This window comes from Leucopleurus acutus, assembly GCF_964270905.1.
Source record: "Leucopleurus acutus genome assembly, chromosome: 8".
In the NCBI taxonomy this organism is placed as follows: Eukaryota; Metazoa; Chordata; class Mammalia; order Artiodactyla; family Delphinidae; genus Leucopleurus; species Leucopleurus acutus.
In genome coordinates, this window is record NC_139151.1 from 98515135 (window position 1) to 98586797 (window position 71663).

At 47.1% G+C, this 71663-nt stretch overlaps 3 protein-coding genes across 3 annotated transcripts in view; 1 reads left to right on the forward strand and 2 right to left on the reverse strand.

Annotated features, from left to right (window-relative positions):
- Positions 1-16817: 16817 nt before the first annotated feature.
- On the forward strand, positions 16818-47136 carry DTX4 (deltex E3 ubiquitin ligase 4; the record flags this gene model as incomplete). The annotated part of the gene is made up of 9 exons (XM_082845594.1): positions 16818-17028; positions 25181-25904; positions 32399-32460; positions 32802-32963; positions 35407-35468; positions 36387-36539; positions 38652-38813; positions 43655-43744; positions 46903-47136. The coding sequence occupies 9 exons, from the start codon at positions 16818-16820 to the stop codon at positions 47134-47136; spliced, it is 1860 nt and encodes a 619-aa protein (XP_082701720.1).
- A 5998-nt stretch (positions 47137-53134) lies between these two features.
- MPEG1 (macrophage expressed 1) lies at positions 53135-55288 on the reverse strand (the record flags this gene model as incomplete). The annotated part of the gene is made up of 1 exon (XM_082845583.1): positions 53135-55288. The coding sequence occupies one exon, from the start codon at positions 55286-55288 to the stop codon at positions 53135-53137; it is 2154 nt and encodes a 717-aa protein (XP_082701709.1).
- A 16321-nt stretch (positions 55289-71609) lies between these two features.
- Positions 71610-71663, reverse strand: part of LOC309965822 (olfactory receptor 5A1-like) — a gene marked incomplete at both ends in the record, with an annotated part of 951 nt that continues 897 nt past the window's right edge. The window contains 1 exon segment of the mRNA XM_082845600.1: positions 71610-71663. This exon segment is cut by the window's right edge and continues 24 nt beyond it. Within this exon segment, the coding sequence (XP_082701726.1) occupies positions 71610-71663 (54 nt within the window).

Sequence of the window (71663 nt, forward strand, 5' to 3'; positions counted from 1 at the left end):
CCACCTCCCTCCTTTCAAGCTGTCCGAGCGGAAGAGGGAGCTCTCTCCTCCGCCAGCCTTGGACGGAGCTGCGAGGCCTTCGCTTCGCCAGATGAGGAGCGACCTGGGTGGGGCGCTGGCGGCGGGCGAGGTGCGCTGCGGAGCGGGAGAGCACGGGGGAGCCAGGTGCGCGCCAGCCCCCGGGGCTGAGAGGGGAAGGGACCGGGGCTCCAGGGCCTGGGCCAGCCAGCGTCCCCCACCTGGGGGACCCAAATAGGAGCAGGGGGTTTTTTTGCTTGTTTTTTTTTCATCTTTATTGGAGTAGAATTGCTTTACAATGGTGTGTTAGTTTCTGCTTTATAACAAAGTAAATCAGTTATACATATGTTCCCATATCTCCTCCCTGTTGCGTCTCCCTCCCTCCCACCCTCCCTATCCCACCCCTCCAGGCGGTCACAAAGCGCCGAGCTGATCTCCCTGTGCTATGCGGCTGCTTCCCACTAGCTATTTCAGGGGCTGCTTCGTGTTATGCTCCGTGCGGGCGGGAGCGGGGTGGTGGGCTCGGACGAAGCCTAGGGTCAGCCGCGATCTGATTCCTACCTCTCGACAATGGCCAGGCTCAGCTCTGGGGAGCCCGAGCCAGGGAAGAGTGAGAAGGGCGGTAGGGAAGAGGGAGAGGAGGCGGGGGTGGAGGTGGGGGAGAGAAAGAAGGGGGCCAAGGAGGGAGGAGAAGAGAGAAGAGGGAGGGGAAAGGGAGGAGAGAGAGATAGGAGAGAATCATCTCTCATTTTACAAACAGAAAACTAAGGCTCAGAGAGGCTGAAGTGAGTTTCCTAAATAGCTCATTCCCAGTAAATGATGAAGCCAGTACCTCCACTCCATTGTGAAATAGTCATGTGAATAAGCATAGTCTTTACATAACTTCTTCTTGACCAGAAATGCAGGGGCTAGAACTTAAACTAAACAAGGTGAAGAAGGAACCCAGGAGGTGAACATTCTACAAACAATTTCTCTGTTCTCTTCAACAAATCGTTGCTTTTTCTAGAATAGAAGAGCTCAAAAGACATAATAATTAAAGACAACTTATGTACCTCAATTGGATCTTGGTCTGATATAAGAAAAAGTCCAAAATATTTCAGATGGAAAGTGGTAATTAGGGTTGAAATGTCATGATGTCTCTAAGTGTAAAATAATGTAGTAAAATAAGATGATGTAAATTTGCAAATAAAATGAGCACATTACCCTACGTTACAAGTATTTGGAGGCTCATCATACTATCCTCTTTTTTTTCTGTTTGAAAACGTTCATAATCAAAAGTCACCACAAATATACTCTCTGGGGCTTTGTGACCTTGAGTAAATAGTTTGATCTGTCTGGGGGTTCAAAGGCTTCATTAGTGAAGTGGGACTAATAATACCTATCTCACAGGGTTGTAAGAATTATATGAGGTCGTTTATGAAAAGCAATTAGAACAGGGCGTAGTTCCTCACATGCACACTTCATTCATTCATTGACTATATCTTTGCTGAAGTCTTGCCCCGGGCCAGGCTTTGTGTTAGATGATGGAATTCTGAAGACAGATGGCTGCTACCCTCCATGGCTTTCATTCTAGTGGTATATATCACTATTGAAGATTTCACTATTTTATTTACATTGTTCATTCCCTTCTGGGGAGACATCAGAGGGAAGATAGATGGGGAAAAATAATACAGAATCCCTCTTTAAAACTAAAAACTAAAGCTGGAGCAAAAGTTTCTCACTAACTTCCCAGGTGGACTCTCACTTTACATTTATTTAGCCTTCATGGCACTACACAATTCTCTTCCCATCTGTTTCCCTATAATTATACCATCTCGGTATCATCTTCATCTTAAATGGAGGCCAGATTTTAACATCAGTGTATCTAGAACACACTTTTGAATTCTCCAACTGAAAATCCATCTGTAGGGTATTTATACCTGCCTTTGAATTCCATCTCTGCTTTGTAACTCTGGGCTTGGGCAGGTCACCTATTTTCTCTGAGTTTTACTTTCTCCATCTGCAATATGAAGACAGGGCTTCCCTGGTGGCACAGTGGTTGAGAGTCTGCCTGCCGATGCAGGGGCCACGGGTTCGTGCCCCGGTCCGGGAAGATCCCACATGCCACGGAGCGGCTGGGCCCGTGAGCCATGGCCGCTGAGCCTGTGCGTCCGGAACCTGTGCTCCTCAACGGGAGAGGCCTCAACAGTGAGAGGGCCACGTACCGCAAAAAAAAAAAAAAAAAAAAGAAGACATATCTACATGGTATATATGTGGGCATTGGCAATTAGACATAATTTTTGTAAAGTGATATACTGTTCTACGAAAAGGAGATGTTATTGTTCAGATCATTATCATTAGTGGATAAACTGTCTACATGCTAAATTAACATCTCTAAGGAAAGTGAGGGTGGAGCTGAAAGGTGGGTTAGGGGGTCCCTGTTAATCTTACTCTCTGTACAATTAATGATAGCCATGAAGACACTGCTATAACTTGACCCTTTTTGAAATTAGTGTTTCAGCCGAATTGTCTATTCATCTTCAAGCCATCACGAGCTCTGAGAAGCCCGAGTCACAGAAGGACTCAGATAAAAAAAGTAAGACAAATACTGAGCACTGCTTTTATAAGGTATGTCTGTAAATACTATTTATGGAATATACCAGTATTAGACTTAGCCATTCTTGACACTGGGCTTCAAAGTTTTTCCTGCCAAGAAATGACCTCATTGTATGTAGGGAATAGTAAAAAAGTTAAAAATCTGTCTCATCTATTTTATTCTTCTTATTTTAGTAGGATGGTGGTAGGGAGGTGTTTTAATAAGAATCTTAAGCAGGTGAGCACGGGGGAGCCAGGTGCGTGCCAGCCCAAGGGGCTGGGAGGGGAGCTTATCAAAGCAGCCTTTAATAAAAAGCTATTGTAGGGCTTCCTGGTGGCGCAGTGGTTGAGAGTCCGACTGCCGATGCAGGGGACGTGGGTTCGTGCCCCGGTCCGGGAAGATCCCACGTGCCGCGGAGCAGCTGGGCCCGTGAACTGTGGCCGCTGAGCCTGCGCGTCCGGAGCCTGTGCTCCGCAACGGGAGAGGCCACAACAGTGAGAAGCCCGCGTACCGCAAAAAAAAAAAAAGCTATTGTAACACTTCCTGAACAACACCAAGAAATCAAATGTAACATATTACAGTAAACTATGGAATGAAAACAAAGTGAATGCTATTTCATAGCATGAAAATATACACCATCCCAAACATGGTTGATCTATTCAATAACAATAGTAACCTATATTCATATAATGCTTTACAGTTTATAAAACAATTTTTTTTTAATGTTTGTTCTTACCATAACCTTGTTAGGCAAGCAGGGAGGATTTTAGTATCCTCAATTTGTTGACGAGGAGAGAGGAGAGTGAGTTGTTGCTTAAGGCAGAAGTGGAATGAAGACTTGCACTTAAGTTTACTGACATTAATTCGGGTCTCTTTCTACTAACTGGGCTCTGTTATCATATCAAACCATCATCTCCTTTCCTGAGTCTAAAACGCTCCTTGAATTTTTCAACAAGAAGGCTCAGAAATGGTAAACATTTGAGACTGCAAGTTAAAAACCTTTAACTTTTCTTTTATCCGATTCTAACTAGAACATCCCTGTATCTAGAAAAGCCAAGAGCAACATAGTTCTGTTTTTCTCTGTCCTACTCCATGATCCAGTGAGCTGATAACCATGTACTACCCCAGTCCCCTTTTTTTTTTTTTTTTGCGGTACGCGGGCCTCTCACTGTTGTGGCCTCTCCCGTTGCGGAGCACAGGCTCCGGACGCGCAGGCTCAGCGGCCATGGCTCACAGGCCTAGCTTCTCCGAGGCATGTGGGATCTTCCCGGACCGGGGCACGAACCCGTGTCTCCTGCATTGGCATCGGCAGGCGGACTCTCAACCACCAGGGAAGCCCCCCAGTCCCCTTTTGAAAGTGTCTATATCTGCCCAAGAATCTTTTAACTAGTCAGAAATCCATTACAGTGTTCCATTGGGGTGTATGACATTTCTGAAAGCATTAGGCTGAAGGGATACTTTTTGAGAGTCTGTATGTATACCCAGAGTACCTTTATATTACCTTTTGTTCCTTTTTTGGTTTTTTTTTTTTTTGGATCCAAAATATTAGTACCATTACCAAGAGGGAAAAGAAAAAGTTAACATATTGATGTGTCAGTCATTGTGCTAGTCAGGCACCCAAGTCACTTTCTTGCCCTGGAAGAGGAAAAGATTCTGGGCACAGGAGCAAGCCCTGAGGGATGGAGCTGAGGCAGTGTGCGTGGAGGGAGAAAGACGTCCCTGAACTTGGTTCTCACCAGACACAGATGTACATGGGAAAGCAAGTAGCACTGGCACTTGGGCAATGACCCTGGAGCAAGGGGCCAAAGGAGGAAAGGAGACTGACAACCAGGTTTCCTCTCTCCTACCGCCACTAGCGTCCCTGTTCAACCCTAGCTGGCCTTTCTCCACCACCCTGGACTTCCCTGGGCCCCCTACATGGTAGCTTCTGTTGCAAGCCCCGATTTACATTGTGCTTCTATAGGAGGAAAGGTACCTAGTTCAGTCGATGGGGTTTAAGCAAGATTTGAGGTGAGGAAAGAAATGACGTGAACTTGTGGATGAGACCCTTTGGATGGACTCAATGTACGGCTATTGTGGAATTGATGCCATATATGCCCCCACTCCCATCTCATAAGTACCAGAGGGGATTCTCCTGTTTAGGAACTGCTTCATGTGGGATGTGTAGATTGTCCCCAAACTAGTTCCCTGTCCCTTCTGGATATTCCAGCAAAAAAAATAATACAGAATCCCAAAAGGAGAAAGCGAATTCGGGGCTTTGCTTAAAGACCGAAAGGGGGTCTGAACTCACAGACAGGCCGTTTCCTGGTACCACATCGCCACCTGCCGGATGGAGCTACAAAATGCACACTTTCTAAACAAAAGCAGCCCTTCACCGGTAGTTAAACTGATGTTGAAACTGACCAGGGGAATTTCCATCTGGCGTCCCATTTTGGGGGGGGGGTTTCAACTCCGACTCACCGACTAACAAAGGAAGGATTGAAAGGCATTGGCAGTCAAATGCAAATGGTATATTCAGGAGCTCAGTCAGCCCCCAGCCTAGGCATCTTGTTGGATTTTACATGAAAAAGTGGCAGCTGCCTTTCCGGGAGAAATCTTAACCCCTACTTCATCCCCGCCCCGCCCCAGGACTTTTTTTTCCCTCCAAGGAGGAGTCACCTTGCCTTCCGATAGAGAGAAATTAGATCATCTTAATCCAGTCAGAGATGAAACTGCCTTGAAACTGAGTTACAAAATTTTGAGGCTCTCTGTCTACCTCTGGTCTGCTCTGCCCTCCAGGGGTCCCAGCTGAGAGCTTGGGATATTTACTAATACCCCTTCCCTTATCAAATTCTGAACTCCAATTTTTATCTCATCAGCACTATAAGCCTTTAGGCAACTCTGCTCCGCTTTTCATTGACTTACCTACCCTCATTGGGGTGGGGGAAGCCTGAAAATTAGTGCGAGCCTTAAGGATCTGAAGAACACAGAACTAACCATCTCTGTCATATATGCATTTGCTTTAACAGTCTGGCCCCTGCAGAAATCTAGTAAGTCCTGGAGAATGACAGTCGACTTAACAGTCTGGCCCCTGCAGAAATCTAGTAAGTCCTGGAGAATGACAGTCGACTTCCACAAAGTCAGCCAAGTGGTAGGTCCAGTTGTAGCCACTGTGCCAGATGTGGTATCTTTGCTAAAGCAAAGAAACATGGTCTCGGGTATACGGTATGTGGTCATTGATTGGATGAATGTGATTTATTTTTTTCTTTCACTATTAGAAAAGGGGATCATAAGTAGTCGAACTCACACAGAAGAGACAATAGTATATATTGTTTAGTTTTGCCCCAAGACTGTATTAACACACTCTCCTTTTGTTACAATAGAGAGAGAAAAATCTGGGTGGTGTGTACTTCTGACAGACTATCCTATTAGTCCACTATATCAATGATATCATGCTAATCAAGCCAGATGACCAAGAAGTAGTCAACATCTTAGAGGCCCTGGCACTCACACATTTCAGATATTGGGAGATAATTCCTATGGAGAATCCACTAAGTCAGGGGCGTGCCAGGACATCTCATCTAAAGAAAATGATATATCCCACTATGAAGAAGGAGGTAACATTGCCTCTGGTTTCTGACAGTAACATATCTCACACCTGGGTATACTGCTTCGGCCCAGTTACAGGCTGCCAGCTTTGAATGGGACTTAGATTAGGAAGGGGTTCTGCCGAAAATCCGGTCTGTGGTGAAGATCGCTGCTGCTTGGGTGACTCAGCCTAGCTGACCCTATGGTATTAGAAGTCTCAGATGTGGAAAAAAGATGCCATGTAGAGTTTACAGCACACGTGGGAGAATCACAACGCAGACTCCCATGGTTCTGCAGCAGGGCCATGCCATTTGCGGTGGAGAATTATATGCCTTTGGAATAACAACTTTTGGTATGCTAGTGAACCCAGGTAAAGATGGAGCACCTGACCGTGAGACGTCATGTGACAATTCATCCAGAACTGCCCATGGTGTGGTGAGTTCTATCAGATTTGCCAAGTCATAATTCAGGTGTGGCCAAAAATATCCTCTTGTAATTTGGAAGTGGTACACCCAGAACTGAGCATGAATGAGAAAAAAATCACAAGGGAGTTGCATGGGCAATGTGGGGAGCCTTCCTGCAAAGACAATCAAGTTCTTATTCTTGGAACCTATGAATATGTTAAGTTATTTGATAAAGGGCAAATGTGAGGCATCTCTGATTGATCATTTTTAGCTCCTGAGCTTCCCGTTGGGCAAGAGTCTTATAGGGTACAAGTTCCAAAGTTCCCAAAGACCAACTTCAGGTTCAATAATTTGCTAAAAGATTAGTAGAGCTCAGAAAACCATTATACTCGTGGTATGGTTTATTACAATGAAAGGATACAGATAAAAATCAGCAAAGGAGTAAGATTTATTCTAGGCATACAAGGCTGATTCAACATTCAAAAACTTATTGATGTGATTCATCACATGAACTGGCTAAAGAAGAAAAGCCATATGATCATATCAACAGATACATTAAAACATTCAAAAAGACATGACACTATACACAGAAAATCCTAAAGATGTCACAAAAAAACTACCAGAACCAATCAATGAATTTGGTAAGTTTGCAGGTACAAAATTAGTGCACAGAAATCTCTGGCATTCCTATATACTAACAACAAAATATCAGAAAGAGAAATTAAGGAAACAATTCCATTTACCATTGGAAGAAAAAGAATAAAATACCTAGGAATAAACCTACCTAAGGAGGCAAAAGACTTGTACTCAGAAAACTATAAAACACTGATGAAAGAAATCAAAGATGACATAAACAACAACAACAACAACAAAAAAAACAAAGATGACATAAACAGATGGAGAAATATATCATGTTCTTGGATTGGAAGAATCAATATTGTGAAAATGACTATGCTACCCAAAGCAATCTACAGATTCAATGCAATCCCTATCAAACTAGCTATGGCATTCTTCACAGAAATAGAGCAAAATATTTCACAATTTGTATGGAAACACAAAAGACCCTGAATAGCCAAAGCAATCTTGAGAAAGAAAAACGGAGCTAGAGGAATCAGGCTCCCTGACTTCAGACTATACTACAAAGCTACAGTAATCAGGACAGTATGGTACAGGCACAAAAACAGACACATAGATCAATGGAACAGGATAGAAAGCCCAGAGATAAACCCACACACATATGGTCACTTAATTTATGACAAAGGAGGCAAGAACATACAATGGAGAAAAGACAGCCTCTTCACTAACTGGTGCTGAGAATACTGGACAGCTACATATAAAAGAATGAAATTAGAACAGTCCTTAACACCATACACAAAAATAAACTCAAAATGGATTAAAGACCTGGACACTATAAAACTCTTAGAGGAAAACATAAGAAAAACACTCTTTGACATAAACCAAAGCAAGATCTTTTTTGACCCACCGCCTAGAATAATGAAAATAAAAACAAAAATAAAGAAATGGGACCTAATGAAACTTCAAAGCTTTTGCACAGCAAAGGAAACCATAAACAAGACCAAAAGACAAATATCAAAAACACAAACAACCCAATCCAAAAATGGGCTGAAGACCTAAATAGACATTTCTCCAAAGAAGACATACAGATGGCCAAGAGACACATGAAAGGATGCTCAACATCACTAATCATTAGAGAAATGCAAATCAAAACTACAATGAGGTATCACCTCACACCAGTCAAAATGGCCATCATCAAAAATATCTACAAACAATAAATGCTAGAGAGGGTGTGGAGAAAAGGGAACCCATTTGCACTGTTGGTGGGAATGTAAATTGATACTGCCATGATGGAGAACAGTATGGAGGTTCCTTAAAAAACTAAAAATAGAACTACCATATGACCCCAAAATCCCGCTACTGGGCATACACCCTGAGAAAACCATAATTCAAAAGGACACATGTATCCAATGTTCATTGCAGCACTATCTACAATAGCCAGGACATGGAAACAACCTAAGTGTCCAACAACAGATGAATGGATAAAGAAGATGTGGTATATATATACAATGGAATATTACTCAGCCATTAAAGGAATGAAATTGGGTCACTTGTAGAGACATAGTTGGACCTAGAGACTGTCATAAGAGTGCAGTAAGTCAGATAGAGAAAATCAAATATCGTATATTAATGCATATATGTGGAATCTAAAAAAATGGTACAGGTGAACCTATTTACAGGGCAGGAATAGAGACGAAGAGGTAGAGAATGGACATGTGGACATGGTGGGGGAAGGGAAGGGTGGGATGAAATGAGAGATTAGGTTTGACATAAATACACTGCATGTGTAAAATAGATGGCTAATGAGAACCTGCTGTACAGCACAGGGAGCTCAGCTCAGTGCCCTGTGACTATCTAGATGGGTGGGATGGTGGGCGGGGGAGGTCCAAGAGGGAGGGGATAAGTATACACATAGCTGATTCACTTCATTGTACAGGAGAAACTAACACAAGATTGTAAAGCAATTATACTCCAATAAAAAAAATTTTGACCAAATCCAATACCCATTTATAAAAGCTATCAACAAACTAGAAATAGAGGGAAACTTTCTCAAGTTGATAAAGAACACCTACAAAAATCTTACAGCCAATATCATACTTCATGATGAGAAACTAGATGCTTTCTTGCTAAGATCAGAAACAAGGCAAGGATGTTGGCTTTCACCACACCTATTCAATATCATACTGAATGTCCTAGCTAATGCAATAACACAAGAAAAGGAAGTAAAAGTTACACTATTTGGGAAGGAAAAAATAAAACTAATCTTTGATCACAGATGATATTGTTGTCTAAGTACTTTGCAGAAAATCCCAAAGAATCGACAAAAAACTCCTGGAACTAATAAGCAATTATAGTAAGGTTGCATGATACATGATTAATATACAAAAATCAGTTGCTTCTGTATGAACCAGCAATGAGGAATTGGAATTTGGAGTTTAAAACATACCATTTACTTTACCATTCCCCGCAAAGAGAAATATTCAGGCATAAATCTAACAAAATATGTACGAGATCTATACGATGAAAACTACAAAACTCCAAAGAAAATCTAAATAACTGGAGGTATATTCCACGTACATGTATAAGACGACTCAGTGTTGTCACATTGTCAGTTCTTCCCCACTTGATCTGTCATCAATGTAATCCCAATCACCATCCCAGCAAGTTATCTTGTGAATATCGACAACCTGATACTAAAGTTTATAAGGAGAGGCAAAAGACCCAGAAGCGCCAACACAATATTAAAGGAGAAGAACAAAGTTGGAAGACTATGACTACTTAACTTTACTACTTATTATTATAAAGCTGCACTAATCAAGATAGGGTTGTGTTGGTCAAAGAATAAAGAAGAAAATCAGTGGAACATAGCCCAGAAATAGATACACCAAAATATAGTCAACTGATCTTTCATGAAGGAACAAAAGGAATACAATGGAGCAAGATGGTTTGTTCCACAAAAGGTGCTAGAACAACTAGACATCTCCATGCCAAAAAATCAAACAAAGAAAAAAAAGAATCTAGATATACACTATACACCTTTCCCAAAAGTAGACTCAAAATGAATCATAGACCTAAATGTAAAATACGTAACTATAACATTCCTAGAAGATAACAAAGGAACATCTAGGTGAACTTTGTTTTGGCACGAAAGCATAACCAAGGAAAGAAAAAAATGTTATGCTGGACTTGGTTAAAATTGAAAAGTTCTGCTCTGTGAAAGACACCTCACCCCCACCACCATGCAGTGCAAAGGTAAGTGCTGGCAAGGTTGGAGAAAGTCCATGTAAGCCTGAGCACTGGGACACGAGGTACTTCCTGTCACTCTTGGGCCCTGTGGCACCTGCAGCAGGCTAGATGGGGCAAACTCCTGTTACTTTAAAGAGAGAAAGAGAAAGAATGAATAGACAAGCCACAGATTAAGATAAAATATTTGTGAAAGACACATCTGAGAAAAGACTGTTATCTAAAATACACAAACACTTTTAAAACTCAACAATGAGAAAGCAAATAACCCTATTAAAAAGATGGGCAAAGATCTTGACAGACGTCTCACCACAGATAGATGGCAAATAAGCAGGTGAAAAGATGCTCAATGTCACATGTCATTGGAAAACTGCAACTTAAAAGAGTAATGAGCTACAACTACCTATGTTCTATGGGTTCTATATAAAAACTCAGAATTTACAACACCAAGAGTGAACCCTAATGGAAAATGTGGCCTTTAATTAATAATAATGTATCAATATTTGCTCTGCAATTATAGCAAATGTACCACACTAACCCAAGATGTTAATATTAGGGGAAACTGAAGGGGTAGGGCACTGATGGGATACATGGAAACTCTATGTATTTTCCACTAAGCATTTTTATAAACCTAAAACTGCCCCCAAAATAAAGTGTATTAATTTTAAAAAATCATCAAAGGGACAGACGATAGGGAGAGAACAGGTGTGGAGCTGTCCATTGTCTGTCCCTTACCAGAGGATTTGTGTGGCTTGTGTTTTATTTCTCCAGCAATGACTTGTGACAATATGCAGGAGTAGTGCTAACCAGGGAAGTTCCCCAAACTTTTGAGTCCAGAGTTTTTATTAGGGGCTTGTCATGTAGATGTGGTTGACCACCCATGAGGCTGACCTTCGTCGCCAGCCCCTCCAAATGTCAAGTTGATATTGTGTGCCCTAAGTCCTCTACCATATATCATGTTGTGTTAGTATAAACTATCTGTCGTGGCCCAAGCCCGCCAGGTTAAACAAAGACACTCTTATCAATCAGGACATTCCAAAGGCTTAGAGGTTACCTTCCAGGAGCCAAGGGCAAAGGGCCAAATCTTTCTTTGGGTACAATTAATGCTTTATTGCCCACAGAACCTGCATTCCAGCGCAGCTCCCTTTGCCCAATCCTTGCCCCCTTTTCCCTTCCTTCCTTCCTTCCTAGGAGTTAAGCCAAAGGATGCTCCTTTATGAACATTCTGCTCACTAAGCTCTGTCTCAGAGTTGGCTTTCTAGAGAACCCTACCTGCAACAGAGGTTGTGATAGGATACTTAGTCTGTAGTTTAGGTCCCACGTCCAACTCTGATCAGATTTTATTCCCCAGGTTTTGAGATTTATTCTGAACTTTGCACAGAAAAAAACTGTACATCGTGTACCAAAATAGAAGCAAACGTTTCAGTTGCTTTAGAGATTTAGATCTGTGAAGTATTTACTTTCAGGACTCCAAAGACAACTAAGGTAAGTCAGGTACTCTCAAAGAAATCTTTCCGTTTCTGGTCAGAGAGGCTTCAGGAAAAGTTCAAGAAAGATGACTGGCATTCACATTCAAGGATTATATTCATCTGAGGAAAATCCCAAAGGGCAGACAACTCCTTAAAAGGAGAAATTAACCACTGCTTTGGATACAAACTACATGAAACGCAAAAAAAAGTAAAGGCAAGCTTAAAAGTGATGAAAGTGAAAACATGTATGTGTCACTCAGCTGTCAAAACAGAAGGAGAAAATCAGCAAGGACCTGGTGGCATTGGGGTGTCTCATGACAGTCTGGCAAGGACATAGGTTCCCCACTCAGCCTTTGTGGTCACTGGTGGGGATGGGACCACGGTTTGGCTAGAGTAGAGTGGTTACTATTTAAAAGTTTTCAGCTTTGCTATGCTGCCCCTTTCTTTGTTTTTTTGATTAGAGAGAGTAGGCTTTTCGTGTTGTGTTTGTTCGTTTTGGGTCCATGCCCACGGCATTTCCAAGTTGCTGGCTTCTTCCAATCCAAGTCTTGGGTATAGGAGGCAAAAGGAAAACTAGGGAAACACCACCATTTTGTTCCTTGGGTCCCAAGGTCCCTAAATGATCTGTCTTTCCTCCAACTTTCAGAGTCTTCACATGGTTTGCCAGGTTTTTTAGTTGTACTTAGCTAGAGTCATAGGGAAAAGTGTGTCTACTTCTTCTTCTTCCCAGAAGTTGAAATCCCATATTGGCTTTTACACTTTATTGTCTTTTATAACCTACCCCTGAATGTCAGATAATGTCATTTCTATTGTGGTGCCCTATCAGACAACGCAGCTAAGGATCCCACAGATGGAACCTCTTCATAAAGGAGTGACAATGTTCTGAAAGAGCATATGGGACCAGAAATATTGTTGAGGGCATTTCTGGAAAATATATTCTACCATGCTCTTTGCCTTGGGAAACTGATAAGCAGCTGCACTCCAGTTAAAGTAACCCAAATTTGCTTCTCATCTCAGTGACTCAGTTGACTACATATCTGGAAACAGCAATCAAATCAGGACTCTCCCACCTGATTTGCCTTAACTTCAGAGGATTATTCACATCACGGTGAGGAGGCACTATATAACACTGCAGGAAAAAGAAGAGAGCCAACTAACTGGGAAAACATAATCAGTCGACAGAACGTACCACTGATGTGGTCCTAAATGTATATAGAGCAATTATAAATGGGGGAGGGTAAAAAGAGTTAAAGGGAAGTAAGATTTCTGTACTTCACTTGAACTGCCAAAATGACTACATTAGTAGATTGTGATATTGTAAATATATAGTGTGATGCCTAGAGCAACGTCTAAACAAGCTATTCAAAAAGAAACATTGAAAAACACTATACATAAGTCAAAATGGAATCTTCAAAATGTGCAAGTAAGCTGCAGGAGAAAGAAAACAGACAGAGCAGGCAGAAGACAAAAAATAAACGGGCAGACTTAAGCCCTAACGTATCAATAGTTACATTAAATGCGAATGGTTTAAGTACACCAATTAAAGGGCAGAGACTGGCAGAGTAGATTAAAACATGACCCAGCTATAAACTGTCTACAAAAAAACTCAGTTCAAATTGAACATCATAGGCAGATTGAAGGTGAAGGATGGAAAAAATATACATCACAAAGACATGGATAAAAGAAAAACATGTGTCTATCTTAATATTAGATAAAGTTGACTTCAGATCAAAGAAAATTACCACAGAGAAGGATACTATATAATGATAAAAGAGTCAATCTACCAAGACAATGTAGCAATCTAAAATGTGCAAAGCACAAACAACAAAGTGGCAAAAAAAAGGTGAAGCACACCCTGATAGAACTAAAAGAAGTAGACAGATCCACAGTTGTAGTTAGAGACTTCAATACACCTCTTTCAAAAATTTATAGAGGGCTTCTCTGGTGGCGCAGTGGTTGAGAGTCCACCTGCCGATGCGAAGGACGCGGGTTCGTGCCCCGGTCCGGGAAGATCCCACATGCCGCGAAGCGGCTGGGCCCGTGAGCCGTGGCCACTGAGCCTGCGCGTCCGGAGCCTGTGCTCCGCAACGGGAGAGGCCACAATAGTGAGAGGCCCGCATACTGCAAAAAATAATAATAATAATAATTTATAGAACAACTATACAGACAGTCAGCCTGGCTAAAGAAGAATGAAACAAAGTCATCAACCAATAGCATTTCATGAAAATTTATAGAACACTCCACTCAACAACAGAATACACATTCCTTTTGAGCGCCCATAGAACATGCCCCTTTTAGCAGGGTTAGGCTTTTTCTACTTGGGAATTTCTGGTTTAGCTGGTCAGATGCTGTTTTCTCCCTGGTACTTCCAGCCTCCCCTTCAGTCGTTACTGATAGTTTATAGTTTCTGGATCTGTACCTCCCAGACCACAAGAGAGTTTCCAGGGTCTTCATACACTTGGTCTCATGATTGGAAGTAAAAATAGCTCAATACAAATTTACAAGACCTTTTTATTTTGTTTTTAATTTATTTATTTTTTTTTGCGGTACGCGGGCCTCTCAGTGTTGCGGCTTCTCCCGCTGCGGAGCACAGGCTCCGGACGCGCAAGCTCAGCCGCCATGGCTCACGGGCCCAGCCGCTCCGCGGCATGTGGGATCTTCCCAGACTGGGGCACGAACCCGTGTCCCCTGCATCGGCAGGCGGACTCTCAACCACTGCACCACCAGGGAAGCCCTACATGACCTTTTCTTCAATTCTACTTGTGTCCTCTCAGAACACTCTATCCTCGTTTTCTCCCTTCCTTTCTTTCACACTGAGGCACTTCTACATTGCCATATATCTTGCCTCTTATCACACCATCTCCTCATCACATAACTTGCGTTATGGAACAAGGTGAGTTTTTTGTTTGCTTGTTTGTTTGGTTTGGTTTGGATTTTTTTGCCCAACTAATTTTTGGATACCAGTTTCCCCTCTGCTAAACATGTAACTGGGGCAAACTGCTCAAGTTCCCTAAGCCTTGTCATTTATAACATGGGAATAATGGTGACTCTTGTTAGGATTAACTGAGGTAGCCTTAACTCCTCCTTTTGTCCTTCAAACCCTAAAATTCCATGTTTTAATGAATGGTGTTGATTGGGTTGGACTGGGAGACTGGCCTTAGGGAAGAGGTTTACTGGAGATTCTGGAGGTCACCCTGGGGAGATTTCTGGGCAAGGGGACCAACAAGAACAAAGCTCAGAGTAGCCTCAAGCCTGGTGCTTTTGGAGGCCCGAAGAAGAGCATGTTTGATATTTTTCCTTTTATTTTGTACTTAGAACTCAGTGAGGAGGGAGGTAAATAAAGGTAGAGGGGTGAAAAAGATTTGGAAAGAACGAGTGATGGGAGAAAGGACAGGTATAATTCAAGAGAGAGCAAGAAACAGGGAGGGAAAGCAAATCTTCCAAAGCAAAAGAGATCATATATTATGAAAGAAAACGATTATTTCAGAAAGGTTCATAATCCCGGTTCCTAACACATAGTCTACTTTTATTTTTCTATATCCTATCCTGGCTCTTGAGTGTATGAATTCATTGTCCTACGTAGCTGCAACTTTAGCAAAACAAAGTTTGTGTTTTCTGGCAAGATTAATATGTAAGCCCGATGTCAATCTACCTTTTTAGTCAGAACGCACCCATTTTAGATTATTTTCCACGTTGACTGTTGATGACCAAAACAACCAAGTCTAGCTTGTGTCTGCTTAGTGTCTCATTATTTCGCTCATAGAAATCCTGCAAAATAAATCAATTTAGCATGTGTCTTCTTGATTCTGGTAACGTCTAAGCAGGCCAGAAAAACCACATTTGCTCCCTACCATAGACAGTGTTAATCCGTCACCTCTCAAATTGCTGCATCCCTTTGGACTGGGTCTCGTAAGCAGAGAGGCCCAGTTAGTTGAGCTAACTAGTGTGTGGCCAGTGGCCGGCACGCGTCTCTTTAGGCCAGCAGGGAGCGCGTGAGCTCCAGGGCACCTGCTCCAGTCGTCAGGGGGCGTGGCTCTGCATCCTTGACGGACAGCTGTGGATGAGGACGAAGATGAGGTAATACAACCACACCGAGGAGAGCGTGCGGATGTGGGCGCGTGTGCGTGCGAGCGTGAGTGTGCAAGACAGTTAAGTGTCTCGGAGCTCGCTGTACGCACACCGATCACACTGCATTAAAGAGAAAGAAAGAAAAGAAAATTCCATTTCTGGGAGGGAGACTGCAAAGTTACGGCCGGCGACAGCTGCAGTCCCGGGGCTTTGTCCTGGGGGGTCGCTTTTCCGTGTCTAGGGACCGGAGAAACCCTCCGCAGGCGCGGGTTTGCCCGAGCGCCGGGCTTGGGCGGGGCGACTCATTCTAGAAGCAGCTGAGCGGAGCCACAGGGAGGGGGAGCTCTGTCCCAGGCGGCGACAACTGAACGTGCGGTGAAAGGGTGGGGAGGGAGGGGAGGGGAACTCGGCGTGCCAGTCCGAGCGCGATCGCGCGGCGAGATCCCACCCCGGCGTCTGCAGAGCCCGAGGCGCAACTGGTGCGAGGGCTTGATGCTCGTCTCGCCGTCAGCCCCAGCTCGCGGCCGCCGGGGCTCCGGCCGCGCGCCCGCCGGGTGGCTTTGCTAGGCGGGGGCCAGTTTGCAGAGAGCCGGACATTTGCATGAAGCGACTCGACCCCACGGAGCAGCGGCAGCAGCGGCGGACCCGGGCGGCGGCGGCGGCGGCGGCGGCGCGCGGTCGGAGCCCGGCGGCCCTGGTCTCCGGGTCCCGGTGGATGCGCGGCTGGGGGGCGGCCCATGGGCCGGAGCTGAGGCTGCCCGGGGTGTCGGGGCGCGGGGCGGGGGGCGCGGTCGAGGCCCGGAGGCGGCGGCGCAGGAGGAAGCGGAGGAGGGCGGGCGCGCCGGGCCCGGGAGGCAGGCATCGCAGCGCTGCCGCCGCCGCAGCCCCGGGCTCGCCATGCTCCTGGCCTCGGCCGTGGTGGTCTGGGAATGGCTGAACGAGCACGGCCGCTGGCGTCCCTACAGCCCGGCCGTGAGCCACCACATCGAGGCGGTGGTTCGCGCCGGCCCCCGCGCCGGGGGCAGCGTGGTGCTGGGCCAGGTGGACAGCCGTCTCGCGCCCTACATCATCGACCTGCAGTCCATGAACCAGTTTCGCCAGGACACCGGTGAGCCGGCCGCCCCTGCCCCGCCCGCGCCTCCTCCCCTGCCTGCCCTGAGGTCTCCCACGTCGCGAGCCCACCGCGGCCCACCTTTGTCCGCATCTCCATACACTGGTGTCACCGAGAGGGGGTCGTGGAGGGGGCGCTTGACGCCCCACGATGCTCTTAAGATACCCCCTGCAATAAACGTCCATGCAAATAGTATCCGTGGTTTGGTTATGCAAACCGAGCTTCAACCTAGCTCCTAAAAAACCCCCTTTCACGCCCCCCTTTGAAACGCTTGGTGGCTCTTGTAGAAATTCCGGGGCTCACCAGCCCACAAGCAATCCCAGCTGATAGGAAAGGCTTGCTGCTCTCATTCCTCACACATCACCTTGGCTGACTGACCCTACCGTGCCTCAGGCACCCTTGGGCCTGCCACACGTTCCCCTGGTCAACCACCTTGCTGCCTCTACCCCTCCGGGGTGGGATGGCTTCCCACAGCTGCACCCTGGCGGGGAGGAAGAAGGGATTCCCGGGAGGCTTTCACTGTGGTCTAGTACGGGCAGGGAGGGGCCTTTCTGGGAACAGAGGTGGACTTGGGAGATTCCAGGGCAGGAAACGCCTGGGTTGCTGTGGCATTGGTGAGTGCCTCTGCTTGGGCACTCCAAGCGTTGAAGCAACAGGCCAGAGCAGATGGAGGGAGGCGGGGGAGGGACACAGCTCCGGAATGCCTGGCTGGGAAGCTGATCGCTTTGTCCTTGGAGGAGAAGAATTCCTAAAAAGAAACTGTCCCCAAGATTCGCCCCGTAAAGGTCCCCTATATGGGGGACACTAAACTCCTATCTTTTTGTGAGAATCAAGTTGCCACTGTGGCCACCGCAAATCCCACATCCCAGCTGGCCAGCCTTTCCAGGTCAGAGCCAAGAAGAGAGCCTGCAGGCTGGAGGTCAGGGTGGCGGGTCCTTGGCGTGAGGGGCAGAGGGGGGGCTGCATCTTTTGCGTGGCCCACGCGTGGTGCCCAGGCTTACTTTACCTGGGACAGGTCTGTCTCTCCAGTAGCCTCTTCATGGAGGTGGGCAGTTGTTTTGGGGGTTCTGGCTCGGCTCTCCCGAGAGTGTGACCCAGGAGCCTGGAGAGACAGGTGTGGAAGGGAGGGACCGGAGGGGAGGACCGGGTGAGTCCCAGAGGGTCAGAGAACAGCTGTGTGAGCAAAGGCATCTCCGCCTCCTTGGAAAGCCCCCACATCCTGTGCGCTAATTAGGATTGTCATGGGAAAGGGGTATCTTTCCACCCTCGTGTCCTCATCTTTAGTCATAACTCCTAACAACCTCTTTGCCAAGGACTTTGTAGACACCGACCGACTGAGTGAAGCTTTCTGGGGAAAGGATTCCAGAAGCGTTAGCATCTGGAGGGGCTTAAACCTTGGTGGGAAAGGGAGGGGGTTGGAGCTGAGAGGGACTGGGAGGAAGAGGGAATAAGGAGGAATGTGGGGAGGTCGAGAAAGAGGATTAAGTGTGGCCAAGGGGGAGGGGGGAGAAGGTAACTGTGTACTTCGGACTTCTGTCCGAGGGGGGGGTGGAGGCATCAGACTGTGGGGAGGGGGAAGCTAGCCCTGTAGGTGGGGTCAGAGAGTCTGACAGTCAAGACACCTACCTGACAGGGGACTCCAATCCTGCTCAGAATAGATGGGCAGGTGTTAGCTTTTCTCTTTCAGACTAAATCTCAGCAGCAGATGGAGAGACGTCTTGGTGACATAAAGGTCCCAGGCCTTGTCCCACATTTGAGAAGGGGGAACGTTTCATCAGTGTTTAGGGATGTCTGAGATGGGCGTGGTTCCTAGGAAGGGTCATGGCCTGAAGGGCTCTTACTACAGAAATGAAGTTCTGGAGGAAACTGGATTGAAGGACAGTTGCTACTTCCCCCAGGTCTGACCACCCTTCCCTGAGGACAGGCTGCCCACTGCCTGGTGGTTCACAGTTAAGTCGGAGGCTGGAGCTCCTCAGATTTTAGAGCCGACCTGGCCCTGGATCATTTTTCAAACTGCCTGTCTGTCTTTGAGGGATTCAGACTGCTTTGGTGTCATCCACTCATTCTAACAGTTGATCGGCCAACGTGGGCTGAGAGCCTCCATCCTCAGCGCCCGGCCCCGCGCTGGGTGCGCTGGGTGAGAAGGCACTGGGCTGAATTCCCAGGACTGCTGGGTCTGTCGGGGAGCTTGTCAAAGCAGAATAGAATCTCTGGGTTTCTGGGCTCACAGCCCCCCTCCTCTGTCTTCTCCATCAACAGACACACAGTTCCTCTCAATATAGCTCATTGATGAAGCCGTGACAGGGTAGGAACTGTAAGCCACCGGCTCCCAGGCAACCTCCGCCAAGCCCTGGCAACGTTTAATTAAATTACCCACCATCCCCAAGCCACAGTTTGAAGCTGGGAACCAGAAACATCCCCATAAACAAAGGAGAGCTGGAAGTCCCCTGCCCAGAGGCGATTCCTCTCTTTTTTTGTTGTTGCCTCCTCTGTGTGGGGACATTTCCTGACATGGGAGCTGTGTTTTTTCAGAAGTTGCCTGCCCTGCTGCCAAGGAAGTCCTCAGACTCTCCACTCCCCTGGGTTCCGACCTCATCCAGTCTGTCTCCAGGGAGATGGCTGGGAGGTTGCAGATACCCCCTGCCCACCTCTGTCTGTCCTGGGCCCTTCTCCTTCCCCAGACCGTCTCTGAGTCTGCGCTTGTTTGCATTCTATGCTGGTCTCCTCTAGGCATTTTGGGCTAGCGAATGGGGAAGAAGGGAAGAGGCAGGGCTAGATAGAGGTGAAGGAGTCTTGGCTGCTTCGAAAAGCCTCTGTTGGGTCCTCTCCACCCACGATCATTCACCTGGACTGGGCTGACCTTTTTCTGTTGTAGGGCAGTGGCTGGAGCTCTGTCCCCCGTAACATCCAACATCCCTGTGCTCTGTATCTTCCAACATACCTGATCATTGCCATTCTCAGGGCCTGGCAGCAGGATGGGGGAGGACTCGGGCTGGCAGTGGGAGACGTGACTCAGGGTCTCATTCCAGACCCACTGGCTTACTCTGTGGCCTTCAGCAAGTGCCTCGACTGCTCAGGCCTCATTCTCCCTCGTAGAATGAAGAGCAGCCTTAAGGTTCCTTCTGGCTCCTTTCCTCCCATCATGCACATCGGCAGGTGAACTCTGGACTCTGAACTCTGAACTCTGAACTCTTGGACTCTGCGCCAGTGATGACGCTAATTAGAAGTAACATGGTATGAGGGAGGGTCCTTTCCAGCTCAGTTTTCTGTGCAACTTTTGCCTCTTTTATGTCTTTAACGCAGTGACAGGAGTCAGATGGAGAGCGATTCAAGGGTTTGATAGAAGCTGATTTTTAGTGCCCCCCCCAACTATACTCCCCACCCTGTGCGAGCACAAGAGTGGTGGGAGCAAATGTCACGACCACGTGATAGCTCCAGTATGAGGGAGGCACCAAGCACATTGCACACATCATCTGGTTTCATCCTCGGCCATCTTATGAAGGACCCATTGTTCTCACTTCATAGGAAAGGAAACAAGTTGAAAAAGATGAAGTTGCTCAAAGTTTTACAGCTAGTCCACGGCAGAGCTGAGATTCTGAACCAAGTGCCCACGTCCTCCTTCATTTGGAGGACCACCTACTTCTTGCAGGCACTGTTCCAGGCTTGTGGGATATAGCGATAGCAAACCATCCAAGTCTTTGCCCTCATGGAACATTCTAGTGAGGGTGAGGGGTGCTGGTAAGAGAGGCCTGGGATTTCCTGGGTACAGGAGCACAGTGTTGTATGGACGTGGGTGAAATGCCCTGGAGTCCTAGGGTCATGCCTGAAAGGTGTTGTCTCTCATTTCCCAGGAGCCAGAACAACTTGGATGCTTTGGGATGTACGTGTCTGAGTTGCTGGAAGAAGCTTTTTTCCTCTTTCTTCCTCCTTAGTCTGTGAAAACCTTTATCCCTGTGCCATTAGAAGCCTTGTCCTTGGGTCACACTGCACCTTAGGACCCAGTGGCTTTCCTCAGATCATCTAATTCAGGGTCCTGATTATAGAAAGGTCCAGGACTCGCCCATGTCAGATGGAGTGATCTCAGAATAATCAGAGAATGTAATCCCACCATCTCTCTTGTCCCACGACTTTTGTGCTGAGGTCTGCCTTCTGTTTTTAACTAACCCTCTAGGGCTGAACTGAACGCAGCATCTTTCCTTCCAAAAATCAGCTCTTCCTTGTGACACCCCTCTTCTTGTTAAATGGCGTCACTACCTTACTGCTCGCCCGTGGTCAAAGCCTCAGGGGTCTTTGACTCGTCTCGTCATTCTTTTTGGATGCCCCACATATACAGGCATGTGGAAGCTGAAACTTGAGCATACGCGATGAACACTCTGCAGTTGTTCACGTGCAGATTCCCGGGCCCAGCTCCCAGGGATGCCGGCCCTCAGGTCTGGAGGGTGTTGCTGATCTGTTCCCCAGGAGATTTGAAAGCACGTGACCCTGGATCACTTGGAATGCATTCAGCTACTTGTGGTCAGGTCCTACCCATTACGTAGGGTCCCTCTGGTCTATCACCTGCTTTTCATTTTTGCTGCCAGCAACCTCCCCCTTCCCCCCCCATTACTTCTCATTTGGAACTAATAAACGGAGCAGCTCTGGTGTCATCACTTCTCTGTGTCACAAACCTCACTGGTTCCTCGTGGCCTGTACATAAAAGCCCTCATAGCCTAGCAGTCCAGACCATCTATGCCCTGGCTCTCATGCGCCTTTCCAAGTTTATCTTCCTGTATGCCCATATTTTCCTCTACTCCCGCCAAACAGATGTGCCTTTTATTCTCAGGCATTCCCTTAGACACCCTCCCACCAACTATTCACAAGGTCCCTTCTCCTGAGATGCCCTTCTTCATCATTTTCACCTGTTGAGGTTCTCCTCATTCAGGGCCTACGTTCTCTGTTATGCTCTCCATTTCTTGAAATGCTCTCCAAATTATGATTACTTCCTTTCTTCAGTGGATATTTATTGAGCCCTCAGGACATGCTAGGCATGGGGGCTACAGCCATAAGCAAACTCCTGGATGCCCACCCTCATGAGATTGGGAGTCCCATGAGGTAGGTGGACATTCATCAAATGAATCACACAAATAAATGTGTAACTGCACCTCAGGACAGTGCAAAATATAGGAGCAGGAGTTTTACCTGGTCGGACAACCCAGAGAGCTTTCCTCGAGGAAGTGAGCTGAAATCTGAAGGATGGGTAGCCAGGAGGATGCCAGAGTATGTGAGGGGAGGGACCAAGATTGTGAAGCAGCCCAGAGAGGAGAAGAGGCAGTGGCGAGAGTCTGCAGGAGGCCAGTGGGGCAGAAATGTGGGCAGAGTGTGTTAGGATTCGAGGAGACCACAGAGGTTGTGGGTGGAGAGCATCTTGGTCTTGACCTACGAGGAAGTCATGGAAGGGATCGAAGCCCAGTGGGGTTGTGGTTACATTTTCTGCTAGCGTTGCATTTGTTGACACCCTTTTTGGTGGCATATTCTGCCTCATAACTAGGCACTTGTCTTGTTTTAGACTGGGAGGTGCTTCAGGAGTGCGTGAATCTGCATTCCCCACAGTAGCTAACGCATACTCAGCAATATGGGCTAAATGATCAAATGCCAACGTAGCCAGAAGTCCTCACCCCATCACAGCACGTCTGTGGAGCCCTCGTTACTGCCGACTCTGCGTTAGGCACTGATAGGAAAAGTGCCAAGATGCTTGTACCCATCAGACATAAGCAGCTGTGCACCCCAGACTCCTTGAAGATGGAGCCCGGACTAGGAGAGCATTTCAAGAAAGGGATGGCAAGTGGCATAGGACCTGAACGATAAGGAAAGTTTCAGTAGATCAAAGCAGCAAAGGAGGGCATTTTGATAGACGGGACCTGGTGAATAGCAGGGGCAGCGGAGAGTCAGGGAACACTGAGGGAGTGCAGGAGGAAAAGGGGGCATCTGTCCAGGGCAGAGAGGAGGATACACCTGGAAAGAGGCAGGGCAGAGTTTCCAGAAGTTCTGGGGCAACTCCCAGGCATAGCTGGGACTGACACCACCCTTGTGAAAAATGCCTTTTAAGCACATTTATGAGAATTGGTCAAGCGCATTGTTTGTCCCTGCTACCCTGGAGAGAGAATAAAATAGTGTCATTTAAGCTCTCTAAACTTAATGTCCTCATCTTTAAACATTGTTTCACAGGATTGCCAGGGAGATCAAATGAGATAGGATAGCTGAAGGTGTTTTCTAAGTAACAAAGATTGTGCAAAGAGGGAGTTTAAACTCTCTCTCTGGTCCTCCTCTTCTCTCTCTGTCTCTGTCTCTGTCTCTGTCTCTCTCACACACACACACATACACACACACTTCACATCCCCTGGACTAACCTTTCCCCGTGACTTCTCCATCCTGCTAAGACACACAATAGAAGATAAATTACAATAATAATCACCAACTTTTATTGCGCCCTTGCCAAGCGACAGGTATTATCTTAGCATTTATATTCATTCCTGCATTTAATCCTCAAATCCACCCTTTGAAGAAGCTACCCAGGACCCAAACAGATGAGGAAACTAAGGCTTAATCACACAGCTGGAAGGGACGGAAACTCTGCTGTTGGATCCAAAGGTTGCGCTGTTTGTCCCCCAGCAAGCTGGCGCCTTAGGAAGGAAATGGCGGCAAACCAGGGGCCTACTGGCCACCCCGTTCCTCCTGCTCTCCCACTCCCCCCACATCCAGCAGACCTCCTGGCGCTGAATAGGGAGGGGATTGTTCTGCTTCTCCCTCCTTCTTCTGAATGTTGATGTTTTGGGTCATTAAGGGGCTTGGAGATGGGGGTGGGGGGGGGGGCGGGTTATGACCTTGCAAAGGCCTGAATAGTCATTGTTCCTTTTCTTCCCCCCTTGAATGAGATTCTGTCCCCAGTCTTGGTGTCTCCCTCTGGGTTGGAGGAGGGGGTGGGTCAGAGGCCAGAGAAGGGGAGCCTTTTCCCACCACTTTGATGGATAGAGCTTAAGCTGACGGATGCAGAGATTCCAGCATCCTTGGAGCTCTCCCCAGTCTCCCTACCCGGCCTTGAACCAGGCATCTTCAGCCTTGATGTTAATATCCACGAAATGAGCCCTGGTTGGGCATGGATCTGAATTCAAGGTTCCGGTAGATAGAGGAGAAAGAGGCAACAGTTACAGGTTTAGTTTTCCCTGACAGTCCTGCAGGTTCATTTCTGCTGTCCTATTCCCCTGCAACAAACCCTAATCTCCTCCCTGCCCTCACCACCCCCCATCCCACCCACTGTGAGACTATCGAAATTGAGACTCTCCTATCTTTAGGAGGATTGAGCTTCCCGGGGGTGGGGGGTGGGGGGTGGGGGAAGACGTTAGATAAATAGAAAGTTATTCTTGCGATCACTCTTGCAGTTGTTGATATAAGACTTAATGCTGGGAAGTATGAGAGAGTTCTTCCAACCTGACCTTTTATTTTTTTTTTACCACACCCAAAGAAGTCCAGAGAGCCAGCCATCGCCCCCAGCCCTGGGCAGCCTTCCTGGGTTGGGGGCAGAGTCTTCCTCTATCCTCTAGGGTCCCATGACCCTGTGTTCATTTCCCCTGTAGCCTTCGGGGCTGAGGCATGTGGAGAATCAAGGAAGAAGGGAAATGATATTTCTGAGCACCTAGCATGTGTCAAGGCCTTTATATACCTTATTGCAGAGTACAGGGTGCGTGAGAAATCCAGGTCCTGCCACAGACAAATGCATATTCGTTGATTGACTGAGCCACATCTAATTTTACAAAAACTCGGCAAAGGAGTTATCATCTTGTTTCTTGGGGGAGAAAAGAAGGTTGTGGGGTGTTATATTAAGTGATCAAATTTGCCTGCAAACTAAGGTCTCCCGACTCCAAACCAGGAAGTGCTCTTTCTGGTACCCTGTACTATCTCCCACATCCTTCCCCGTGTAACTCATCTGCTTCCACCCCCATGTGACTGCTGGACTTCAAAAGGGCAGGAATGAGCCTCATTCAAAGCTGATATCTCAACAGGCAGCCCAGTGCCGGCACACTGTAGGACTCGTTTAATGTCTGCCTATTAACGTAACACGATTCCGTTTCATCCCTTGGTGACCCTGATCCTTTCCTCTGTCCCACTCTGGCAGGGACCCTCCGTCCGGTTCGCCGCAACTACTACGACCCGACCTCGGCCCCTGGGAAGGGCGTGGTGTGGGAGTGGGAGAACGACAATGGTTCTTGGACGCCCTACGACATGGAAGTGGGCATCACCATCCAGCACGCCTACGAGAAGCAGCACCCCTGGATCGACCTCACTTCCATCGGCTTCAGCTACGTCATTGATTTCAGCACCATGGGCCAGATCAACCGGCAGACCCAGCGCCAGCGCCGCGTCCGCCGGCGGCTGGATCTTATCTACCCCATGGTCACTGGCACCTTGCCCAAGCCCCAGTCCTGGCCGGCCAGCCCCGGGCCTGCCGCCGCGCCGCCCGCCGCGCCCTGCTCCTGCCCGCAGTGCGTCCTGGTGATGAGCGTCAAGGCCGCGGTGGCCAATGGGAGCGCTGGACCCCTGCAGCCCCCGGCTGCCCGCAAGCACATGCCCGAGTCTGGAGTGGTCAAGATGCCTCCCCCACCAGGCCCCGGGGCCAAGCCACTGGACGGCACGGGCACCATTCGAGGCCCCGTGAAGATGGTCCCATCGCAGGCGATCCGGCGACAAGCCTCCAGCACGCCGGCAGGGGCGAATGCGGTCTCCCCTGCTAGCCCCCCGGGAGCCAATGGCAAGACCGGAAGGGTGGCCCTGGCGACCTTGAATCGGACCAACCTGCAGCGACTGGCCATCGCCCAGTCCCGGGTGCTGATCGCCTCCGGGTAGGTGCTTCCGTGGCTGCCTCTGAGCGTCAACTGACCAGGGGCGTCAGACGTCACTGATCATCCGGGTCAGAGATGAAGGAAGGGCTGCCGAGGCTTAAGGTCCTCCTCGTCTTCCCCTGACCCCCTGGCTGCAGGTGGAAGGCAGCACGGTGTGGTGGGTAAGCAAGGATGTGGCCTTTGGGATCCAGCAGATCTGGATTCTAATGCAGACCTTGCCTCTTCCTAGCCCTGTGATAGGGGCGGATCCCTAACCTCACAGAGCACCAGCTTCCTCATCTGTAAATGCTGGCCGTAATCTTCATGTTAGGGTTGCAGTGAGCATTAAAGGATGTGTTGCCTACCGAGAGACAGCAGGCAACATTCAGGGGCTCCCACCATGTTCTTGTTTGGGGGCTTCATCACTTTACTTAATCCTTACAACAAGTCTATGGAGTAGGCTTTTTTTTTTTTTTTGCGGTATGCGGGCCTCTCACTGTCGTGGCCTCTCCCGTTGCGGAGCACAGGCTCCGGACGCGCAGGTTCAGCGGCCATGGCTCACGGGCCCAGCCGCTCCGCAGCATATGGTATCTTCCCGAACTGGGGCACAAACCCGTGTCCCCTGCATCGGCAGGCGGACTCTCAACCACGGCGCCACCAGGGAAGCCCCTGGAGTAGGCATTTTTGATCCCATTTTACCCTTGAAGACATGAGAGTTTCACTCGCTCCAGGGCACATACCTAATCATCAGTAGAGAACGGGATTCAGACTTCAGGAGGTCTGAGCCCAGACTCTTCCCCACTCAGCCATGCTGCTTCCCTGTCAATCACATACCACGGTGTCCAGCACACAGCAGGTGCCAGGTGAGGGTTAGTCCCTTTCCTCTGGTGCCTCCAGGTTGGAATAACAGCCCGTGTTTAATGAGTACTTACTACCTCCCAGGCAGTTCCCATGCACCGTCTCAGTCGTTCCTGTGACAACTTGGGGATGTTGTAGATTCTGTTATGACTGCTTTTTATCATCCTCTTGGCCTTCCTGATCAGAAAATGGGAGAGACGCAGGTCCACGTGGTACCCGTAGCCTTTGCCTGCCAGCCCCTGATTTCTTGTGAGATTGGCCTCTTATATCTGTCGAATCTTCCCTTTCTCTGGAGGAGCCTGGCCCTGCGTGCCACCCAAGCCCCAGACATTCGGCATGGTTCAGAGGTAGGTTGGACCCAAGAGTGTGAAGGTCAGGCTGCCCAGAGGAAGATCTCTGCGTGTAGAGGCTCAGCGCCAGGAGGAGACAGGAAGGAGGGTAGCTTGCAGACCGTGAGGCCGGGCCTTTACTCCTGCCTCTGCCACTGGGTGAGGCGTGGAATCTTTGCAAGGTCCATGTTCCCCCTGTGTGGAATGGGGATCATCATGCTTGCCTTGCCTACCCCATGGAGTCAGTGTCAAAACCTCAGCTAAGAGCAGTCACCCCTTAACAGCTGACCCGATGCGCTCGCTGGCATTAACTCATGACCTTACACCGTGATGCAAGTGTCAGGCATGGGCACTCAGCTAGGAATTAACTCCCCAAGGAGAGAGGCACAGCCCACGTGTTACAGAGCGGGAGCTGGAACCTAGATTTTCGTCTCCTAGTCTGCCGCTCTTTTGGCCAAAGCCCAGCTCCTCGTTGTATTCAAAGGCAATTTATAAATGGTCAGATATTATAAATGGTCAGATGCTAGTCAGATGCCTGGGGTTTTCATGACTTCCTCTGAGCCTGCAGAGGCAGAGGGGAAGGGGTACCCGCACGATGCCGCTGCTCAGTTTCTCCACACTGGCGTACAGCAGCATCCCAGGGCCTCTAACGGAGTTCCAGGGCGACTGCTGGCATGGCAGAGGGAGGCTCCTATAGTGGGTAAGAACACAGTCTTTAGAATCTGACTGGCTGGGCTGGAACCCAAGTTTCTGGCTGTGTAACTTGGGGCAAGTTTTGCATCCTCTATCTTCAGTTTACTCATCTGTAAAATGGGGATAGGAATGGTACCTTGCTTACAGGGTTTGTCATGAGGACTAAATGAAATATCCAGTGTGGAATTACTACAGTGCTTGGCACATAATAAGAGTCTTTTCAGCATTAGCTGCTATTACTATTACGAACAGTATCTGTGCGCTCTGTAGTTACTGAGTCGAATCTAACGCCCTACTTCATTTCTGGCGCCCTACACAAAAGCCAAGTGACCCCATGCCATACTTGAGGGAGGGGAACCCCAGATCGCTTTAAATGTCAATGAAGGATTCGTCAGCTCTTTATCTCTCTGCTTGAGTATCTGCCTGCCAATAGAATCCGAGCAGCAGAATTGGGGCGGAGGTCTGGGCAGTGCAATTTCAAAAGGGCTATAGAAACAAGTTGTTTTTTTCTCTGCTCTGTTTTCCTGACAAGGGAGGCCCCTCCCTACCCTCTCTGTCTTCCAGCCCTCTCCTTTTCACCTCTTACCACCTCCCTCACCCCCACTACCATCTTCTCCTCCAGTCTTTCTTGGCCATTTAATTAGCGTGTTTATTCCCTTTGTCTGCCGTTGCCATCGACCTTCTGTCGTCCAACGGCCCCTTCCCCCTCCCCTCTCTGCCCATGACCTCTTCCAGTAACTTTCCCACGGAAAAAAGGAAGACCAGGGAGGGCGGGAGAGGTGGGATGGAGAGAAGGGTTTGGGGGGAACAAAAGATCCTGTGAATTATTCAGAGACACAAGCAGGGGGTTTCTAAAGAGGAGAGAGGAGGGCTGTGCTGAGGGGGGCGGGAGTCGCCCCTCTGGCCGTCTTTTCCAGAATGGAGGCTACTCTATCTCCAGCGAGACCTCAGTTGCTGGAGAGACAAGACCATTGTTCCGCCGAGGATTCCTGGGTTGGCTCGTAACTCCCAGAAAAACACTTCTCACCATGGTATCTGCGGAGCTATTCTCCCCTCATCAACCCCCCCTTCCCCTGCCACCTTGCCAGCTCGTCTCTTTTCTTAGTTTTGTACGTTAGAGACAGAAATTAAAACGTGCGCCCTCCATAACTGGGAACTTCCCCACGGCACGGGGGCAGGGGGTGTCTGCTGATTGGCCAACGAGTAGTTGGGTCAGGCAGCTTTTGCTGAGCTGAGTTGCCTGGAGGATGTGAATGCTCACCTGCCTTTGGGTTACTGACCTCTAGGAAAAGGACTCAGGCACCTATAACCCTGGGGGCCCCGACAGGGTGTGCCCGGTGTGGACCATACAGGCTGTTCTCCTTGGTTTTCATTTTAACGAAGAACGGTGAGGGAAGGGTGGTCAAGTGTTGCCAGCCCAACGATCTACCCAGCACTCAACTTTGTATTAACACTTTACACCTGACATCCTCAAGAATCTGAGAAAATTGGAATATTAAGCAGGAAAAGGCTTTCTATCAAGCCCAACTTCCTCTTACCTTTGGGAACCAAAAAATGTAAACAGTCACCCAAATTTGCATAGGGCTTGACTATTTACAAAGTATTCGACCTGGATCCTAAACCCTCCCTCCCTGGGAACCCAGGGACAGGGATTTAGGGTGCCCTGTTTACTGCGTGGTAACTCGGATGCGGTCCTGAATGGCAGAGAGGCTGCACGGTACTCCCAAAGGCACAAAGTCGGTGCAGAGCTGGGCTAGAAGCAGATATCCTGACCCCCTTGCAGGGCCCCTTCCGCTGGACCCTTCTGTATTTCATAAGCAAATATCCCCTCTTCCCCAAGCCCTGCTGCCACCTTCCAGAGCCTCCTGACAAGCCCTTCCGCCATGTTGTCCCTTTCCTGGCGTGGCAGGGACACCCACCTGTTTCGCAGTATTCACCAGCACACCCTCCCTCTCCCCAGACCTTGCCCCCAGCGCTGAGTTCTCGGGCTGCCCGGGATGTGCGCTCTGGGGATTGGACTATTTCCTGGTTAACCAGGTTGGGTGTGGAAACCTGCCAGTCCAGTTTGTGGGAACAAAGGAGGCTTTTGTCACCCAGATCACAGGTACTTATCAGCTGAAGTGGGGACCTTGGAGATGGTGAGGGGGGAAGGCAGGTGCTGGGCTGGGTGGCGCCCACTGCCCCCTGGTGTGGATCCAGAGAGCAGGCGCAGGGGAGGGACCCTGCCCACCCCCCCTCCCCAGAGAGAGGCGGGAGGAGAATCGGCCCCAGGTGGGGGACCCAGGGCAGAGACTGCACCTTGGGTGCCCAGGTACTGGGGTGGGAAATCATCAGGAAGTCTCCTCAGCAGCTTTTAACCCAAGACTTTCACAGTTTTACAGACAGGGAAATTGAGGCTCAGAAAAGCTGATGGACATTGTTACTGGCAGGACTGGGTCTTTAAGCTGATTTCTCTGACCCCCCATCCGCTATACCATGCCTGGCCCTGTGGGGCAGGTTACAGAGTCCGGAATCAAGTCTGTGCCTCTTTTTCTTGGTGTCTTTCTTTTGTGTTGAATTCAGCTTTCACCTCGTCCCATCGGGATTTGACTTATCCTGGGGACAGTTTCTGAGGACAAGTAGCCTTTGGGGGCCTGTTGAGACACAAACACACCCACATTTGTTACTTCCACATCCTTCTCACAGCCCTGGTGCACACGTCATCATTCCTGGGAAGGGACAGAGACCCCAGAAGACTCAGCATGGCCAGGCAAGCACCCATCCTTCTGGGCACGTGGGGGACAGACAGACCCAGTGCTCAGCCTTGAGGTGACGTTCCAACCTCCCCTCTGAGTTGTGGGTTCATTCCTTAAACCTGAAGCTTCGTGTTTTCTGTCTGCAGCATGGGGTGTGATGAGGATTACACAGATGCAAGAGCACAGCCTAGTGAGTGGCTAAAACAATGGGCTCCGGAGACAGATTTCCCGGGTTCAAATCCTTCGCCGTGTGACCTTCGTCAAGTTTGCTTAACCTCTCTGTGTCTCACCTTCCCTGCCTATTAAAACGGAGCTAATAATAATAACACCTCTTGCATAGGTTGTTGGAAGGGTCAGATGGATGTATATACTGTGATCAGGTAGAACGGTGCCTGGGATTAAGTGCCTGACTCTACTCTTGTTAGCGATTTTAACACAGGGATGAAGGGCTATGGGCTGTCTTGTTCACTGCTGTGTCCCTGGCATACAGCAGAGTATCCAACACAAAGTGGGCTCAGTATGAATGGACAAATAAATTAATAACAAATAAACAAGTGCTTTTTCCCCTCCCCCTACTTTCCCAGCACCACCCTACCCCCATAGCAGAAACTCTGGTTCCTGGAGTCGTCGGTGACCCAGTCCATCTCCAAGCCCAGCTGTGGAGGCCTGGGTGACAAGGGGATGGTGCAAGACCTAGCCCCGTGTGTCTCATATTTTTCCATTCAGCACCGTGGGAGGCCTCGACTTTCCCAGGCAGCTGTGCTGTCTTCTCTCCATCCTGGCTCAAGTTGCTGGGGAGAAGGACAGAAAAGGGAGGAGGCCCTGCCTGATTTATGCTTCTCAGGGAAAAGGAGAAGTGACAGCTGTTAGAGCAATGGTTTCCAAATGTCAGACTAGGGCTCAGCTGCCTCTGCATCCTCTCGGCAGGAGCTTGTCAAAATGCAGATTCTCCTGGCCCACAGGTAGAGCTTCTGATGCAGGCAAGGGGCTTTGCCTTTTCAAAAGCTTCTGAGGTGACTGTACACCCAAGTTTGAACTTGCTTCTTTATGTTTTTTTCATTTCTTCAACCAATATTTGTTGAATGCCTACCAGTGTCAGGCTCTGAGTGAAACAGGCAAAGATATTTGCCCTGGTAGAGCTTAGATTTTAGGAGGGAAGATAAGAAGCAACAACTTATTTTCAAAGATCATACGTGGGAATTCCCTGGCGGTCCACTGGTGAGGACTCAGCACTTTCACTGCCCTGGGCCCAGGTTCAATCCCCGGCTGGGGAACTAATATCCCACAAACCATGGGACGTGGCCAAAAAAAAAAAAAAAAGACCAGGGTAAGAGGGCTTGTTGTGGGGGGGAGTCTCAGGGTGGGATGGAGGGGTGGGTAGCAGTATTAAATAAGATGGCCTCAGGAACATCACTGAGAAGGGAACATTTGAGCCAAGGCTGAAGAAGTTGTAGGAGGGAACCAAGTAGGTGTCAGGTGGAACAGCATTTCAGGCAGAGGGAACAGCCTATGCAAAGGCTCTGAGGCAGGAACGTTCTTGGCCAGTAGGAGGAACAGCTAGAGTGCAGTAAAGAGGCGAGTGACTTGAGGAGAGGCCAGAGAGCTGGGGGGACTGGGGTGGGGGACTTTGGCAGCTCAGGCAGGGCTGCGTGGGCCTTCCTGGGACTCTGAGGGAACTGCGGGGCCATTCTGAGTTTTGAGGTTCTGTGGAGTGGACTGACAAGGTCTGAAGGTATCAGCTCTGGCTGAGGGGCTAAGAACTTACTGCATCTTTAGTAGGAATAAGTAGTTCCTGTAAGAAAGGGGAACCCCTCAGTGGGTGAAGTTTTGGGGTCCCCACCACTGGCCCATTTTGTCCCACTTGTCAAAAGCATGAAATGTCTGTTCTCTCCTTTTTCAGGGTCCCCACTGTCCCAGTGAAGAACCTAAGTGGGTCCAGTCCTGTCAACCCGGCCTTGGCAGGTAAGAGAAGCCCCCAGCTGAAGGTAGAAAAACAAAAGCAATGAAATAGGTATGGTGAGCATTTGTAAAAAGAGAGAGAAATCGGATGTTGATTAAGACAAACGAGGATGTGAGGAGTTGGGTTGGACGGGCAGGAAGAGTTTGGGCAGAATTGATCGTGAAAAGCAAAGCTTGCTGTTGAAAATGAGGGAATGGATACGTTTCCGAGAAAAGTAGAGGCTACGTAGAGAATCCATGAGTTATGAGAATGCTGGTGGAAAGGAGGCGAGGAGGTTACTTGGGGGGGGGGGGGGTCGGGGGGCTGACTCTCCAGTCCTTCTTTCATGCTCTTGCCCTTCCAGGAATCACTGGGATCCTCATGAGTGCGGCAGGGCTGCCCGTGTGTCTCACCAGGCCACCAAAGCTGGCCCTCCACCCACCCCCCGTCAGCAAGAGTGAAATAAAGTCCATCCCAGGGGTTTCCAACACAAGCCGCAAGACCACCAAGAAACAAGCCAAGAAAGGTATCGGCCTCTTTATCGAAAGGGGTCCTGGCGGGGAGGTCACAGACGTGGCTCCCAGCCCTGGCTCTGCCTCCACCACTGAGGGTCACACCCATGCCTTCCCCCTCTGTGCCTTAATTTCTGCATCTGCTAAATGGGCCTACCTAGTACCTGTTCTGATGATTACATCAAAGTGGGTGAGGTATGGATCAGATGGCGACACCTTGAGAAATATAAAATAGGATGCGGACACAGATAAAATAGCAATACATTAGAGAGAAAGATCGCTTTGACATTGGAACCCAAACAGACTTGACTCATATCCCAACTTTGTCCCTTGCAGTCTTGTGACCCCAGGCTCTTCTTTTCTCACCTTTACAAGGGGCACAACCGGTACCCAGCAGGTATGTCCTGTAATGCATCCATGTCACTAGGGAAGTAACCACTGTCTTGTGTCCCTCTGTAGACTCCAGATGCTCTGGCCCCTCAAATCCCCCTTTAGGAGCTCCATTCTCCCTTTTCACATCCTACAACTAGGAGGTCAAATACCTGTGCTTATCAGGGCACCAAGGACCCCACTTCAGCTCTGTGGCTGGTCTCTCTAGTCTCTGGTATTGGTTGTTAAGTGATTTCACCGTCACCCCTAAGTCCCCACCTTGCAAACTTGTTATGAAGTTTCAGTGGGATCAAATGTATATTGTGACTTAGCCCGGCAAGCACTAGGCTTTCAGTTAATAGAAGCTTGATTCTTCTAAGAGAAGCAGGGCAGTGGGAAGGAAGGACCTGCATCCCAGCTTTTGAATGTTGCAGGATCCACTTCCTCAAACCCTTGTCCTACTTTTTCAGTCTATCAAAAGCTCTCTGCTTAAATAAACTTGATTGCCTTGCTTGTAGTCTCATAGGACACGGCAGGATTTTTCACTTTCCCACTCTTCCTGTTATTATTAATAGCATATATCAGACTCTTAGCAGGTAAAGTGCCAAAGAACTGTACACCCGTTCGCTCATTTAATTGTCAAATCATCGCTCTCAGTACGTGCTAGCGGTTGCTCTTGCCCATTTCCTAGGTGAGAAAACAGAATCTTAGAGACGTTAAGAAGGTCACCCAGGGAGGCACTGACCCTTTTTTCAAATTTCTATGCCTCTTTGTGAGTCCGTATCATCCCATTCCCTGCCTTTAGGCTAGGCTGCCTAGCCTTAGGGGTCCAGTTCCTCCTCTCCCCAAAATTCCAGAATCAATGCACCTTTCAGGTAATTGCTTCCCAGAGCATCACCCTTTCCCTACTGCTGGGCTACCTCTGCTGGCAGTGATCATGCCATCAACAGCCGAAGAAGACCGTCCTGAAGCTGTGGTCATAAATTCCTGGTTTCCCATAAAAATAATAGCACTTTGACTCCACATTACTGATTGAGACAGTACTTAGCACATTGTAAAAGGAATGCCATAAGCCTACCTAATGCTTTTAAATGTGTAGCAGTTTACAGTGTGCTTTCTTTTTTTTTTTTTTTTACATCTTTGTTGGAGTATAATTGCTTTACAATGGTGTGTTAGTTTCTGCTTTATAACATAGTGAATCAGTTATACATATACATGTGTTCCCATATCTCTTCCCTGTTGCATCTCCCTCCCACCTTCCCTATCCCACCCCTCCAGGCGGTCACAAAGCACCGAGCCGATATCCCTGTGCCATGCGGCTGCTTCCCACTAGCTATCTACCTTACGTTTGGTAGTGTGTATATGTCCATGCCTCTCTCTCGCTTTGTCACAGCTTACCCTTCCCCCTCCCCATATCCTCAAGTCCATTCTCTAGTAGGTCTGTGTCTTTATTCCTGTCCTGCCCCTAGTTTCTTCAGAACCATTTTTTTTTTTTTTTAGATTCCATATATATGAGTTAGCATACGGTATTTGTCTTTCTCTTTCTGACTTACTTCACTCTGTAGGACAGACTCTAGGTCCATCCACCTCACTACAAATAACTCAATTTCGTTTCTTTTTATGGCTGAGTAATATTCCGTTGTATATATGTGCCACATCTTCTTTATCCATTCATCCCATGATGGACACTTAGGTTGTTTCCATCTCTGGGCTATTGTAAATAGAGCTGCAATGCAGAGTGCTTTCATTTGTCATCTCATTGCGTCGTTTGGGCGGGTCCAGGCTCTTCGATGATGTGGAAGAGAAACCCACTCAACCTCTGTCAGTTAAAAAGTGGGTTTGTTGAAATTACGCAGGGGGCTGTCAGGGAAGTGACCTAAGGAGATAAAGGCGGATGTGAACACCTCCCACCTCCTCAGACAACCTCCCTCCATCTTCTACCACTCTGTTCCCTCCCTCTGTTCAGTTCTTAAATCCAATTGCGCAATGAATTGCTTGCCTTTTCTGCTTTGAGCCCGACTAAAAACTCCCCTCTCTCTGGCACATCCAGCTTGTCTTGGTGGCCCACTGAATATCTTGTCCCCACAGGTAAAACCCCAGAAGAGGTGCTGAAGAAGTATCTGCAGAAAGTCCGGCATCCACCAGACGAGGTGACTGCAGGGGAGACAGGGCGGGGCTCACCTTCTCCGTCACCCACAAGCATCTCCTCTGCTGGAGTTTTCCACAGGATGCGGCAGGAGCTGCTTTCTAAGTCCTGACTGGTGCAGAGCTGGTCAGAGCGGATGCCCAGGCTCCCAGGTTCACGGTCCTGAGCGATAGCTGCAGCTTAACATCTCCCACCTCCCCATCCAGCAAACTGCTGACTGATTCTAAACTGCCTTAACGTGAGAGTCTGAATTTAAGAAGGGCAGTATGATAAGCTATGGGCACTGACTTTAAAAGGGGCTTGATGTCCCAGCAGTTCTCAACCAGAGGTGATTTTATGTGACTGGAGGGGAGAGGGGATGCTGATAGTATCTAGTAGACAAAGGCCAAGGATGCTGCTAAACTCCCTACAATGCCAGGAAGGCCCAGGACAGCACCCACAGCGAAGAATGATCTGGCCCCGAATGTCAAGGGTGCCAAGGTTGAGAAATCCTGCTGTAGACTTATTTAAGCAGCAGCCTCTCCAGGACGCTTCAAATACAATTCCTTTACAGATGTTCCATTTAAGTAAAGCTTGTCGGTGAGTCAGCAAGCATTGATTTCCGCCACAAGCCACTGAAGGATACCAAGGAAGGACGGTCAGTCACAGCCCCCAAGGAGGTTATCATTCTGTTGGCCAGCCCAAATGAACACGTACCACCACCAGGAATCGTTTCACGAATTTCTCTGTGGTGCAGAGCAGGGCAGAATTCTATGTAGATTCCCAAAGGCATGTTTACCCTGGTTTGTGGGCTTTCTAGAAGAGGAGAAGAAAGAGCTCACCTGACCTCTGAGATCACGCGGGAACCACCTTGGAGACGCTTTGACCTCCTAGGCTGATTGAGAGCTGATGTCCTCTTTCCTCTGTCCCCTCCCACCCCCAGGACTGCACCATCTGTATGGAGCGCCTCACAGCCCCTTCAGGCTACAAGGGGCCACAGCCGACGGTCAAGCCTGACCTAGTGGGTAAGCTGTCCAGATGCGGCCACATCTACCACATCTACTGCCTGGTCGCCATGTACAACAACGGCAACAAGGTTAGTGCCAGCCCGTGGGGCTGCTGCCACCTCCCACGGGGGCCCTGGGGTGCGAGAGCATGGAGGCCGTATTGGAGTGGCACGCGGGTGGTTTGGGGAGTCTCAAAGGCATCCCAGGGCAGCAGGAGTGATGAACTTGGTTGTTCTCAGCAGGATCAGTTTTCCACGAAATTATGACGTTGGTAAAATCTGTCTTTACCTTCCTTTTGGTCTATGCTACCCGATTCTCCCCCTGTATCCACACTGAGTGGTGGTCTGAAAGGTGTAAACTTCTGTCCCTGAGAGTCCCGGGGGGGAGTGGTCCATGATGATGGGCCAGGGGTTAGTATCCAGTCATACTGGCATGGATGGATTTCCCATCACCCTTCCTTCTCCCAGGGCTAGTGATTTTCAGTTACAATTCATTTTCGGTGGACAATTTCAAAACACCTTCCACCACCCCTTCAAAAGCACTGAAGATTTTATCAAGGTATAACTGGAAGTCCCTTAGGGTCCTAGTTCGAGGAGGGGAAGGCTGTCCGTGATGCTTGTCTTGTCCAAGAGAGCCGGTTTCCAGGAATCTGGGAGTGTCCTCAGATGATAACTCTCTGCTTACAATGCCTAAGCCATTGAGTTTTCTCACGTTCTCTCCCATGCCTGGAAGAACCTTCCTTCCCCATCTGCATGAATTTGAATTCTACTCATTTCTCCAGGCCCAGCTTGGATTGCCTCAGAGTCTGAGATTTTTGTGATATCCTCCAACCGCTTATTCATCCAAAAAAATGTTTGGCTCTCAGAGGCTGCTCTGTACTTCTCTTGCTGTGGGAAAAGAGTAAAGGCAGCAGACCTAAGCTCAAACCCTGGCTCAGTGGCCAAATGGCCTTGGGCAAGATTTTCAACCTCCCGGACATTTCATTTTCCATCTGGAAAATGGAGATAAAACAATCCCTACTTTATAGGGTGCTGTTAGCATTGTTATTCAAATTGGTATCTCCTTTGTATTATGGCTGTACGTTTTTTCCCTTCATCCTAATATAGCCCTGTGGTTGAAATTCCCGAAGGGCCGATCTTGGGATCTCTCTCTGTCTCAGAGAGCTCAATTATTCGTGAACGACGTGTGTCTGTATCCCTTGCCCAATTTCCTGACCCTAAGACAAAAGGTTTCATCGGGATTTGGCACTTGAAGAGGTTATTTTGGGTTTAAAGAGGTTTCTTAGAACATGTATTCCCTTTTTTGATAACTGTATTCAAGAATAATCTAGGACTCTTGCATTTATTTCCGTGGTGCTTCAAAAATGTTGAAGACACTATCCTTTATTCTCTTTTGCACTAATACTTTGAAGCATGCAGTTTTTATCTTCTTTACAGAGAAGCAGGGTGAAAAGGCCCAGAGAGAATTTATTGGATGGAGTGATTCACCCAAGGTCACGAAGCAAGTTAAGGCCAGAACAGAGAGTGGGACCCTGGCCTTGGATTCCCATCCTTTGATCACACGGAGTAACTTCCATTGCCCTGAATACAAGCTGTCCCTTTAAATGAGTAGAGTTTGAATGGAAACGTCCTTAAATAGCCCCGCAGAGGATCCCAGTCTTCCCCGAGGAGATCTGGATGTCCTGGAGAGCTCTGGTCCCCTCTGTGTGACAGCACTTTGTACACACGTTGTTTCCTGCCCACGCTTTCCTTCTCCTCACTCCCTTTCTTTTTGCAAGCTGGGAACAGGGTTTACTGTCCAGGCTCTCTCCCAAGCTCTCCTCCTATCCTTCCAGAAGACACGTCACCAGGTCCCGCTGTGAAACCACGACCCCTCACGTCACTGTACCCAGAGTCCCCCACCATCCCCCCATCAGAGTCCTGAGATGCAGGGTAAAGCCCGGTCTCCTTATGAAGGATGGGGTCTCTCTTACATGTCCCTTAGCGTGGAGCATGGGGTTGGTGTGGAAGGTTCCTCCTCTTATTTTGGAGAAAGCTTCAGCTTTCAATGGCCTCAGTAGCCAAGCAGGGGGGCAACTCAGGTCTGTTACTCATTTGGGTGCATTTTGCCCCCGACCCCAGCCCTTTATCTCTGGTACCTTTTGGGGTTGGGTGGGAAGGTCATTACTAAAACTGTTTCCTATTCTGACCTTGTCTCTTCAGGATGGGAGTTTGCAGTGTCCAACCTGTAAGACCATTTATGGGGTGAAGACAGGTACCCAGCCTCCAGGGAAGATGGAGTACCACCTCATTCCCCACTCTCTGCCTGGCCACCCAGACTGCAAGACCATCCGGATCATCTACAGCATCCCCCCTGGCATTCAGGTGAGCCCACCTTAGCCACTGGCTTTTATCATTTAAGGTTCAAATGTTTGCAGGTAAATGTTTGTCTTCAGTCCATTCAAGCTACTGTAACAAACAAACAAAAAAACCCACAGACTGGATGACTTTTAAACAACAGAACTTTATTTCTCACTGTTCCGGAGGCTGAGAAGTTCAAGGTTGAGATGCCAGCAGATTCAGTGTCTGGTGGCAGCCCGCCTCCTGGTTTGTACACCGTCTTCTTACTGTGTCCTCACGTGGCAGAAGGGACGAGCAACCTCTCTGGCGTCTCTTTTATAAGGATACTGATCCCATTCGTGACGGCTTCACCTTCATAACCTAATCACCCACCAAGGGACCCCACACACCTCCTAATACCATCACATTGGGGATTAGATTTCAACATAATAATTTATGGGGGGGGACCCAGACTTTCAGTCTACAGCTCTCCACCCGTGGCTTCCCCAAATTCATGTCCTTCCTGCACACAAAATACATTCATTCCATCCCAACAGCCCCCAAGTCTTAACACATTCCAGCACCCACTTTAAAGTTTCAGTCCAAAGTCTTATCTAAATATCATCTACATTAGATAGGGTGAGACTCAAGGTAGAATTTATTCTGAGGCCAATTCCTCTCCAGCTGTGAACCTGTGAAACAAAACAATTTATGTGGTGGTGTCTCACCAGATACTGAATCAGCCGACACCTTGATCTGGAACTTCCCAGACTCTAGAACTGTGAAAAATGAATTTCTGTTGTTTACAAGACACCCAGTTTATGTTATTTTCTTATAGCAGCCAGAGCTGCTAAGACAACGTTATGCTATGAAAAGTCTCCTTCCCACTCTGGTCCCCCATCTGCCCAGTCTCACCCTCCCCGACTCTCTGCCACTGTTCTCACTTTCTTATGTATCCTTTCAGGGTTCTTTGTGCATTTGCGACAAAGATTTCATCCACTCCTCCCATCTTCACACAAAGGGTGACATATCAGACATATTGCTCTGCACCCTGCACTCTCTTTCTTTTTTTCATAGATCTTTATTGGAGTATAACTGCTTCACAATGCTGTGCTAGTTTCTGTCGTACAACAAAGTGAATCAGCCGTATGCGTACACATGTCCCTACGTCCCCTCCCTCTTGAGCCTCCCTCCCATCCTCCCCAGCCCACCCCTCTAGGTCGTGGAAGCACCGAGCTGATCTCCCTGTGCTATGTTGCTGCTTCCCACACGTACCACAATGTTCATTGCAACACTATTTACAATAGCCAGGACGTGGACGCACCCTGCATTTTCAGTGAACAATATAGTCTGTAGATCTTTCCATGTCAGTATAGAGAGAACTTCCGCATTCTTTCTTAGCTTTGCATAATCATCCCTTGTATAAATGTACCATAATTTACATTCAACCACCTCCATTTGATGGGCATATGGATTGTTTCCAATCTTTTGCTACAACAAAATGCTGTCATGAATAACCCTGCACGCATGTGAGTATATCTGTAGAATAATTTTCTAGAAGTGGATTTTTTTTTTTTTGTCAAATGGTATTTGCATTTGTAATTTGATAGATAGTCCTTGACTTTTGTGGACACTTCTTGTGATTCTTCAAAAGACAGCCCTAAGGAACAAATTGAACAATTTTCCTGGCAGTAAATAAACACAAACGTGTCCCTTCCTTCACACATTGAAGCTTTTTCTAAATGTTTAGGGTGTTCACTGGATTCATTTATTTAACAAATATTTATTAGTTTACCTTCCTTTCCTCCTTCCTCCTTGCCTTCCTCCATTTTGTCTTTTGTTTAACACACATTTGAGTGTGGACAGGGGACCAGATGTGTTCTAGATGCTAGAGAAAGAATGGTGAGCGAAACAGACACAGTCCTTGCTTCCCTGAAGTCCCCCTTCTAGTGACCTAAGGAAGAAATAAAAAGGGAGATGTAATAGTCTGTAAAAAATTGAATTAAAAAACATGGTTCTTCTTTGAAGGACGTATCAACCGGTCAGGCAGAAATAAATACACATCACTAAACTATAGAGTAAACACTGATGTGCGCCACTGATACAAGCTGTGGGAAGCAGGACGGACAGACAACACAGGGCTTCAAAGTCTGACAGGACCTGGCTTCCAATTCCTGGCTGATTCCTCCTGAGCTGGTGATTTTGGGACCTTGACCACTTGACCTTCCTGAGCCCTGTTGCTTTATCTGCACATCCGGGAAGCTAATGTGCGGGGGTTTTGTAAAGATGGGTGATCATGTTTATATGTGCATATTGTGGTCCAGGGTACAGAACCAAGGTGCTCAGTACCTGGTCTCCATCATTAATGAGTATCTTACATGTCAGGGTAAGGAAGAGGGCCTACGTCTGTCCGTCTGGGAGGGTTGGAGGAGACTTTCTGGGGGCAGGGTACTCACTAGTAGAGGAAAGACATGAAGAAATGGGGGAGAGTGTTTTTAGTTGGAGGACACAACAGAGTTGCCAAGGGAGAGAAAGAGGGGGTGTGGAAGGCCCATAAGGAAGAGTTTAATTTGGGTTAAGATTTGCCAAAGTAGGCGACAGGAGGAGGGAGTAAGGAGGATGTGAGAGAGCGGGCAGAGAAGGGGGACTGTGGCCAGGTCAGGAGGCCTTCAACACCAGGGTGAAGGCTGTGGGTGACAGGCTGGTGGCGGGGCGTCCCTCAAGGTGGTTGGGCATTGGTTAGGATTATGGAAAGTCGTGTGATTGGGAAGCTGCTTTAGGAAGGCCAGTCTGGCAAAAGAGTCGGGGTTGACCCGACAGACCAGTTAGGAGACCACTGCGATAATTTAGCTTCCAGTCATGAAAAAGGGAGGGGCCGGGACCAGGGAGATATGGTTGGATGTGAGGGCAAGTGAGACTTCTGGGTTGATTCTAGGGCTGCCAGGAAGGGTATAATAGGGCCAAGAATGAGAGTACGGGAGTCCCGAGAAACAGCCAATGGCCTTGGGGGGAAGTAGGACAGACTGACGTGGGCAAAGCCGGGGTGGGACAACCACTCTGGAGGATGTTCTTTGTTCCCGGACTCCAGGACCAAAGAACGGGGAGCCTGCACTAGGGTGTAGAGGTGCCCGCCTGCTGCCTCTGGAGGTGCCATGGCTCCCCTAGGAAAGCCCAAGCTTGTGTCAAAGGAAATGCATCTGTGCACTGTCCTTACAGCCGTTCCTAGACCACCCGTGAGAGTCGGTAGCAGAACCCTCAGGGCAAAGTCCCTTCCTGGAGACCCCAGGGGCCACACAGCTTGGGCTTTCATGAGGAGTGAGGCCCTGTAAGCTCTGCCTTCACTGCAGACGATGATTCTCTGGGGGAGAAACTCTGAGCGGGGCCAAGGCAGAGTCGTGACTGCTGAGCTTAGCACCGTGCGGGGAGCACACAGCCTTGCTGGGCTGGCCAAGCAGGTGTCTGTGTTGGCCGCATCACAGGCAAGTCCCGGGCAGGAGAGGAGCGGGCAGAACCGTGGTGAGAATCGGCCATCAGTTGTCCAGCCTGGCTTAGAAACAGCCGTGGCCGTGGGAATGTTGTAAATGTGATTTCATAAGAATGTAAAATTCAGAACCTTCAAGTCCCGCGTCTCCCAGAAGACACTGTTGCCTCTTTCCGTTTTCTGTGATCTTTCCCTTCTCTGAGACTCCACTGTACTCGTCATGCTGTTCAGTTTGCAAAATCATGCCTGATCCGGAACATGCTATTAAAAAAGATTGTTTTAATCCCATAATTTTTAAATCATTTTGGAACTGTCGTCCATAGTAAGAGAAAATGGAAAATCTGTGTTTTCTTGAAGCTTTGTCACTCATTCATTCCTTCCCGCATTCACTCGCTCATTCGTTTGTTCAGCCAGGATGCGGTTACTGATCTACGGTGTGAGAGCTTGTACCAGGAGCTGTGTGGAATTATCAATATTATATTGGCTTCATCTAGAAGGGATTTTAAAACAAGGTTTCACAGACTCTGAGGGGGGCCAGGGGTGCTCAGAAATTATAGACAAACATTGTGTGTAGGGGGAAAATATGTGCATTGTTACTGGGAGAAAATCCCTCATTTTTCATGAGCTTCTCAAAGGGACCTGTAGACCGATCTGAACCCTGATTAGGAAGCCTTGTTTTTGCCTAAATTCTGCTTCCGTTTCTTTCCCACCTGGTGGCTTGAGACCGCTTGCTTAATAGGGGTATTGGATGATGACAGTTGCAACGTCAGAAGATTTTTAGTCGTGAATATGCCAACGTATATTGTTAAATAAGACAACAAACCAAAACCCATGAGGACAAAGGAGAAAATCCCCAAGAATCATTCAGAAAATTCTGATCGCACGGCTCTTGGCTCAAAGCTCAAGGCACTTACGTTATTCTGAGTAGCTTAGAGGTTAAAAAAGTCCAGAGTATGCTTCAGGAAACCTGGGCTTACGATTTGGCAAAGCCATTACCATAACGGAAGTCATTTAACCTCTGGGGCTGCAGTTTTCCTCTTTTGTAAAACAAAAGAGCCAGAATAGATGATGATGAGGGTGATAAACAGCTGCTGAGCTCTGAACGTGCGCCTTAACATTCATAGCGGTCCCACATCTTCCTTATTTAAGGGGTGGGGAATTAACACCCCGAGGAAGAGCAGCTCCAGCTAACACAGCTGGGAGGCAGCAGCTCTGCGTCCAGAGCCAGGTCCAAGGACCCAAGTATGTGTTAAACCACTACTCCCACCGCTGTTTGGGTCTGTTCTCTGTCTAGACTCTGTGGCCATTAGTATTCATCATTATTTGAATCAATCACAGCCTGTACCCCCTGCATCCAAAAGATTCTGAAAAATGCTCTTTGCTCTCTTTTTTTTTTTGCTTTCAGGGGCCAGAACACCCAAATCCTGGGAAAAGTTTCAGCGCCCGTGGCTTCCCACGACACTGTTACCTTCCAGACAGCGAGAAGGGGAGAAAGGTGAGAGCAGGTTTCAGCGAAGGGCTGGGGAATTTTCTTGTCTCTTAGGGCCTCAAGTTTGCTCCCTAAACAGAACTGGGTCTCTTGTAACTCTAGATGCCCATGTAGCAAAGTCATAGTCAAGTCAACTAGAGGTAGGATGGATATGTTTAGAATTTTATTTTTGCAGGGTGGTGGGGCCTGGGCTTTTGGCGTTTTCCTCTCCTGGATTTTACTGGCAATAATTCATCTATTTTAGGATCCTTCCTCTAGAGCTTTGCTGTCTAATGGCAGATCCTGGGACCAGCACCAGTGACAAGACCTAAGAGTTTGATATAAATGCAGAACCTTAGGACCTACTTCATTTTAACAAGATCCCAAGTGATCTGACAGCGTATGAAAGCTTGAGAAGCACTGCTCTGGGGCAGGGATCTTAATTTGTGGAATTTTATTTGCTTATTTATTTTTTAAGGAATCCTTTGATTTTCCCCAAAAGAGTAGAGGGAAAAATCACTGGGTTTCTGGATTCTTAGTGATTCCCGGTGAGGCCTCAGCGGTTCTATGAACTCTAAAATTAGAATTAAAATTTCGTGTTCATTTTCCTGTGGATAAGGCCAGAAAATCATTGGATTTTCAAAACATTCCCTGATCTCAAAAGTGAAAAGAACCGTTGATTTACTGAACAAGAGGTGTGCCTTTGTTAGCTTTCTCTAGGTCACGCTGCGTAACAAACAACCCCTAAATCTCAGTGGCTTCCTTCAACCACTGTTTATTTCTCATGTACTTTGCATGTTAGTGGCTGTGTCTCAGTTGCTGCTGTGGGTCAGCTTTCATCTGCTCCACGTGGCTTCCTGTTCTGGAATCCAGGTCAAAGGAGCAGCCCTTCCATGGTCCATCCCCTTCCCATGGAATGCGGCAGATTCCCAAGAGAGAATCCAAGCAGGAGTGTACAATCCCATTAAAGCTGCTCCTGGAAGCTTGTTACTCCCACTCACCTTTCATAGGCCCCAGCAAGTCACGGACAAGCCAGACAAGGAGCTGGTGCCCTGCCTACAGGGAGGCCCCTTGGCAAAGAGTGTGGCTCATAGCAAAGAGTGTGACTATAGTCTCTCAGAGGGGAAGAATCAGATAGTTCGGGACCATAAGAGAATCGACCATGTCATCCTGAAGAGGTGCCCAGTTCAGTGTCCCCAGATTAGGAGGCAGGGCCAGTCCTGATACCTGTTCGCCCTGAACAGCCACGTCTCTACGCTCGAGATCTACAGCTCCAACTGCTGGCTAAAGCTGGCTAAACGTCTCCACCATCAAGTCCTGCAGTTAAAATTAGAATCCTCTTGCCGAGAGCTGCTCCTCTGCCAGGCCTCCCTCTTCATGTTAATGACATACTCTGCATCCCTGGGACCAAACTGGACACATGAACATCTAGGACTCTGGCTCTGAACCACACATTTCTCCCTGCACTGCCCTCCAAACCGCTTGCATCCTTTTCTAATCCTGCCACCGCCAACCTAGTTATCTGTCACCAGAATAGTAATCCTGAAACACAGTTTCTGGCATCACTCTCCTTGCTTCACTGAAATAAAGCGAGAGAAAACAATACAAAATTGTTAGGATGGCTTTCCCTTCCTTCTTCGCAAGGACAATCTTCTCTGCTTGATGTACAAGACCTACTACAGTGTGGGTCTCCTCTCTCCAATTCCTCACCCTTATCCCTCCTGTCTGCCGTTCCCCGATGCTAACCTTGGGCTCCTTTGCAGAGCAAAGTAATAAGAGCATGGGCTTTGGAGCCAGACGAGCCTGGGTTCGAATCCTAGTTCTGCCGTTTACCAGCTGTGGGAACTGACGTGAAGTTGACTTAATCTATAAAAGAATGGTGATCGCTTCTAGCTGTACGGACAGGATGTTGTAAGAATTAAATGAAGGTCGCGTTTGTAACATGCCCAGCGTGGGGGCAGCAATCTCAATTATCCATGCCTTGGATGACATGTGTTTCCAGTGTCTATACGTCCTACTCTATTAATATACTTCATATCTTCCCCTCTCTCTGAGATCAGCTCAGAAGCAGCCTCCTCCATGAAATCTGTACTGACCCCCACCTGAGAGTCAACAGAGACATGACTGAGAGCAGGGACGGGAAAGTCAAGCAGTCCTGAAGCCAAGACCCCCTCTGGCACTTTCTAGCTGTGACCAAGGCAAATCTTTTGTCTTCTGAGCCTGTTTCCTCTTCTGCAGAGAAGGGATAATGAGTATCCTGTCTTGGCCAATTATTATAACCATTACGCGACCCAGTGCCTGGCATTAGTAAGTAAACACTCAGGAAATGGTAACTCTTAGTTTCAGAGCCTGCTACTCTTATTACTATTAAGATTCCCCACCTCCAGCTCACATCGTGGTTATAGTCATTCAGTTTTGAACCCAGTGCATTTTAATCGGGTGCCTTCTTCATGCTGGTCAGGGTGTCAGGCATTCAACTTAACAAAGATTTTTCTAATGCAGCTGAATTAGAACATTCTGCAAGCCCTAACACCTCTCTGAGCCTCACCTATAAAACAGAGATAATATTAGTACCTGCCAGACCTGCCTCAAAGGGTGGCTGTGAGGATCAGATGAGAAAAGAAATATGAAATAGCCTGGAAGAGGTCAAAACGCTTCCACCATGTCCCTGGAGAGATATTCCACAACTTTAGCTATGGATCAATTAATACCACATTCAGGTGGTGGTGATGGCAGTGGGGGAGGGCATAGCTCAGAAGATCTCTGATCATAAGTGCCTTGGCTGCCTAGATCCCAGCTTTTAAAATGCAGCTATGATGCTCGCACCTAGCATTTGTTGAGTAGGTGTGCCAAGCACTACTGTGAAAGTGATTGTCACACAGTACTCCCTAAGTTGCGCACAACCTTCAGGGGTAAAGTGTACCATTGCCGTTTTATAAGTAAGGAAATGAAAGTTCAGAGAGGTGATGTAACTTGTCCACGGTCACACAGTTAGTCAACGACAGAGTCAAGACTTAACCTGCAGGTCCCTGACTCCATTTGCAAATCCCTTTCTATTCACTGTGCTACTTAGGGCATCACGATGCAGGAGGGGCTAGGACCTTTGGGAGGACTCTCCACTTCCCAAGGGATAGTCTTTGACCACCACTGAATGCCTGACTCTGACCTCCTGCCTTTTCTCTTAGGTCCTGAAGCTGCTGCTTGTGGCCTGGGATCGCCGTCTCATCTTTGCCATCGGTACGTCCAGCACCACAGGCGAGTCAGATACCGTCATCTGGAATGAGGTCCATCACAAGACAGAGTTTGGCTCTAATCTCACTGGCCACGGCTACCCAGATGCCAATTACCTGGATAACGTGCTGGCTGAACTGGCTGCCCAGGGCATTTCTGAGGACAGTACTGCCCAGGAGAAGGACTGAACCGGAGGGGCTTTGGGGTGGGAGAGGCCGTGGACCACAGGTCAGGAAGTGGGGAGAGTCAAGGTGGAAGTTGGCACCATGCCCTCCCAACTACTCCCTGTATCCCCTCCTGTCCTGCCTCCACCCCCCATCCCTCCCAGCCCCAGGCTGGGGGGAGCAGTCAGAATGAATAAGGTGGTTGGTGTCATCCACAAACCTCATCCAACGCAAAGGGGACGTGGGATGAGGGCCATCCTCAGTCTGTTCCCATGGAGTTTTCGGTGCTGGGTAGGCAGGGACCCCCCTCACCCCCCTAAGCAGGGGGCTCGGGCAGCACGCTTAGGGTATGGGCACTCCTTATCCTGGCCTTGTGAAGCCGGAGGTTCATGCCTCAGCCGGTTTCTTGCTGCTTCCACTCTGCTTCGAGAGCGGAGTTTCTGCCTTTCTCTCCTCCGCTAGAGGTGAGGGGCTCTCACTGTGCAAGACTGGGGGGCAAAGTGGTGAACCGCGAAACTGCTGTGACGTCAGAAATCCGTGCCTCGGTGTACAGCAAGGAAGCACGTCTCGCCAAGAGGGTCAGGGTGGCACAGGCTCCCGGGAGCAGGCTCAGCTCTCATCATCGCCCTGGCTTCTCTGGGCCCTCCCTCCTCCTCCCACCTTTGACCCGTCCAAAGAGGCATACAGATGGATAGGCTCTGGGGTTCCTCTCTGGGGCCGCATCCCACGATGTCTCCGGCCCCTCTCTGATCAGATCCGAGCCTGCATCCAACTTAGCATCTGAACAGTCCTCAGGGAGAGGAGCCCATAGCCTTCTTCCCAACTCATCCCAGACCGGCTCAAAGATTCCATGAGTTTCATCCAGTCACTGTGAGTGGAGCCCAGGCTGGGCTCTGTGCCATCTGTGTGCGTGCGTATATGTGTATGTGCATGTGCGTGTGTGCGTGTGTGTGCACTGCTGGGCCAGGTTGGTGGAGGGTCCCGTCGTGTTCTCACACTCTGTTTTGCAAGATGTCAAACCCCCATTCTGATGGGGATGAAACAGCCAGGCTGTGGGCCCTTGACTTGCTTCACCCTTTGCCAGCCCATCCCATAGTCAACTTGGACCCAGAAGAAGACAGAACTATGCTTGGGAAGATGTGTAAGGTGAGGGCTGGACTGACCCCTTTGTATATCTCTTTCAAGATGAGATCTGAGCCAGACTGCAAGGGCTTCAATCTGTCTCCATGCACATTTGCTAACCAGAGCCCGGAGGTGGTGCTGGGCCCCTCACCTCCCTCGTCGATTACAGGATGACCCAGAGCGTAAGGAAACCCTAGCCCATTCCCAGCAGGATTGGGGCCACATTAGGGTCCAGTCCAACCTGCGTCTGGGTTGTGTCCCAAGACCCTGTCTATCCCCTCCCTGACATTCCCTTCAGCTCCCGTTAAGGAAGGGATTGTGTGTCAGGGAGGAGAGAAGGGGGACCAAGAAGGGAAACCCAACCCTCCCTTTGAAAGTGGGTTCTTTGAACTACGTGTTTGGGGGAAGTTCCTCTGGATTCTAATTTGATTTTGTATACCTCGCGTTTGGGGATTTGACGTATATATATGCATATATATTTCATAGTATGTGGCAGGTTTTCGATGCTAGAAAGGTGGAAACGGAAGAACCTTCAAAAATGGTATTTAAGTTAGAAGCAGAAGCCAAGCTTTTCGGAGAGCGGGCTCCGAGCCGCTTGCTCCAAACGCCTGCAGACGTTTTGACTGTCGGGTGGCCAGCGGGCTCACCTGGGTGTCACCCAGCTTCCGGGTCACGCTCCCCTCCTTTTCCAAATGGCTATGGGGTGTTAATCGGCTCCAGCAGAGGGAGCTCTGACAGGAGGAATGGCTCCTGCTGGCTGAGTTCCAGTCTCTCTCATCCGTCATTTATCTCACCAGCAGACCAGGGCCTGAGTTCACCGCACCATGGGGCAGTTTCCTGCCACAGTGGGGAAGGAAACATCTGAACTCAACGGAAGAGACATCCCTGCAGCTTTTGATGTCACGTCCATGCCCTTTGCCAGGCTAAGGCTACGCCGTGCCAGAGATGAACCACGTTATAAGCCTCATACCATCCCTACCTTCAGTCAGCACCCTTGTCAAGTATCCCCTGGGTCCCTCACCCACAGGGGATGAGGAAACAGACCGAGCGTCAGCGGGTGGATAGAGCTGTGCAGTAGGAGATGGGAAAGAAAGAAGAATGCTTTGACAACCGGCAGAGGGCCGTGGGGAGAGATTGATTTCCCTGGATCAGGAAGAAGAAGGTGTGGGTGGAGAAGGGGGCGGCCAGGAGCAGAAAGAGGATGCAGGGAACGTGTAAGGCAGGCAGTGTGCCAGGGGCAATACCCCTTTGAGAGTTCATCTTCGTACCTTCAAGCCTTCCCCCCCAGGGCGCTGATGGTATCGGCGCCCCGTGTCTCTTGCTCTCTAAGGATGCACAGTAGGGACTACCTCATCCTCATGCTGCTCTATTTGTGGGACCTTCTCAGAAGAAGGAATCTTCAACTTCCTTTCTAACACTGTGTCAGGCGAGGCGGGAGGCATTCCTTTGCCCTCTCTCTTGTGCCAACCTGGAAAGGTACAGTCTCGGGTTCGGTGAGAACCCCCTCCAGCAGAGGCCCTGTGCGTCCATCACTTTGACACAGGAAGTTCTCCCAGCGGAAGCCCTGCTGTGTTCCCTGCCCCGTGCAGGGAATTTCATGCCTTTCCTCTCATGGTCTTAGCACCAGCAGCCTAGTTTCTCCCTTCCTGAGTCTCCAGGGATGACACGTGGGATTGGAGACAAACCTTGTTATATGCTCATCCCTTAAAAGATGAATTGTGTATGTGTGGTTGTGTGTGCCTTTGTGTTTTCGTCCCCCATTTGTAAAGCTTGGACTTCTCTGTGGTTTTATACTTGGTCAAAAGTGCTCGTCCTGGTATTGCACTGTTGTGGGCATGAGAGGATTAGGGGAAGGTCCCGCGTGGTACAAGAAAGGACCCTGTCCTCTTTCCTTGTTTGTGGCCACTGACACTGATGGGGAGTGGGGAGAAGGTGGGTCTGGGAGAGGGCAGGTGAATGTCCTGTCGCAAATCATTGTTTGAAACCAGCGTCTTTTGACGTCCTTGGTGTTGCTCTGTGAGAGGACATCGCCACCTGGTGCTCATGAGGTGTATGTGCAGAACAATAAATGGTAAATGAACAACCACAAAATTGCCGTCAACCTGCTTTCTGTAGACCAGTACACCGACCTGTGAGGCATTGGGGTGACCTCCCTAAGTCCGTAAGCAACCACAAGCCCTTCCACTGAACGGGAGAGTCCCTTTTTCTAATTTTTTCACATCTTTTCTACCCACACGTTTGACCAAGTTACCTAGCTTGATTTCTTGTTCCTCTAAAGGAACAGACCATGTGACAGGGGAAGTACGTAAGTGAAACTGTGGGGGAAATACCGTCTTAAAAGCCATGAACGTTTGCTTCTTAAAGTTCCCTTCACCTGACTACACTATCGTGTATGTTTCAATAGTTTACAGGCTGTTGTTTTTCAAATACATGTTTAGTATTGATCATCTCGATACTAATGAGATCACAAAAATAAAATGCAATTGCAAAGCCGCCTTTGTCACCCAAATGTGTCTCTATTTCTGATCGTCTGTGGAGTGTGGTTAGTGTTTCCACAGATGCCAGCCTGAGCTAGCCGGTCAGGAAAGCAGGATTCTGAAAGCGGAGCCTGTGAACCCCTCATGGAGGTTCTGATTTGTAAAGTGAATTGATGACTAAGCCACAGACTCCCTCATTCTGCTTTCCTGTGGGTGAACAGTCGAACAGAGTATTCCTTAAGTACACATTTGGATGCATATTTATGTGCAACGTCGTTAGAAATATAAGTTGGTGAAGTTGAGAATCTGCCTGCTAATGCAGGGGACACGGGTTCGAGCCCTGGTCTGGGAAGATCCCACATGCCACGGAGCAGCGAGGCCCGTGAGCCACAACTACTGAGCCTGCGCGTCTGGAGCCTGTGCTCCGCAACAAGAGAGGCCGCGATAGTGAGAGGCCCGCGCACCGCGATGAAGAGTGGCCCCCGCTTGCCACAATTAGAGAAAGCCCTCACACAGAAACGAAAGACGCAACACAGCAAAAATAAATTAATTAATGAATAAACTCCTACCCCCAACATCTTCTTTAAAAAAAAAAGTCTGGGAGGCTCTAGCTATACTTGGTCTCTCTGACTCAGTAATCTTCAGAGAATTCACGGGGAAGTCAGTATTGGCAGGAAAGTGGTTAACTTGGCTGAAACATACCCACAAAACACCCAGAGCTTAAGGAGAACATTTTAATGCTTAAGAAGCAGGGGTTTGGTAGAGAGGTTGTAGAAATCGATGTCTCTGGCTGAGAGCACGACTCAAATTCTGTGAATCACTTCCCTGTATCACAGTGAGAGGTGAATGTGTGACGCCCCCTCCCATCTCCCCACAGTCTGGGATGCTTCAAGCTACTCAGAAGAAGGACCTAATATAAGCCTAAACTCTTGACTGTGAATGTGAATGAGGACAAATTATCCTTCATAAAAGATAACTCAGCAATGACATTTGATTTGGTGAAGAAATATGTAACTCTAAAAAGTGTTGCAGAAGAATATTAACAGATTCACCCTAATAATTACAATTAGGTGACACTGTTTTTAAAATTGGACAAAGCCCCAACTTCCAAGTAACAATCGTGTATCATGCTACATGACCCGGGGAAGTCAGCCTGGAACTGAAATAAATGTGTCACAAAGGACGTTGGATGGCTTTTTCGTTTCATTTAAAAGAATTGATTTGATCATGTCAACCCCCTTTCTGCTGGAAAAGAAAAATAAGGGTAGGGTACCTAATTGGTAATTTTTTACTCTGTTTAGGTTTTAGGGATGAAGTGATACTTAGGTATGGGCTTACTTAGACTTCTTGTGTTTTTCTTGTCTCCCACCCCCAGAAAAATGCAGACTTCTTGTTGGAATGTGGTGTGTGTGTGTTTGAGGGTGTGTGTGCATGTGATGGGGACGACCTGAAGGGGGGATGGCCATCCATGGAAGAGAAAGGGATTGTACCTTGGTAACAGAAAATGAGATGGTAATGCTTGATCTATCCAAACCTGCAGCTCCTTTCTTTGCCCATTTATGATGAGCTAAGAGGACAAAACCAAGTAGTTGGCTGTGGGTAAGAATTTCAATTGCCCATGAGCACCAGAATCTTTCCTAGTTTTTACCCTTTCTTCACTCACTCCTGGTCCCCAAACCATCCCTTCTCCCTTGGCCTCTTAATAGAAGTTTATATGTTAAAATGTTTTCTGAGGACTTTATGACCCTAGTCTGAAGTCCAAGAGTGGCCTGGTCTCAGTAAGTCTTAACTGTGGTGAAGTTGGAGAAAGTGGGCCTAGTATAGGCACCATCTCTCGGTTCAGATGATGTTGAGAGGACCCAGAGGAGATGACACAGTTCATCAATTCAGAGCCCTCAAAGCTGAAAAGCAATAGTCAAGCAGGACCTCCTGTGTCTTCTGGGGGCTCTGTCCGCCTCCAGGAGTATGAAATCCAGACAGCTTTTTAAAAACACAAAATAGTGGGAGGGTAACACGTAAAGGCATAAATTCTTAGAGCTCATGAATTGGAAACCATGGCTGACCTCAGATTAAACGCGTCTTCAGATTCAAATATCAACATTCTCCCTCCTCTCTTTTTACACATGGGCATTCAGGTGAAGATACTTACTGACGCAGGTAGAGAAAAGACACCTCCCTAGTGTTTTAGGCTCCAGGAGGACTTTTGCTTAAAAAGTCACAACTGTTCTCCAACTTCTCCCACAACTTTGTCCACGTAGCTCTATTCATTTTCTGGCCCAAAGACCTAAGAAAGTCTCAAAGTTATACCTGCCTTTTGTTGCATTTACCACATCAATACTTAGGAAAGCAGAAGTGGAAAGAAAAAATGAAAGACATGTTTGAAGCTCTGGCCGGAGACGAGAGAAATAGTTTCCTGGGAGAGCCTAGGCTGGACTCTGCACCTGTTCTTGGTCAAGGGCGTCTCCATTCACAGCCGTGTCTGTAACCAAACTCTGCCTCTCGTCTTGGACCGCCTGGTATCCCCTCTTCTTGTACTTCCGGGTGCCGTAGATGGCCAGGGCAATGACAGCTGCCAGGACGGTGGTGATCCCCAGTGTGACCCCAGCTGCCGCCCCTCCAGACAGACCACTACCATCCCCATGGATGACCTTCATGGCCCTGCGGAGCTCAAGAGGCTCCCCGAGCCTCCACTGGTGGGTCTGGGAATCTTTAATCCAGGAGCTTGCAGTCTCAAGATTAGTCACTAGGACAGTGTTGGTGGCAGCCTGACTCATGAGGGGTGGTTGGGTGTAAGGTGGGAGCCTGACGGGAGGCAGAGACCCTCCTGTAAAAAGCCCGGCTTTGACGCAGTAAGACACTTGGCACCCGTCACTGATGAGGGCTAGGTGTTGGCTGAAACCCCCCGGACACTTTTTTAGAGAAGGTGCCCCTAAATCTTTGTACATGACAGAATCCACCAAGGGGTTCCCGACTGCACAGCTGAAGAACCCGCCAAACGGGACGGAAAACCTATATCCCAACTCATAGTCCTGAGAGGCACATACCTTGAGGTTTTCAAAAAGTCTCAGCGGAAAGTAGCCAGCTGGGCATGACTGTGCATTTGTCAGAGGGTTGATGCTCTTATCGCTGAAGAGGCCGCCAAAGAGTAGTCCTGAGTTTTCAGGTACTTGGCCACTGGCCGCGCACCAAAAAGCCCTAAATTCTGCTTTGGCCACCCGGAAGACATCTTCACACACCGTCTTGCAGAAGATAAGGAGGGTACACTTCCGGGAACACTCCAGGTGGTTGTAACCCTCCTCGTGGGTCTGGGAGAGCAGCTGGACTGGGGTGTAGCCAGAGGGGCAGGAGAAATCGCCAGTGAGTGGATTCTTCTGCTCCAAGTTTCGGTAGAGTTGGACAACCTCATTCCCTGAGAACTGGGTGCATTCCTGGTAAACCCCGCCAAAGGAGAAATTGGTCATCTTCCCCTCGCAAGAGCCATCATCCATGTTGGCCTGGAAATTGAAGTTGGGCGAGTTGACATCTGTGCAGCCGGGGTAGGTGTTGAACGTGTAATAGCGTCTCACGGCAGTTTCTACTGTCTTAGACAGCTTTTTCACCAAGGGTCCTGGCAAGTCAGGCAGCCTGTCAGGGTTGATGAAGAAGTACAGAGGCAGGCCAGCTCGGTCCATGGCCACCAGGTGGTTGGTGATGCCCTGCTGCCAGGTCTGGAGGGTGATGCCTGGGTAAAAAGGAAGCCCTCCAATGCTCTGCACCCTGGAGTCGGTTCGGTTGGAGAGGTAGCTCTTGGTGAAGGCGTTCTGTGAGGTGTGGTTCTCCTCAAATTTGAAGTTCACAATGTTTAGGAAGGTGATTCCAGCGGACGCTGTCACTGCACTGCGGCTGTTCTGGCTGTCCTGGAGCAAGGAAGATCTGATGTGGTCCTCCTGAATGAGAGCAGCCCCTGCATCCACACTGGTGATGACATGGGTACCATAGTTGAGGACCAGCAGTTCCGCCAGGTAGGTGGCCATCCGCGTCTGGTTTTTCTCCAGACGCTCAGAGATGTCCATGAGCTCCTTCTTAAACCCCCAGCTTAGCTCTGCATCTGGGTTGATTTTGACTGTGTAGACCAGGTTTCTTACCTGAACCTGGGTAGTTACAGCTTGGTCCTTCACCTGAAGGGTCTTCATCCTCTGGAACTCAGGCGAGAACTTGCCGTTGACTTTGGAAAAAAGGGAGAGCTCCATGTTGATGGAGTAGGAGGTGCTACTCTGGTAATTCTCCCAGGACTCCAGGATTTTTGAGTTCATCTCCAGGTTGCTCTCTTTCTGGGGAATGGTAAAGACCTCATCAGGGACGATGTACTGTCCATCCTCTGTGGTCCTGCAGTAGGTGTAAGTCAAGTTCATCACCCGTCCCATGTCCACATTCCGCAGATTATCCCAGCCGCCTCCAGGTAAGACTGCCAGAACAGGTAGTTTTAAGGCATTCTTGCATTTTTGAAATCCATCCTCATCTGTGTCTCCCAGAGGTTTGTTCATTTTAGCCCATGCTGCCACTGCCCAGATAAGCACGGCACCCCTGACGCTGTTCATGGCTCAGATAGCCCCAGCCTGACACACTAGCACCAAGTAGCAGCCAGCAAGCTTGGGGCAGACTGAGCTGATGGGAAAGAAAGCCGTGGCTGAAACAGAAAGTTCAGCAGTTCTCCTAAAGCCACTAGTTCCTCTTTAGGCTAATCTAATCGCAAAATGGGAAAATGAGAGTCGATTGGAATATTAAGGTCAATCGGGACTTTGAAAAAGTTGTGTTGTACTAGATATGCAAACTTAGCCCTATACCCTTACCAGTTAACTACCCTAACTGCCCCCCACCTCCCCCAGGGCTGGTTACTCTGCAGCAGTAGTGGGCACTCAGAAAAACTGCAACAACACACTTTGCTGTTACCCCCAGGAGAGTTTTCTAGCTTTGAAAGAAAGCTTCGGTTTTGTTCCCTCTCTTGATGTTTCAGCTTTTCCCTGACTACTCTCTCCTGGGACTTCAATACCAGTTTCCTTTTCCTGTGTGTACAGTTGGCAATAAGCTGGTACCTACTACTATAACTTTAATTTTTTCATTCCATTGTCAAGTGCATGTAACCAGGATAGGTGCGTAAAAATGAATGGGGCTCTTCATTACTCAATTTTTTAGAGCAACAATTCATTTATTATATTATTAGGAGAAGACAATTTCCTGAATTTGCTTCTGTATGCTAATGCTAAATCTATTAAACCCCATAATTCAGAGCAGCGTTTCCAGGCCCACTGATCTAGAACCAGGTTTAATTGAAGCCCAGCTCTGTCAATTCTGTGGGACAACTAGTACACTTAGTGGGAACCAGGGAATCCAGAGGAGTTAATGGAAACTCCCAGTTTCACCCTTATGGCTCCGTAAACCATACCATGAAACGGAGGCAGTGCTGAGACTGAAAAAGTCATGTTTCAATTTACAGGTCACCTGTATGCATTCTGGAAAGAAGGTTTCAAGCAACTGAATTACCACAGATTGTCACTGATGCAGCTGACAAGTGTTTTCAGAAATAATGAGGCCAGTTGCCTCACTTCACAGGCTGAGCACCACTAGTTATTAAAACCTTGATGTAGAGCTGCCATATGACCCAGCAATCCCACTCCTGGGCGTATATCTGGAGAAAACTCTAATTCCAAAAGATACATGCACCCCAGTGTTCATTGCAGCACTATTTACAATAGCCAGGACATGGAAACAGACTAAATGTCCATTGACAGATGAATGGGTAAAGAAGATGCGGTACATACATACAATGGAATACTACTCAGCCATAAAAAGAATGAAACAATGCCATTTGCAGCAATGTGGATGGACCTAGAGATTATCATACTAAGTGAGGTAAGTCAGACAGAGAACGATAAATACCATATGATATCGCTTATATGTGGAATCTAACATACGACACAAATGAACTTATCTATGAAACAGACGCAGACTCACAGACAGAGAGAACAGACTTGTGGTTCCCAAGGGGGAGGGGGAGTGGGGGAAGGGTGGATTGGGAGTTTGGGATTAGCAGATGCAAACTATAATATATAGGATGGATAAACAACAAGGTCCTACTGTACAGCACAGGGAACTATATTCAGTATCCTGTGATAAACCATATTGGAAAAGAATATGTAAAAGAATATATATAGAGAGATAGATAGATAGATATCTGAATCACTTTGCTGTATAGTAGAAATTAACACAAAATTGTAAATCAACTATACTTGAATAAAATAAATCTTAAAAAAAACCTTGATAGTATTCTGCGAACCCAGAAATACCACATTCTGGGTCTATTCATGCCTCAGTTATCATGCTCTGGGGAATTCACTTACTTTCAAGAGGGATTAATTTATGAACCAGTGTCCACTTTCTACTTGGCTAGAGAAGCAAGCCTCTGGTTAATTTATAAATCAGTTAGTTATAAATTTATAGCTTGGTAGAGTGATCCTAGAATTAGAAAAATTAGAGTTGAAAGCCCTTGAGTACTTCCAGTAAGTCTGTTGAAATATCCAAATACTTCTCTTCAAACTCTTTCAGGGCTAGTTCATCAGAATTAGAAAACTCACTTACATTGTTGTGAAGACATGCTGACAATTTCTTACTTTTTGTTTTGGTTTTAATAGATCCTGATGAGACTTCACTCTTCTTCAGTGAAAATACAAGCAAGGTGAATATAGATAATTCTATATTCAGGTGTTCCTATATCTCTAAACACCTAGTCATTGTCATTTACATTTGGACAGCCTTCCTCTTCACTTTTATCATAGCAAAAAAAGATTGAAAATGACTAAAAGAGCCAAGAAAGAGTGAAGTTATATTACATCCATATGACAAAACATTTTACAGCCATCATAATTATATTTTCAAACAATTTTAATAACATGAGAAATTCTTATGCCATAATGTTATGTGAAAAAGGCATGACATACATTCAATATGACCTCAACCATGTACAAATATAACTAGAGGAATGTACACCAACGGACCCATTGACAGTAATTATATCTAGTAGGTAGGTTTTATGAATTATTTAAATTTTTTCCACTCTTCTCTACATTTTGAGTTTTCAACAATAAGCATGTTTTTACTCATTTAACAAATTTTTATTGAGAATCTACCAAGTACCAAACACAGGGATGGGTAGCCATCACTTTTGCACTCAGAAAAGTAAGCAGCAAATATACATTTAAAAAACAAAAGAAACCAAATATTTCTGGAATTTCCATATTCCATATATCATTTGGAGATGATCCAAAGCCTATGACTGTGTTTGCTGTGCTCAAGGAAGTTCTCTTTGCAATTCATGGGGAAAAAATGAAAGAAGAAGTGCAAATGGGAATTTCGGCTCAACTTAAATTTGCATATGCCACCAGCAGCGACTGGTGCTCGTAATGGTCACACAGGAGGAATCGACCTCCAAGAGTTTGACCAGAGCATTTCACCCATTCTTGTCTTGCTTTACTCTGCTCACCAGCAATTTCTTCCACTTTTTCTTGTCCTGAAAGGCACAGGCAACCGCATAAACTCTCCAAATGGCCACTCTCAAGGGCTTGTGTCTAAAAGCTAAACTTTGGAAAAGGCAACTTTTCTACAAAAGTTATGCACCTGAGGGAAGAGATATGGGAACACATGTATATGTATAACTGATTCACTTTGTTATAAAGCAGAAACTAACACACCGTTGTAAAGCAATTATATCCCAATAAAGATGTTAAAAAAAAAAAAGTTATGCATCTGTGTTGCAAAAGAGTGATTTCTCTTCCTCCAAAAAGAGGCAAGAGGGAAGTCCCACATCTGCTTTCTTTCTCAGTTTGAGCACGTGCTTTCTGACACCAGCTCATGCAGAGCCAAACCATGATTCATGTCTGAGGTTCAGTTCTGTGTGGGCTTGGAGCTGGTCCAGGTGTTCCCTACTTCTGCATTTCACCTGTGGTCTGAAATAGGGAGGAACGTTTGGCTGTGTTTGCAGGGACCATCCCCTTGCTTATTTTTAGCAGGAATCTAGGAAACTGGATTTAGCAAGAGTCTGAAATCTGACAGTCAAATAGTCCCTAAATGGATCAAAGAACTATGACTCTCAAAGACTCTGGAATAAACTTGGTTCTGGCAAATCCAGGAGGAATCAGTAACAACGGGACGATATTTTCTTTTCTGAACAGTTGATTGCTAACCTAATGCTCTGAGAACTGCTTTGTCAGCTCCTTCTCCTCAGAGACTATCCTTCTCAGCAGGACTGTTTATATCCTGACCACAAAAGTCAGAACACAGTGGTTTCTTGATTCCTTTTCATCTTGTGAGGAAACAAAAAAAAAAAAACAACAGAAGGCCCATGTGAAATTCTACATATTCCCAATAAATATGCCGGAATTTGGCCACCTCGACCATTTTATTTCTTTTCTCTGTTACCATTTGTCCCTCATGTTGTTTCTAATTCTTTTCCTCCTCAACAACGTTTCCCCTTCTGCTCTTTTTTTTCTCTTTGCCATTTCCATATTTAGGTTTGGAGGACACAAGTCCGTGATTTAAGGTGATACTTCCACTGCACTAAAGAAGGAAATCTTAATGTGGCAGAGACTTCCTCTTTAAGCTACCACTTCCCTATTGCATGTCATGGCAGACATCACTAATCAATCTCACCATTAATTCCACTGAGCTCTGAGGCTGCCTCATTATCATTCTTAGCCCAGTTCCACAGAACATTCTAAAGGAAGCCTATTTCACACACCCCTTAAATAAATACTCATTGAGCGCCTATTACTTAGGCACCCATTGTAGGTACTGTTTTTGCCGTAGCCAATGTCAAATTTAATGCTCTTTTAAGAGTCTGGCTGAGCCGGTGTGCCCTTGGAAGCACTGCTTCCTTTTTTTCTATTCTCCAAGCTAAGCTCCACTGGACTGAGCAGTTAGGACCAACCCATTCCCCCTCCCCATCAGCCTTCAGGTTTCCTAATGACACCAGTCTAATATGAAGAGTGCCTCTTTTTTTTTTTTTTTTTTTTGGCGGTACGTGGGCCTCTCACTGTTGTGGCCTCTCCCGTTGCGGAGCACAGGCTCCGGACACTCAGGCTCAGCGGCCATGGCTCACAGGCCCAGCCGCTCCGCGGCACGTGGGATCTTCCCGGACCGGGGCACGAACCCGTGTCCCCTGCATCGGCAGGTGGACTCTCAACCACTGCGCCACCAGGGAAGCCCAAGAGTGCCTCTTATATTCTCCTTCAGCTGAAAGCAGCTAAACACAGAGAGCTTTGCCCACAACAGGACTGGAAACACAGTGGGATTTCTCTTATTCCCTCGTTTCTTAGTCCCCGAGCATTGCCTGTCACATAACTCCTCTTTGGAGGAAGATTTGAGCAAAAGAAGTGGTTGGGTGGCATCTGGACTCTGGACTGCTGGCGGAGTTCACATTTCTATACTTGTTGCATTATTGGGTAACACAAGACCAATCTAACATTCGATCTTTTCCTCTTTTCCTGCAGGATCTTCAGAGGGACTTCAAGCAGAGATGAAGTAAAAATTGCCACCATTTTTCTTTCTACCTGAAATAACCATGGAAACAAGTGAGTTAGGGGAGGTTGTTCTTCCATCATGGAATTATGTGGAATTGGGAGCTTTGCCTCCTCCACTGAAATTTTCCTATTGTCTTTACTACTTCTTTGTGATCTAAATACGAAATTAAGAGCATGGGCTGGGTTGTGAGTCCATTCAATCTCTAGACTTTGTTCTGCTTTGTACAGTCACTGAAAATATCTCAACAGCTGGACTGATGTGCATAGATGTGAAATAGAGGTTTCAGAATTGAAATACAGGTAATATCCTGGCTCCATATGTGACTTAGGGCAAGTTCTAGAGTCTCCCTAAGCCCCCATCTCCTCAACTGTGACACACAAATAGCATCTACCTCTACGCAGTAGATGAAGTTGTTGAGAGGATTAACAGAAGCCATGCATGTAAAGCTCTGTAGGACCCAAGCAAGAGCTCACTGTATATCAGCTTTTAGCTTTGCTGGACTTGTCGCTGCAGGTTTCAGACTGACTCTGTAGTTCAGTCCTCACAGGAGGGGAATGGGAGAAAAGCCGTATTAGAGCATCTCAGGAACTTGACTTTTTTCTGCTCATCTATTTGATAGCATGGGAAGTCCTACTGACTCAGAGAGACCACCTGAATATTTTTTATTAATATCCTGAACAAAGATATGCATATCTTTAAGGAAAACAATATAGTAGCCATGCCATCTAGATTAACAACACAGGTAAATCAGAAATGACTGGATGCTTTACCAAAGAGTTCATTTCAGGAGTCTCTTAGAATGGGAATAATGAACTCTTTATGTAAACGGCTGGTAAATTTTTCAGGCTTTGCAACCAAATGGTCTCTGTGGTAACTACTCAACTCTGCCATTGTACTGCAAAAGCTGATGATACGTGGGACTTCCCTGGCGGTCCAGTGAGTAAGACTCCATGCTCCCAATGCAGCGGACCCAGGTTCGATCCCTGGTTGGGGAACTAGATCCTGCATGCACGCCACAGCTAGAAGTCCGAATGCCGCAGCTAAGAAGTCGGCATGCCACAACAAAGATCCCACGTGCCACAACTAAGACCTGGCACAGCCAAGATAAATGAATTTATTTTTAAAAAAGTAGACGATATGTAATTGCATGGGCATGACTGTGTTCCAATAAATCTTTACAAAAACAAGTGGGGGCTGACTTTTGCCTGGGGTCTGCGGTTTACTGACATCCTGGTTCAACCTCAAGGGATACACGTAACAATATCTTTGAGCTCTGCTTTTTTTTTTTTTTTTTTTTGCATGTGGACCAATTTTAAAGTCTTGATTGAATTTGTTACAATATTGCTTCTGTTTTGTGTTTTGATTTTTGGCCTCGAGGCATGTGAGATCTTAGCTCCCCGACCAGGGATCAAACCCGCGCCCCCTGCATTGGAAGGTGAAGTCTTAACCTCTGGACCGCCAGGGAAGTTCCTCTTTGAGCTCTTCTGCAGAACTAAAACCCACAACAAATGGAAGATAACTACTTGTTGAAACATTCTTCATTCTAGAGAGAAGGTCGCAGTTTGATAACCTCGAGAACCACAGAAGCTCATCAGGAGGGCACCTGAGGCCAGATTAAAGGAATGCAGGCCCTGCACGCACCCTGATCCCATCAGTGACCCCGCCCTGGAACCATTGCTATAAAACTCCTCACCAAATCCCACCAGGTTGGGTCACATAGTTTTTTGTTTTTGTTTTTTTCTGTGTGTGTGTGGTATGTGGGCCTCTCACTGCTGTGGCCTCTCCCATTGCGGAGCACAGGCTCCGGATGCGCAAGCTCAGCGGCCATGGCTCACGGGCCCAGCCGCTCCGTGGCATGTGGGATCTTCCCGGACCGGGGCACGAACCCGTGTCCCCTGCATCGGCAGGCGGACTCTCAACCACTGCGCCACCAGGGAAGCCCATGTCACACAGTTTTGAGGGCATTAGTCTGCTGTGTCCCCCTTTGCTTGACAAAACAATAAAGCTATTCTTTTCTACTTCACCCAAAACTCTGTCTCTGAGATGCAATTCGGCACTGGTGCACAGAGGCCGAGTTTCGGCATCCGTACCTAGAAGCAGCAAATTCATAAAGACAGAAAGTAGAAAGGGGTTGGGGCAGAGAAGAATGAGGGGTGTGAAAATGCAAGAAAATGTTGACAATGTGTATTTATTTGGGGTGTTGCAGAAGCAAACTCGAACTGAAGAGCTGCCTTTTGAGATGCAGTCAAAAACACAGCTAAAGGCAGTTACACAAACTTGAAGTCCTCTGTCTGGGTGCTGAGCAGAGAATGCTGTTTATTCAGATTGAACTACTCCCCAGATTCTCCAGGCTAAATCTTTCTTCAGCTGCAGTAGCCTCCCAAACCCTCAGATACTTCCCCTGCGAAGAGTTCTGGCTGGTCCTCCAACCCCTCACCTCCAAAGACCACTTGACCTCTCCCAGGAGGAGGTCTGGACTCTGACATAGTCTCCACCTGACCCACAGCAAGGGGAGGGTCGCTTGATTTAGCAGATACGAATGTGGGATGCCCAATTACATTTAAATTCCAGTTAAACAACAAATAATTTTTTAGTCAGAGTATGTCCTATGCAACACTGGGGGCATACTTACACTCAGAAAAATATTCATTGTTTATCTAAAATTCAAATTTGGGAATTCCTTAGTGGTCCAGTGGTTAAGACTTGTGCTTTCACTGACATGGACTGGGGTTCGATCCCTGGTTGGAGAGCTAAGATCCCACAAGCTGTGTGGCCAAAAAAATATATAAAAATAAATAAAATTACTAAAAAAAAAACCCAATAAATAAAATGCGAATGTAACTGAGCATCCTATATTGTATCTGGAGACCCTAAACACTACTGGACCGAAAGAGGCCTGGCTTCTTCTCACTTCTGAGCTCACATGAAGCACTGGGCCACCAGATGTGAGATGCGGTTTCTCCAGTAGTTGGTAAGAGAATACTGGATAACGCAGCCCAGAAATACAGAGGACTTAATTCCTTGTGCTAGTGACACTGAGAGATAGGAGGAATCTGGCACGTAATTTGCTCTTCGTTTCTCCCTCCAGTGGACTATTTTGAGGACTGGTGGTTTTGTGTGCTCTCCCTGAAGACATTTGCGTGACTAAACAGTTGTCTGTGTCTTTCCTTAAACTGTGATCAGCTCAGTAATACAGCCCCTTAGACTTCCTTTGTCTCCTTTGCTGCCTTACCTCCCTTTTCCTTTCACATTTGCTGCCCTGGGATTGTACCTCCCAATGAAACATTAATTAATGTAGAGTATTAATTAATATTATAATGTTCCTCTATGTGCTCCACGGCATCCCTTGCATTTATCACTATTTTAATGGGCTTCTTGTCTGACTCTCTCCCCTAGTAAACTGTAAGCTCCTAAAGGGAAGAGATCATGTTTTTTCGGTTCATCACTGTGTTACCCAAGGCTGGTGCTATATCTGGTACATAGCAGATACCCAATCAATATATGTTACTATTGAATGAATAAACAAGTGAATAAAGCCAACACAGCTGATAATATTTCTAGAACATGTCCTCAGTAAATCAGGTCTTGAGTGGTTGGGAATGAATACTTGAGCTGAAGCAAAATTATGATAGGATTTTTGTTTCGACTTACATTAGTATCTCTGAGCACTTACTCTGAGCCTAGCTTGTGTGACTTGTATTTCTTATTACAAAATTTAATTTGGTTTTCTGGTCTGTAATTGTGTCTTGGTGAATTTGGGAGGGCGTAAGCTTAGTGTCTTACATAATACATGAATCATAAGAGCCCAGATGGAATGTCCCTATGTGCCAACTCCTTCTGCCTTATTTATGTCTGATCTGGTATTTAAAGTTTTGATCCTGCAGGACTGAACCCACACTTGCTTGCATACCCACCTTGGTTCCCATCCCTGCCAAGTATCTGCATCTAGTGAAGCTGGCCTTGGGATACTTGGTCCTCACCCCATTCCTCTTGCCTTTCCGTCTCCCTAATCTGCCTATGCAGCGTGCAAGCAGGGCTTGCCTGGAGGGTAGAACAGAGGTTAAGAACGAAGGAGCAACAATCACAATTCTTGCCCAATTCTGATAACATTTCCATTCTGCGGACAGTCAAGAGAAGGACTAAGGGAAATAGGGGAAGAATAGGAAAGAAAAACAGGTCAGTGTAATGCAAAATGGTGATAGGAGGGGTTTAATAAAAAATTCTAGAGGACCTCCCTTGTGATCCAGTAGTTAGCACTCCATGCTTCCCGGGCAGGGGGTGCGGGTTCGATCCTTGGTCGGGAAACAAAGATCCCGCATGTCGTGCAGCATGGCCAAAAAAAAAACTCTAGTTATTCGAACACCAAACCTGAGCTTTACTAATAAGAGTCAGAGCCCTGATTTGGGGGTTTCCTGGGTCTTAAGTAGGCTTTTCTGCCCCCCTTTCCTCCTGGTCTTCTCTTGAAGGTAGGTTTTTAATTTCTATCTTGGGAAATGAGGGCATCGTGGGGCAGTAAAAGTAGCACGGGGTTAGAAATATGGAGACGTGGATTCTATTCCTCATTCTATACTAACCTGCTGGTGACCTTAGGCAAGTCATTTCCCCCCTCTCTCTCTGTTTCCCAATATGTAAAATAAGAGGGTGTGTTGAGGTCCTTTACAGCATCTTCATGAGGCACGAGTCTGCATTCCAGTTACAACCTGCCTCAATTTGAAAGCTACGGCTGCGATCTTTTATTTTAAAAGTTTTAGAAGATTTTGTTTTGTGCAGGTCATGGCGTGTATGTTCTCCCATGTTGTTCCTGCTGGAACTTCCTCTTGGTGACTTATTTCCCTGTGTGGTTTGACATTTGTGACTCGAGCCCCTTTTCCACTGAGGTTTGCTGTGCAAGGCTGGTTTGCACCGGTTTGTTCAGCTCTTCCTCCAAGGTGGTTTTCATTTTGTCTCTGCTGAGGTCTTATAATCATACTGGACCAGAGTTTGTGTTAATTTCTTGGTTTGGAGTCGATGTGAACTAAGACCTTCCATCTGTATCAACACATGCCTGGGGTTCTCTGATCTCTGTTAAGATGGCAGGAATCCTAGCCATTTTCCACGGGCGCGTGGGTGGAGTTTTCCTCATCGGCAGGTGGTGGCAGAGGCAGTGCTTCTTGACTCTCAGGACGGTTCCAGCCTCCCCTGAACATTGTACACAGGACCAGTGGCCTGGGTGATCTCCCACAGCCCTTAAAGCCCCAGTACCCTGCTCTGAGGTCGGCGTCTGGCTCCGAATGTCCCTCAGCCACAGGCCTAAGTACCCACTCGCTGCTCTGATTGTGAGCACTCTCTTTCTAGCACCGCAGATTTCCCTTTCTTGGTTTTGAGCTTGAATCTTTGTGTTTGAGCTTGAATCTTTGTGTTTGAGCTTGAATCTTTGTGTTTGCGGAGATGGGTCTGTGCCTGTGTGTCTAAGGTGTGGGAGTCTCCCCTGGGTCAGCTCAACCAGCCAAATCCTCTCTTGTTATGATTATTTTGTGCAGTTAAGTCTTTCATAGGTATAATGGGGGTGCGGGCACCTACGTTGCGGCACAAGGGCTTTGGAGAACAAACTTTCCCGCTGTCACGTCCCTTCCTCCCAGTAAAAGAACACCTTCACTGAAGTCTGAGACCCTGTCTCCAGAGGGGACAGCTCTCCTTCTGCAGGGAGAGTCGGGCTTCTAATGTGCTCTGCTCTCCCTCTCCCTGCGTCCCCTGGAGAAAGATGGAGAACATCGTGAACAGCTTCCACAGGAAGTGACGAGAACAGAATGTTTCATGAGGCACGGGGCACGGAGAGCAGCTGCTTACCGCGTGAGATGGAGGGAGGGAAGGATGGAGAAAGCCGAGGTCCTTTGGTGGAGAAAGATCTCGGATCAATTTTACAGACAGTAGGATGTCAACGAGAACCATTTCCTTCCCTCCTTCCCCTTCATTTCCACACTTATGTGTGTGTGTATGTGTGTGAGAGTGTGTACTGTGTGAGTGCGTGTATGTGTGAGTGTATGTTTATGAGTGTGTATGTGTGTGTATGTGTTTGTGAGTGTGTGTATCTGTATGTGTGTGACTGTGTATGTGTGTGAGTGCATGTGAGTGTGTGTATGTATGTGTGTGAACATGTCTGTGTGTAGTGTGTATATATGTGTGTAGTGTGTGTATGTGTCTGTGTGTGTGTGTGTAGTGTGTGTCTGTATGTGTGTGTAGTGTGTCTGTGTGTATGCATGTGTGTGCGTGTGCCTATGTGTGTAGTGTGTGTGCATGTGTGTAGTGTATGTGTCTGTGTATGTGTGTGTATGTGTGTGTCTATGTGTGGTTTTGTGTCTGTGTGTGTGTGTGTGTATGTATGTGTGTGTGTGTATATGTGTTTGTGTGTAGAGAAAAATGCGTGGTCAAGACACAGGGAGGCGGGAGAACTCAGTTTGAATCCCAGCCTCGTTGTTCTCTTGCAAATTGCTTCTCTCCTCTGGGCTTTTATTTCCTAATTCTAATTCCCCAAATTAGAGGATTGTATTAAATTTGTAGATTATAAACATGCTTTTAGCTGTGGAACCCTTATTTTCAAATGCAGTCTTTCAGGGAAACTTTCATGGAAAAGAAGAGCTGCCTCCAATGAACAAGGGCCAGAGCCCCAAAGCCCAATGGCTCCATTTCCTTCTCACCACTTGGAGGAGGCAGATCACCAGGGTCCCTGGAATACAGTTTGAAAACTGCCAGTCTATGTACAGTTTCTACAGTTTCTTCCAGTTGGGGCATTATAATTATGAGAAGGAGAAAACTTTCCCTAGCCATAAAATTCATGAGACAGAGCTGAAGTGGCAAGATTTCCCTGAAAACAGGAAGTCAAAGCTGCCAGACTGTGAGGCAATATGGTTTTTAGACCGTATTGCATTCTTCCTTATAGGACTTTTCACCGCAGTTTGGGTAAGATTTTGATGGTAACGGCCAGCTGTAGTGTAGACATGGGAAGATTGCTGGGCTGGAGAGGAGTGCTTTCAGTAGCCAGCTGTGAGTCATTTTCAAATTATTTCACCACCCAGAGGCTCAGTTCTTTATTTGTGAAAGAGGGAAGTGGAATAGACTAGTCACTAGGAGATCACTGACGACTAAAAATGTTCTGGGATAGAGCAAATTACTAACGTACTCACAGAAACTTATTGTGCAAATACTACATGTCAGACACCACTTGCTCTGCATGGAGATTATGGTCTAATGGGAAGATAGACACTGAACAATGATGCTTTATATGGAAAAGGAAGTACAGGGTTATAAATGACCAGAGAGGAAGGTCTCAGCCTGGACCAGCGGGTCAGGGCGGTCCTCCAAGACAGACAGAGATAGAGACAGACAGAGACACAGAGAGACACAGAGGTAGAAGGAGATAGACACAGAGACAGATGAGAGAAGCAGAGAGAAAGAAACAGAAAGAGACAGAGAATGGGGAGAGTGATGGAAAAGGCGTCTTGGATGACTACAGATGAGGGAGATAAGTTTGATTGCAGCTAAGGTTAGAGATGTAGGTGACCCAAAGAAGCAAAATGGATTCGCTGTCTAATGTACCGACCTGGTGGGTAAAGCAAACTCTTTGGTTATCTTTCTATTCTGCTTGGTCCCAAAATGTCTGAGTAAGCAGCTTGCCAAGATATATAAAGTGTACAAAATAACAGATGGAAAGAGTGGCGAAAGGAAAAGGTAGCGCTGCAGAGCAGAGCCAGGAGTAAGAATAAAAGTGTTCGTCAGAGTTACCTAAATTCTTGCTACAGATGAGTCACAAATTTTACTCAAAACTTCTCAGCAATCAATGTAGAAAGAGCTTGTGTTTCCATATTCAACGATGCAATGCACAGTGTTAATGGGACACACATGGGAAAATTGTTGCTAGGAGAGCAGTTAGAGAGTAAAATTCTTCTGGGGTCCTCCACGCTAAACGATTCACTGTGGATGCTGGTACAATGTTGTCTGCTAAATTCTTTTTCATCTGGCTTAATCCAGAGTGAAACTTCAAGGCATCGACCTGCCCTGCCTCTTATTATCCCCCTAACCCTGATATCTTGATACATTACCTCTCAAGACTTTTCCTTCACCAGAGCCTACAGCACAACTGGTCATTTCTTTATCTGAATATAGAAACAGATGCTATAAGTTGGGTTGGAGCTCCATTACTATTGTTACCTTTGAGGAACATTATTCATTCATTACTAATTCAATTTTGATTTTGTTTTAACATTTTGGTTTCTCCTTGTTTCATAGTTATTTGGGACTCAAACCATTCAGAGGGAGGAGATATGGGAACATAGGTATATGTATCACTGATTCACTTTGTTACCAAGCAGAAACGAACACACCATTGTAAAGCAATTAGACTCCAATAAAGATGTAAAAAATATTTGTTCCATTAACAAATCTATTTTTGAATAATGCTTTTTAAATTATTGTTTTAAATAAAGCTCCTGGTATAGAACTTAAGTGGTGATCTTATTGAAACTAATCCTAACTATTTAACAGAAGTCAGTCAGTCGTCCTTTCTCTTTATGCACTGAAATCAGGCCTGACGAGAAATTAGTCGTTTTTTGTTTTTCTGTTGGTTTTTTTTTTACAGAATTTGCTTTAATATTTCCTTCTTCATCTCTGGACAATGCCAAGCATACGTGTAAGAATATGTATTTTCAATGAATGGCCTTGGTGTCGTGTAGACATGCACTTAGGATCTCCTTAGCTTGTTAGTGTGTGCCTTTGTGTAAGTTATGTAACCTCCTTCCCGAGTCTTACATATCTCGTCTCTTAGATAAAGACGATTAACACCCCTATCTCATAGTGTGGTTCTGAAAACTAAAGAAAAAAAATTGTGTATATTAGAGACTTTCTGTGGTAAGTGAATGAGGACAATAAACGATCCTATCTAATAGGATCATTTCAAGGATTAAAAGAATACATTTAAAGAGGCATCAGGGAGGAAAAATAACTCAGCTTGATAGTATCATCCTTCACCAAGGGTATGAAGAGATAGCTGCCCTATTACGTTGCTGACAGGAGGGTCCATTGGGAGCCGCTCTAGAGAGAACTTGGCAGTGTCTATTAAAATTTTAAAATATACATGTCCTATAAGCAGCAATACAACTTCTCAGTTTCTACCATAAAAGTGCATATTAGCAGGAAGTGTATGTACAAACATGCATGTTGCAACACTGTTTGTAATAAACTAGCAAAAACTGGACACTACCTAAATGTCCATCAGGGAGGAATAGGTACATACATTTTGGCACATCAATTCTACGAAACAATGAAAAAGACTGAGGTAGATTTATATGTATAATATGGAAAGAGGTCCAGGAAATAATGATTGAATTTTTAAAAAATCAAGGTATAGAATGATCATTCAATATGATTTCATTTATGTGAATACATAGAGAGCTACATAAAGCAGTACGATATATTTTTGATTGGTACATATGTGAATGTTATTAAGCAGAAAAAGTATAAATTTACATGTCTGCCAACATAAACCATAGCTACCTCTTGGGGAGACCAGGAAGGGATTAAAATTGAGGGTTCTGGTTTAAACATTCCTTTACCTATGGTGTTTTAATTTTTTTTTAATAGGGAATTTGTACGTTATAGAGTTGAAATGAAGTTTATAAAAGCTTCTGAGAACAATGTCTGGCATATAATAAGCTTCTAATAAGTGTTAATTCCTTCCTTTGGCCTAAGATGAATCTCTAAATCATCTACTAAGTGAATTTGGATTTATTTATTCATTTATTTAACAAATTTTATTAACACAGAGTTTGTCCCAGTCATAGCTTATGCTTCAGGGAAACAGTAGAGAGTAGTTTTCAACTTGAGTAGGAAGGAAGAAAAATAAACAAGAAAAAAATAGTAGTGTTGTAGGAGCTGATGGATGAAATAGAGGATGCTATGGGAATACACTGCAGTAACTCTTTACTATGTCTGGAGGAGTCAAGGGCCAAGGAAGGCTTTACAGACAAACTTCAAAGTCATACCCCTCCTATACATAAACTCCCAGTAATCCAAGTGGTCAGAGGAGAATGGATCAAATACCAGCATGAACTGGAAGAAGGACTGAAGCAGAAGAGTTACAGCCAAAGTTGATGCAACTTAGGGAAGGCTGTCACGATTCACCATGATTTATATACACAACCACTAAAGAAGCAAGACTTCATAAATGTCTGTCCTTTGCTCAAGAACCATCTTGTAGAATAGGATCAAAGACAAATTAAAATCCACATTCAATTCTGCTGCAAACTCACTGACTTGGTTGTCCTATCTCAAATCATGTCATAGAGATCTGGAATAGGACATAGAAGGGGCCCCTTCTGAGATAATGCATGAAAATGAAAGCAGGGGTGCCAGAATCAGGGAACAGGTTGCATTCAAATTCCGGAGCAACAGTAGAAAAGATACAAACTCTAGTATATGGAGTGAAAGTCAATTGGGGTTGAGATGAGAACAGAGAGTAAGTCAAATATGCACAGAGCAAGAGTGGAAGCTGGTCTAGGGAACAGATATGGAATCAGAGCTGCCAGAGGAAGACTCTCTTCTCTGACTCTGTTCCTTAAATCAGGTCCCACCCAGTCACTAGGCAGTTTCAACCAAGAAAACTAACCGTATGGCACTCTGCTCTCCTTTAGGGCTTCTCCCTTACCCTTATCTCTGCTCTTTGCTCACTGTGATTTCACATCTTTGGATCTGCTGGTTTAGGTCCCTATTTCTGACCCCAGGGGACACCATGACCCCACAGATGTGACCTTGGTCTCTTTTCACACACGGTTTACAGATACCTTATTGCTTTGCTGGCTCCGAGTAACCACTGCTGAACCCAGTTCAATGAGGGCTCTCAGGTCAGAGAGTCAGCCTTCCTGGTCAGTATCAACCTTTGGATAGGTAAGTATCCAAGGCAAAGGGAACAAAAATTTGTCCCAAATAGTGAATGGACTGGTATGAGTGGTGTTTTGTAAACAGGTCTCTAATCAATGCTCATGGTCCTAGGCCATGCCCCAGCTGGCTCTAAGGCATCCTGGACACAGCACCTGAGGCCATAAAGCTAAGGAATATCATAGCAAAGCATATTTATTTTCTATTGCAAATGATCAAAATGGAAACCCTACCAGTCTATGACAAGAAAAGTAAAAGGAAGGAACAAACCTTTGTAGAGCCTAATTACACAGTAGGCATGTAGGTTGGGGATCTTACTTGAAAGAGTTTCTTTAAATTATTATTCAGATTCCTATTATTACTAATAATAAGTGGGCCACTTATTATTATGATTACATATAGCAAAACTTAAGGGATTTTAGTTTGTTTTTTCTTTTAAACTCAAGGAACTATAAGACACAGAGAGGACATCTGCTTCTTTCTCTCCTTGAGCTT